Source organism: Nicotiana tabacum, chromosome 2, assembly GCF_000715075.1.
Source record: "Nicotiana tabacum cultivar K326 chromosome 2, ASM71507v2, whole genome shotgun sequence".
Taxonomy (NCBI): domain Eukaryota; kingdom Viridiplantae; phylum Streptophyta; class Magnoliopsida; order Solanales; family Solanaceae; genus Nicotiana; species Nicotiana tabacum.
Window position 1 is genome coordinate 76,018,911 of NC_134081.1, and position 72,089 is coordinate 76,090,999.

Below are 72,089 nucleotides of genomic sequence, written 5' to 3' on the forward strand. Positions count from 1 at the left end.
GGATCAGAAAGCGCGTGATTTATCATTTATGGTAGGTGAAAAAGTTCTCTTGAAGGTTTCGCCGAAGAAGGGAATTATGAGATTCGGGAAGAAGGGCAAGTTGAGCCCAAGATTTATAGGCCCATTTAAGGTATTGAGACGAGTTGGGGAGGTTGCTTATGAGCTTGCATTGCCTCCCAGTCTATCAGGAGTTCATCCGGTTTTCCATGTATCTATGATCCGAAAGTATCATGCTGACCTATCACATGTGTTGGACTTCAGCACAGTTCAGCTAGATGAGAGTTTGGGTTATGAAGAAGAGCCATTTGCCATTGTTGATAAACAAGTTCGCCAGTTGAGGTCCAAGAAGATTTCTGCAGTAAAGGTCCATCGGAGGGGCCAACCAGTCGAGGAAGCGACTTAGGAGGCCGAGGAGGACATGCGGAGCAAATATCCACATTTATTTAGCACTCCAGGTATTATTCCAAACCCGTTCGAGGACGAACATTTGTTTAAGAGGTGGAGAATGTAATGACCCAACCGGTCATTTTAACTTTTAGAAATCTGTTCCCTAAAATAAAACTCCCCGAACATGCTTTTATTAATTTATGACTTGCGGGGATGGTTGGTTCGGAATTTAGAAGTGTGGGGGTTGAAATCGGAATACTTGGTTCTTTAAGTTAGCTTTAAATGGACAAGTTTGACTTAGGTCAAAATTTTGAGAAAATGACCCCGAAATAGAATTTTGATGATTCCAACAACTCTGTATGGTGATTTTGGACTTAGGAGCGTGTTCGGAATTTTATTTGGAAGTCCGTTGTTAAATTATGCTTGAAATGGCTAAAATAGGAATTTAAGTTTGGAAGTTTGACCGGGGAGTTGACTTTTTGATATCGGAGTCCGAATCCACTTCTGAAAATTTTCATAGCTCTTTTATGTCATTTATGATTTTTGTGCAAAATTTGAGGTCAATCGGACTTAAATTGATAGGTTTCGGTACATAATATAGAAGTTGGAAATCTTAAGTTTCATTAAGCTTGAATTGGGGGGATGATTCGTGGTTTCAGCGTTGTTTGGTGTGATTTGAGGGTTCAATAAAGTTTGTATGATATTTTAGGACTTGTTGGTATAATTGGTTGAGGTCCCGAGGGGCTCGGGTGAGTTTCGGACGACTAACGGATCACTTTTGGCCTTTGGAACACTGCTGATAATTGCTGGTATTTTTCTTCTCGTATCCTTATACGCGATCGCATAAGTTGGTCTGCGAACGCGTAGAGTAATTTGGGCAGCTGGAAATTTGTTCATTGTGATCGCGTGGACACGTCAGCAATCGCGTAGAATTGGCCAGTGTGTGTATCGTGATCGCGTGTCATTGTTTGCGATCGCGTAGGGGAAATTTGAGAGGAAGTTGGGCCACGCGTTTGTGCCACGCGATCGCGTGAAGAGGGATGCGATCACGTAGAGTCAGAACCTGGTGCATCGCGATCGCATGGGACTTGATGTGATCACGTAGCGTTAATGTTTGGGCAGAAAATTTGTGCTACGCGATCGCGTGAGGAAGTTCGCGATCGCGTAGAAGAAATCACTGGCCAGAGAGTTTAAGTTCTGAAAATGGGATCCACTTTTTAACGATTTGGAGCTCGAATTTAGGCGATTTTTGGGAGATTTTCAGATAAAATTACGGGATAAGTATTCTTAACTCAATATTGGTTAAATTACCCAAATCCATCACTATTTTTATCATTTAATTGGTGAATTGAGTTGGAAAAGTTTGAAAACCCTCTTGGATAGATTTGAGGATTTGAGGGCCGAATTGTTATCGGAATTTAGTGATTTTAGTATGAGTAGACTCGTGGTTGAGTGGGTGTTCATATTTCGTAACTTTCGCCGGATTCCGAGACATGGGTCCCACAGATGAATTTTTAATTAATTTCAGAATTTTTAATGTAAATGTAGTATTTTCTTATAGAATTGATTCCTATAATTTTTAGTGATTGTATCGAATTATTTTTGGCTAGATTCGAGCCAGACAGAGTTGGATAATCGTGGAAAAGGCCTTCTAGTGGATTAAATTGGAGCAAGACGAGGTAAGTCTCTTGTCTAATCTTGTGAGGGGAAAATTATCCCATAGGGATTAAATTGAATAATTATTGATAATTGCGGGGGCTATGTACGCACGAGGTGACGAGAGTCCATGCGTAGCTACTATTAACACTAAAGTCCGGGTAGTTTAGGACTCAAAGCATAAATTACTTGTGTAAATTATATTCCTTGTTTAATTAATATTATTTGATATATTTATATATATGTTGTGAAATGTTAGATAAAAATATTAAAGGATGGAAAATTCATATGCTCGATTTTCTGTTTAAATTAATTAATGGTTAAAAGAAATTATTCTTCCTCCCGAATTTATCTTATAATAAATATACTCTCCTTCCGGAAGTACATAAGAAAATATCCTCCTTTCTTGTGTAGCGGGCCGAACGCCTCAGCAAGATAGATGCATCTATTGATCGCGCCGCACGTCCCTCGGCAGTGTACACGACACTCTGGATCGGGTCGTACGTCCTCGGTAGAAATCGTGCTTAATAATAATAATTACACGATACTTTAATAATTTATTTCAGCTTGCGAAGCTAATTAATAAATTAAAAAATCCTTGAAATTTAATGAATTATTATTCTTGCTTGTTAAGGAATTAATTGTTATTCCTATAAATATGATTTAATTGATAAATTAGAAATTATTTGAATTGAAGGAATTTAATTAATATATTGAGAATTGTTGCATTTAAAGAAATTTGATTATTTTCGCTGCTTAAATAAATTATTTTAAATTTTGTAAATCATGTTGATTTAAATATCCTAGTTATATTTCAATTATTATTATTGACCCATAGTGAGTGTCAAAGTAGGCCATCTCGTCTCTACCACTTCGAGATTAGGCTTGATACTTACCGGGTACACGTTATTTACGTACTCATACTACACTTGCTGCACTTTTTGTGTAGAACCTGAGGCAAGTACTAGTGTGGGACCTATCGTCTTACACCCACGTTATCCAGGGGCATAGTGGTGAGCTGTCTTTCTGATCCATTCTGCACCTACTAGTGTCTCTCCTTGTATATATTTTTTTTATTTTGTCTATTTTTATTTCAGACAGTATTTGAGATTTTGTATAATCTACTAGATGCTCATACACTTGTGACACCAGGTCTTTGCACACACATTGGTAGAATTTGGTTTTTATTATTTCTTTTGGTTTTAAATTTTGTCAATATATGCTTAATTTATTAAGTTGGCTTACCTAGCTGTAGTGTTGGGCGCCATCACGACCTATAGGTGAAATTGGGTCGTGACAGTTATTTAGAGAAGGTGGACTTAGACCAACACTTCAAGCTATAGTTGAAGAGCAAGTTGCCAAAAAATTTACGTGTTAGCACATAATACGTCTGTGATGACCCAAAATATTATTTTTAAATTTAATAATTAATTCTGTATTCTAAGACCTCGAAAAGCACTATTTATCATTACTCGACTTGCGTGTGCAGTCCGTAAAGAGTTTCCGAAAATTTTTCAGGTAAAAAAAGGATTAAAATGTGAATTAGATGTTTAAAACACAACTGAGTTATCTTTGGTCAATATTTTGAGCAAAAGGACTCGGATCGGTATTTTGACAGTTCCGGTAGGTCCGTATCGTGAATTGGGACTTGGGCGTATGCCCGGAATTAATTTTCGAGGTCCCTAACCCGAGATATAGAATTTTGATGAAAAATTTAAAGTTTAAGTTCAAATAGTGACCGGATGTCGAATTATGTGCAAATGACCCCGGAATAGAATTTTGATGATTCCAACAGCTCCGTATGGTAATTTTGGACTTAGGAGCGTGATCGGAATTTTATCTGGAAGTCTGTAGTGGAATTAGGCTTGAAATGCCGAAAGTTGAATTTTTGGGAAGTTTGACTGAGGGGTTGACTTTTTGATATCGGGGTCGAAATTCGATTCTAAAAATTTTCATAGCTCAGTTATGTCATTTATGACTTGTGTGCAAAAATTAAAGTCATTCTGAATTGATTTGATGTGTTTCGGCACAAGATATAGAATTTAAAAGTTCAAAGTTCATTGATTTTGATTTGAGGTGCGATTTGTCGTTTTGATGTCGTTTGATGTAGTTTGAAGCCTCGACTAAGTTCGTATGGTATTTTGGGACATGTTGAAATAATTGGTTAAGGTCCCGAGGGTCTCGGGTGGATTTCGGAAGGTAAACGGAATGGATTTCGGACAAAGTGCTGGAAATTTCTGTTTGCAGAAATTTCTGTTGCAGAAATTCCGTGCGTGGAGCCAAGCATTTTCAAAACATGGAAGTTGTAAGCGTTTGATCATAGTTTACAGAAAGTTAAACCATTCATTATTTAGACATTTGTACAGAAAGTTATGACGGATTGAATGAAGGCTAGTAGAGCAGTTTCGCCAGAAATTCTGATGCATGAAGCCGACTTTGAGAGCTTATATCTCGCAATTCATAGGGAATAAGAAAAGTTGCAAAACATGAAAGTTGTAGTCGTTGGACTCTAGTTTCTAGAAAGTTAAACTATTCATTATTTGGATATTTGTACAGAAAGTTATGATGGATTGAATGAAGGCTAGTAGAGTAGTTTCGCCAGAAATTCTGATGCATGGAGCCGATTTTGGGAGCTTATATTTCACAATTCATAAAGAATCAGAAAAGTTGCAAAACATGAAAGTTATAGTCGCTGGATTCTAGTTTCCAGAAAGTTAAACCATACATCATTTAGACATTTGTACATAAAGTTATGATGTACTGAAGAAAAGCTTTTAGTGACGGAAAATGGACTTTTAGTGACGGATTGGCAGAAACTTAAGGACCAAAAATGGTCATTTCATTCATTTCGTTTTGGATTTTTGGAGCACGGTTCTTGGGCGATTTTTGGGTGATTTTCACGGGAAAACATTGGGGTAAGTGTTCCTTATCATATATTGATTATATTTCATGATTCCATACTCATTTACATCATGAATCCGTGATTTTATGGAAGAAAAATCAAGATTTTTGCAAAATCTTCCAAAAACGAAAATTTAAGATTTGGAGGTCGAGTTGTTATCGGATTTTGGTAAAATTGGTATGGGTGGACTAGTAATTGAATGGGTTGTCGGATTTTATAAGTTTCGCCGAATTCCGAGACGTGGGCCCCACGGGCAAATTTTGAGTTAATTTCGGATTTTAATGAAAATATAATATTTTCTTATGAAATTGATTACTATAATATTTGTTGACTGTATCGAATTAATTATGACTAGATACGAGTTGATCGGAGTTGGAAAATTGAGGAAAAAGCATAATACTTGGTTAAATTGGAGCAAGTCGAGGTAAGTGACTTGTCTAACCTTGTGTGGGGAAAATTTCCCCTAGGATTGGTATTGATGTGATTATTGAAATGTGTTAAAAGTCGTGTGCATGAGGTGACGAGTTTATACACGGGCTAAATTGCGAAAGATTATATTTTTAAATTGTGTAGATCACTGTTGCGCATTTATTAAATTATTTTATCTTGTTATATTCTTCATCATTGATCTGAGATATATACTTCGAATTTGTTTATTATTTTCTTACTAATTATTTTACCTGTTTAGTTGAAACTTGATTTCTTTTATTCTGTGCATTATTTGAAGGTTGATTTTCTTTAAATTAATATGAAGTATTTGACATCTTTAAACTTGATATTGAAGCAACGTAGTAAAGATTTTAAAATATTATTTTCCTAAATTATTTACTCCTGAATATTTTTATACTCATTGTGAGGGAGCCGTGAGCTCTTTATTGTGGAAGAATATTATTGTTGAATTATTTTGACATGAGCCGTGAGCTCTTTATTGTGGAAAAATATTATTGTTGAATAATTTTGACATGAGCCGTGAGCTCTTTATTGTGAAAAAATATTATTGATGAATTATTTTGACATGAGCCGTGAGCTCTTTATTGTGAAAAACTATTATTGATGATTTATTTTGGCATGAGCCGTGAGCTCTTTATTGTGGAAAAATATTGTTGTTGAATTATTTTGGCAAGTTAAATTATTTGAGCACTTGAGGTGCAAATTGTGATATATTGTGATATTGATACGCATGCGGTGGTATAAGGTCTGAGTGTTGAAACGCATGCGGTAAGATAAGGATGGCTTGATACGCGTGGCTAGTATGGGTGACTACTAGAAGTCATGCGGTGTGATAAGGGTAGATAAAATGCGGGATGCTATTTCGGAAACAAATATTTTCTTTAAATAAATTGTGAAGACTCCCACGGTGATATAAGAAAATGAGATATTGTGAATTTATTTATGATTTGGGACTACGAGGCGGTACCTCGGGAGTGCCCTTGTTGATATTGATTTATGGTCGTAGTTGCCTTTGATTATTGTTGTGATTTTCTTAAAGTTGAAAAGAATTCTGTTTTATTTCAACGAGGTATTTATTTGCCATTATTTGATGTAATTAAATGTGACATACTACTTGATTTATTTTCATTATCATTTTATCTTATAATATTGTTTAAACATTTTACCATGCCATTATTTATTCTCCAGCAGGATCTGACCTGACCTCGTCACTACTCTACCGAGGTTAGGCTTGGCACTTACTGGGTACCGCTGTGGTGTACTCATACTACGCTTCTGCACATCATTTTGTGCAGATCCAGGTACATCTTATCAGACCACGCATCAGTAAACTAGCTATACGAGGAGACTTCGAGGTATATCTGCCAGCGTCCGCAGACTCCGGAGTCCCCTTCTATCTTACTATGTTGTCTTCCTTATTTGCTTTAGACTCTGATGTATTGAGACATAAAGAATAAATTCTTAGAAGCTTGTGACTTATTTATACCGGGTTTTGGGAGTTAAAATTGTTTGAATTGTAGTTTATTTATTTAAGATATTTATTATTATTCCGCATTGATAGGCTTACCTAGTCTTAGAGACTAGGTGCCATCACGACATCCTACGGATGGAATTTGGGGTCGTGACAAGTTGGTATCAGAGCACTAGGTTCATAGGTGTTATGAGTCACAAGCAGGTTTAGTAGAGTCTTGCGGATCGGTACGGAGGCGTCTGTACTTATCTTCGAGAGACTATGGAACTGTTAGGAAATGTTCACTTCTTTGACTCCTTATCGTGCGGCATTGATTTAGCTTGAAACATATATCTTATATTCCTTTGTATCCACTCGTGTATGACATTGCGCACTCAGTATCAGTTGTGCGTCGACGGTTGTAATGCCGTATATGGACTATGAGGGAGCTAGAGATGCTCAAACATTGCCTCAACGTGTGGTTCCGACTGAAGATGCGGACGTATTGAGAGATCACCTAGTGAATCATGTGGCGGTACAACGGATGTTGGCATCTGGTTGATTTATACAAGCTGTGAAGATTATTATTGAGGATCATTGGACGTTGTGACCTATGACTTCGCGCCGAGTGGGGGGAGTCCACTACCAATGGGTGGATTGCGGGGTCATGTATTATATCAGTTTTGGCCTGAAATGTATATATGTGGTACTGAAAGGTTCCCTAAAATTTACACATGTTTAAGACCTGAGATTTTGTGGAGGATAAGGTTAGGACTTGCGGTATGTACGCCTCCTTAATAATCCTATACTTCAATATCAAAGGAGTTATAGAAACAACTCTAAATTTGTAGAAGGTCTACTCAGCGTGGACGTCACTGTTGCGGATTTTGGGGTGCTTCGGAGTAAGTACACTTGTTGACGAGAGTCTGGACTATGTGGTTCATGACAAGATTTGTCTGTATGGAGCTCTACTTTTATGATCGTTGTGTATAAATAGGGGTAAGGGTTACCCCAAAGAAGAGTCGAAGAGTATGTTAAGAAATGGGTCAGCTCAACAGTGTTGAGTCAGCATAACAAAAGAAGAAATTTGCCTTGGGAGAGATAATTCACCACCGGTGTTCGTGGTAAGCCTATGAAGAGGGCAGACCAGCCAATGCAACACCGCCCACTTGGCTTAGTTCTCAGAAACGCTTTTGAAAGAATTTGTTTCCTGGACTCTCCGTAATATGTGGCACATAGGGTTTGAACGGTTGCGTCATGTCACCATTGACGATGTCAGAATATGCCATCAAGTTTAATAAGTTAGCCCGTCATACTCCTACTTTGCTTCCTACAGCTAGAGGGCGAGTCCACAGACTCATTAAAGGACTTAATTATAATCGTAAAATTTTGTACGACTCGGGAGCTACAAGCTGATACTTCATTTATGCTAGTTGTACAAATTGCCAAGATATTAGAACGCGTTCGGGGTAAGGAAAAAGGAAACTAAGGAGACCAAGACGTCTCGAGGTTCTGAGGGATTCAGTGGATTCTACTCTGCAAGTATAAATCATTATGGCAGGGGCTGAGGCAGTCGTCCAGCCCAGTCCTCACATCGGATTACTCGGGGTGCTCCAGTAAGTTCTTTTAATACACCACTGACATGAGTTCCTATAATAGTTATTCCAATTATCTGGCATAGACTCAATATGAGCAGCCTAACCCGCAAAGGGGTTGTTATGAATACGGTGATACTAGGCACGTCATGAGAAAATTATCCCAAACTTGGGAGAGACTTATTTCATCAAAGCACTCAGGCTACGTGCCCCATTGTAGTTACTACACCACCCACACGACCAGTTAGGGGTGGAGAAAAGACGGGTAGAAGGCGTCCTAGAGGTGGAGACCCAACCATTGATATATTTCTTTTATAGTATGGCGGAGGTCGCTACATCAGTTGGTGTCGTTACAGGTACGACCTTGATATTATATAAAGGAATAATTTCCTTAACTTGATTCGGTTTTGAGTATCGAGACGAGTCCTCCTATTGTGCTCCACTTATGAGTGAGCTTCATAATTCTATAATCTACTTATGTGTTTACACCTGTTGGGAGATTTTATGGAGATAACTACGCCTATCATTTCGTGTTGGTCACTAATAAGAGCTGCGAGGCTAAATGTGGCTTTCTGTTACTCATTTCGGTAAATTTTGATGTAAATTCCGAATAATTAATTATAAATTATGAATTATATGTCCTACCGGTGTGGGGTTCATTATGTGTTGTGAATTGGTGTAACCGAAATTATTTAAAAGGAGAAAATGAAAATTTTCAATTGTCACGATGTGCATATTACTTGTGATTCAGAACTGAGGACGAGATCCTCATATTTTTATATAAATTGATATATTTAAACCGGGTTACGAGCTACGGTGAAAGTTATATAAGGACGAGATCCTTGTGAGGAAAATTCATGTGTTTAAGTTCTCCCTTATGAAATTAAATTTGTACTATAGTACTAATAGGGAGTCATGCATGTTAGGCTTATTTGAAAATTTTATATGAAATTCTCTATGCGTACTTGCCAATTTTGTGTTGTAATTATTGAGTTTTAACCTATGAGATAGGTTCCCGCCCAGGTGGCGTTAAATGTGACTGGTTAATTCGGATAACTAATTATGAGGTCTTCATGCCTCGCATCTAGTTATCAGTATTATGAAGGTTTGCAACGAGATTTTTGTTAACATGAAGTTAATTGACGATTTTGTAATTGATTATGAACAACTATTAAGACCAGATTGACCTAGAAGGGTGCTCCATTCAGATGGACCGAGGAATATGAGGAGAGCTTCCAAAAGCTCAAGACAGCTTTGACTACAGCCCCAATGTTGGTATTACCTATAGGTTCAGGGTCTTATACTGTGTATTGTGATGTGTTACGTATTGGTCTCGGCACAATGTTGATGTAAGACAGTAGGGTGATTGCCTACGCGTCCCGACAGTTAAAGGTACATGAGAAGAATTATCCGGTCCATGACCTTGAGTTAGCAGCTATTGTTCATGCCTTGAAGATTTGGCGGCATTATTAGTACGGTGTCCATTGTGAGGTCTACACCGATCACCGAAGTCTATAGCATCTATTTAAACATAATGATCTTAATTTGCGGCAGCAGAGGTGGTTGGAGTTGCTTAAGGATTATGACATCACCATTCTCTATCATCCTGGGAAGGCCAATGTAGTGGTCGATGCCTTGAGTAGTAAGGCGAAGAGTTTGGGCATCTTAGCATATTTACCGGTAGCAAAGAGGCCTTTGGCCTTGGATATTCAGGCCTTGGCCAACCAGTTTGTCATATTGGATGTTTCCGAGCCGAGTCGAGTTTTGGCTTGTGTGGTTTCTCAGTCTTCTCTTTATGATCGTATCAGGGAGCGTCAGTATGATGACCCCTATTTGCTGGTCCTTAAGGATACAGTTCAGCACGGTGATGCCAAAGAAGTCGCAATTGGAGATGATGGTGTATTACGGATGCAGGGCAGGCTATGTGTGCCTAATGTAGATAGTTTTCGTGAATTGATTCTCCAGGAGGTTGATAATTCACGGTACTCCATACATCCGGGTGATGCGAAGATGTAGCAGGACTTGAGGCAATATTATTGGTGGAGGAAGATGAAGAAAGATATAGTAGAGTATGTAGCTCGGTGTCTAAATTGTCAACAAGTGAAATATGAGCATCAACGACCGAGTGGATTACTTCAGAAGTTAGAGATTCCAGAATGGCAATGGGAGAAGATCACTATGGATTTCGTTGTTGGGCTCCCACGGACTCAGAGGAAGTTCAATGCAGCTTGGGTGATTGTGGATAGATTGACCAAGTCAGCTCATTGCAATCCTATAATGACTACCTACTCTTCCGAGCAGTTGGCTCGAATCTATATTCGCGAGATTGTCAGATTTTACGGCATCCCGGTATCTATCATCTCTGACCGGGGTACGCAGTTTGCATCACGGTTCTTGAGGGCAGTACAACATGAGTTGGGTACTCGGGTAGAGTTCAGTACAATATTTCACTCTCAGACGGACGAGCAGTTCGAACGCACTATTCAGATACTGGAGGATATGCTTCGTGCGTGTGTGATAGATTTTGGGGGTGGTTGGGATCAGTTCTTACCACTTGCGGAGTTTGCTTAGAACAACAGTTGCCAGTCAAGCATTCAGATGGCTCCGTATAAGGCCTTGTATGGTAGGTGGTGCCAGTCCCCAGTGGGTTGGTTCGAACCGGGCGAGGCTAGGCTATTAGGTACAGACTTGGTTCAGGATGCCTTGGAAAAGGTTAAGGAGCCCTAGGTATATTGGGCCTTTTGAGATTCTTGAGAGAGTTGGAGAGGTGGCTTACAAACTTGCACTATCACCTAGTCTCTTTGCCGGTCATCCGGTATTCCATGTTTCCATGTTTCGAAAATATCACGGCGTTCCGTCTCATGTGTTAGACTTCAGTTCGGTTTAGTTGGACAAGAATCTATCTTATGTTGAGGAACCAATGGCTATTTTGGATAGGCATGTTCGAAAGTTGAGGTCAAAGAACATTGCTTCCGTGAAGGTTCAGTGGAGGGGTCATCCGGTCGAGGAGGCGACTTTGGAGACCGAGCATGATATACGTAGCCGTTATCCACAATTATTCACAAGCTCAGGTACTTTTTCTAACTCAGTTCGAGGACTAACGTTTGTTTTAGAGGTGGAGAATGTGATGATCCAGAATGTCATCTTTAAATTTAATAATTAATTCTTTGTTCTAAGACCTCGAAAAGCACTATTTATCATTACTCGACTTGCGTGTGCAGTCCGTAAAAAGTTTCCGGAAAGTTTTCAGGTGAAAAAAGGATTAAAATGTGAATTAGATGTTTAAAACACAACTGAGTTGACTTTGGTCAATATTTTGAGCAAAAGGACTCGGATCGGTGTTTTGACAGTTCCGGTAGGTCCGTATCGTGAATTGGGACTTGGGCGTATGCCCGGAATCAATTTTCGAGGTCCCTAGCCCGAGATATGAAATTTTGATAAAAAATTTAAAGTTTAAGTTCAAATAGTGACCGGATGTCGAATTATATGCAAATGACCCTGGAATAGAATTTTGATGATTCCAACAGCTCCGTATGGTAATTTTGGACTTAGGAGCATGATCGAAATTTTATTTGGAAGTCCGTAGTAGAATTAGGCTTGAAATGCCGAAAATTAAATTTTTGGGAAGTTTGACCGAGGGGTTGACTTTTTGATATCGGGGTCGAAATCCGATTCTGAAAATTTTCATAGCTCAGTTATGTCATTTATGACTTGTGTGCAAAAATTGAAGTCATTCCGAATTGATTTGATGTGTTTCGGCACAAGATATAGAATTTGAAAGTTCAAAGTTCATTGATTTTGATTTGAGGTGCGATTTGTCGTTTTGATGTTGTTTGATATAGTTTGAAGCCTCGACTAAGTTCGTATGGTATTTTGGGACATGTTGGAATAATTGGTTAAGGTCCTGAGGGTCTCGGGTGGATTTCGGAAGGTAAACGGAATGGATTTCGGACAAAGAGTGCTGGAAATTTCTGTTGCAGAAATTTCGTACATGGAGCCAAATTTGGAAGCTTATATCTCACTATTCATAAGGAATCAGAACATTTTCAAAACATGAAAGTTGTAGGCATTTGATCATAGTTTCCATAAAGTTAAACCATTTATTATTTGGACATTTGTACAGAAAGTTATGACGGATTGAATGAAGGCTAGTAGAGCAGTTTCGCCAGAAATTCTAATGCATGGAGCCGAATTTGGGAGCTTATATCTCGCAAATCATAAGGAATCAGAAAATTTTCAAAACATGAAAGTTGTAGTCGTTTGATTATAATTTCCAGAAAGTTAAACTATTCATTATTTGGACATTTGTACAAAAAGTTATGACGGATTGAATGAAGGCTAGTAGAGCAGTTTCGCCAGAAATTCTGATGCATGGAGCCGATTTTGGGAGCTTATATCTCACAATTCATAAGGAATCAGAAAAGTTGCAAAACATGAAAGTTGCAGTTGCTGGATTCTAGTTTTCAGAAAGTTAAACCATGCATCATTTGGACATTTGTACATAAAGTTATGATTTATTGAAAGAAGGCTTTTAGTGACGGAAAATGGACTTTTAGTGACGGATTGGCAGAAACTTAAGGACCAAAAATGGTCATTTCATTCATTTCGTTTTGGATTTTTGGAGCAAGGTTCTTGGGCGATTTTTGGGTATTTTTACGAGAAAATATTGGGGTAAGTGTTCTTTATCCTATATTGATTATATTTCATGATTCCATACTCATTTACATCATGAATCCGTGATTTTATGGAAGAAAAATCAAGATTTTTGCAAAATCTTTCAAAAATGAAAATTTAAGATTTGGAGGTCGAGTTGTTATCGGATTTTGGTAAAATTAGTATGGGTGGACTCGTAATTGAATGGGTTATCGAATTTTATAACTTTCGCCGGATTCCGAGATGTGGGCCCCACGGGCAAATTTTGAGCTAATTTCGGATTTTAATGAAAATATAATATTTTCTTATGAAATTGATTACTATAATTTTTGTTGACTATATCGAATTAATTATGACTAGATACGAGTCGATCGGAGTCGGAAAATGGAGGAAAAAGCATAATACTTGGTTAAATTGGAGCAAGTCGAGGTAAGTGACTTGTCTAACCTTGTGTGGGGAAAATTTTCCCTAGGATTGGTATTGATGTGATTATTGAAATGTGTTAAAAGTCGTGTGCATGAGGTGACGAGTTTATACACGGGCTAAATTGCGAAAGATTATATTTTTAAATTGTGTAGATCACTGTTGCGCATTTATTAAATTATTTTATCTTGTTATATTCTTCATCATTGATCTGAGATATATACTTCGAATTTGTTTATTATTTTCTTACTAATTATTTTACCTGTTTAGTTGAAACTTGATTTCTTTTATTCTGTGCATTATTTGAAGGTTGATTTTCTTTAAATTAAATATTATTAATATGAAGTATTTGACATCTTTAAACTTGATATTGAAGCAACGTAGTAAAGATTTTGAAATATTATTTTCCTAAATTATTTACTCCTGAATATTTTTATACTCATTGTGAGGGAGCCGTGAGCTCTTTATTATGGAAGAATATTATTGTTGAATTATTTTGACATGAGCTGTGAGCTCTTTATTGTGAAAAAATATTATTGTTGAATAATTTTGACATGAGCCGTGAGCTCTTTATTGTGAAAAAATATTATTGATGAATTATTTTGACATGAGCCGTGAGCTCTTTATTGTGAAAAACTATTATTGATGATTTATTTTGGCATGAGCCGTGAGCTCTTTATTGTGAAAAAATATTGTTGTTGAATTATTTTGACAAGTTAAATTATTTGAGCACTTGAGGTGCAAATTGTGATATATTGTGATATTGATACGCATGCGGTGGTATAAGGTCTGGGTGGTGAAATGCATGCGGTGAGATAAGGGTGGCTTGATACGCGTGGCTAGTAGGGGTGACTACTAGAAGTCATGCGGTGTGATAAGAGTGGATAAAACGCGGGATGCTATTTCGGAAAAAAATATTTTCTTTAAATAAATTGTGAAGGCTCCCGCGGTGATATAAGAAAATGAGATATTGTGAATTTATTTATGATTTGGGACTACGAGGCGGTACCTCGGGAGTGCCCTTGTTGATATTGATTTATGGCCGTAGTTGCCTTTGATTATTGTTGTGATTTTCTTAAAGTTGAAAAGAATTCTGTTTTGTTTCAACGAGGTATTTATTTGCCATTATTTGATGTAATTAAATGTGACATACTACTTGATTCATTTTCATTGTCATTTTATCTTATAATATTATTTAAACATTTTACCATGCCATTATTTATTCTCCAGCAGGGCCTGACCTGACCTCGTCACTACTCTACCGAGGTTAGGCTTGGCACTTACTGGGTACCGCTGTGGTGTACTCATACTACGCTTCTACACATCTTTTTGTGCAGATCCAGGTACATCTTATCAGACCACGCATCAGTAAACTAGTTGTACGAGGAGACTTCGTGGTATATCTGTCAGCGTCCGTAGACTCCGGAGTCCCCTTCTATCTTACTATATTGTCTTCCTTATTTGCTTTAGACTCTGATGTATAGAGAAATAAAGAATAAATTCTTAGAAGCTTGTGACTTATTTATACCGGGTTTTGGGAGTTAAAATTGTTCGAATTGTAGTTTATTTATTTAAGATATTTATTATTATTCCGCATTGATAGGCTTACCTAGTCTCTAGTCTTAGAGACTAGGTGCCATCACGACATCCTACGGAGGGAATTTGGGGTCGTGACAACGACGAATCGCGAGTTAGTTTTATCTTTTGATGATCTGGGAAGTCAATCGGTTGTCATTTCTATATTGTCTTGCGAGCGATCTTGGGGTTATATGAAAAGTTTATTAAACAACCCGATGGCTTCCAAATTCCTATTGAAATTGCCAACAACCAAAGATTCTACTTATATTTTAAAGTGAACACAATTATAATTTTTATTAATTGTTTAGCTAAAAACACTTTTCTCTATTGTTTCTCTTGAAACTGATTTTATTGATGAGTAATTGCATGTTTGAATTGAAAATCGAAGATGATTAGGAATATTAAGCTCTAACATGATTGATCTTACGATACGAGCAACTATATACTTAGCTAGCGTTTGGACATAGATTTGACTGAAACTTGAAAAAAGAATTTTTGAAATTGTATTGAAAAATAATTTTTTAAAGGTAAAGTTAGTGTTTGGACATGCATTTTATTTGAAGATAGTTAAGTTTTGTCAGTGTAAGAAAAATTTTAACTCAAAAACCACCTTAAATCGATTTTTGGGAACTTGAAATTTTTTTATCCAAAACATAGTTATATTTCATAAAGAAACAATTTAGTCAAAACAAATTCAAAAAAAAATGAAGACAAAATCTATGGCCAAACGGGAGCTTACAATTCAACCACCCATTTTCCTTCAATTTGAGTTTGTAACATATATTTTATAAATTGATGAAAAAAGTATTTATCTCTTTTTTTTCTTCTTCTAAAATTTCTCCAAATAAAAAAAGGGGTTGTTTGGCAATAAAAATTGTTTCACTCTTTCCCAATTTTTTTTTACTTTTTTCGAAATCAATGTTTAGCCATAAAATTTTTAATTTTCACTTGAAGATGAATTTTGGAATTTTTCGAAAATTTTAAAAATTTCAAAAAGTTATTTTTCAAAATTTTCACTTGAAATCACTCAAAAAAATTTAAAAACAATCCAAAATTGTATTCATCTCCAAACACAACTATAATTTTCAATTATCATTTTCACTTGAATTTTTTTCACCTTTTTCCGGACTTGAAATTTTCACCATTTTCACTTGTTCAAACCTCCATTTTTTCTTTTGTTGAACAATAGTAACTTGTTTAGCGTGGCCGGAGGAAGAATAGAAGCTACGGATTCGGTCGAACCCAATAACTTTATTTCAAATTATATATTTATTTTAAAAAATCTATTAAATATATAGAAATTATTAATTTAGAACCTAATAACTTAAAATGATTAGAATCTCGAACTGATAAATTTGAAATCCTAGCTCATAAAAGTGAAAGTTAAACTGATAGTACGTCAACATGAGGAGAATAACATATAGTCAGACAAAGTCTATTCCGAGCACAAAATAAGGAAACAAAAGAAATCTGGTCAAAGTTGGTTGCGCAATTTCTCGGGTGTTTACCACGCTCCACTGCTATCGTTGCCGGGTTAGGTTTTCGTCATTGTTCCGGGTCACTTTCTTCGGAGAATTTGTACTTGCTTCCCTTCAAGGTTAGTCCGAAGCTTTTCGAGTTAGTAGAATGTCTTATTGATCTGTATTAGGTGATAATTACGTAATTGTTTGTTGATTGAGTTGGATTCCTATCTAACTTGATTTCTGAGGGATATTAATATGTTTATGGCCCTAACTAGATTGAAAAAGATTGGTTTTTAAACTTGTTATAATGAAATGGCATCTGGAATTTCTGATTGCTTGATTTTGATGTTTCTTTATAAACACTCAAAGAGTCATGAAACATTTGATAGTCCATTGAAAAAATTAATAGGTATAAGCTCTCAAAGGAAAAGAGAAGAATAATAATGAAAATAAATTATTCACCTTTAATCGAATGCAAAGCACCACAAATGTAATCTTATTCCCTAACCAAATCCTTGGTAGAAGGCCCCTTATGGTCCAATCAACACGTTTTAGGAAAAATGGTACACCTGCTAAATATGAAAGCTTGGGGATAGGATTTTTGTGACCCTAATTAGTTTGGAGTTTGAGACACAGTTAATTGATTGGACACAATTTGGAAGTTTCATCAGTATAGCATCAAGGGGATGCAATCCCTTGTACATATCTTTAGAGTAAATACTAGCCTGCAAAGGCAAGAGGAAGAAGTCTTCAAAGTAGAGGTAAAGGGAAAGTGTCATCTAGGATAGTCGACTATACTAGTTGAGATCTCCAGAAAACTAATGAGTTCACCACATAAATTTGGATAGCTTTCTTTTTTTTGCTTAGAAAACATGCTTTCGTGATCAGTGCCTCAAAGTTAATAAGGGACAATTCTTCAAATTAAAAGACCTCATCTTCCTTTCCAGCCAATTTGCATAAAAAAGCAAGGACATCAGTGCAGTGGTACTATACTGTTTTGAGAGGCTTCCCTGTGGTACCAAGTCAAAATTCATTAGCCAATGTTGGAAAAAGGTTGTCTGTGATGAATTGGTGTGGTACTGACTAAAGTTGGTGATATGAGTAACAAATGTATAACTATATGCCACCTGGAGAACTGTCGAAAATGGTTCATGAGTTTTATGAATCCTTTATACCTAAAAACAATAGGAGCTAATGCCAGAAGTCATGTAAAGGTCTCACCATGGAATCCTCCAATTGGACGATTAAAATTTGATGATGCTTCAGAACGAGGATCTGACCACGTAAAACAAAATGTTCCGTTTCTTGTGTTTAGGAGTTTTGAGGTATATTTATGGCCAAAACCACCAAAATTTTGACTTAAAAATGCATTGTAGAAATGGTATTTCCTTTCTTATTCTTTGGTAATTAGACCAGGCTCCCAGCAATGTCATGAGCGTAGTAACAACAGAGTTAAAAGCCAGGAAAAGTTATGGACTCTCATGAGCTGCAATATGGAACAAATGACATATTTTGAGATATAATAAATATCCCCACACACACACATATAGGGGGCAAATATTGACATATTTTTGTAGAACAATTTAGAACGTGACCTTATTGTTGTGTGTATTATTGAGCCATCTTTTGTGGTTATCCTCCTTGACCAAGAAGGTATTTATTTTTAAAATTCTACCTCACTTTGCCAACTTATTATATATTCTGATAGTCAGATCCTCGTGTTCTCAATTAGGTGGTGTTTTCTCAAGCAGCCTTGTTCTGATTTGACCTTTTGCCAAATTTGTTAATCTATTCCAATTCAAAGACTGGGAATTCTGGTGTATGGCTTCCAGGCGGAACATTCCTTACAGTCGTCTCGCTGTGGATGAAGATGAGGACTATTATGGTAGTGCTGGCAGGCGACCTGACCCTAGATTTGATTATTCACCAAAATCGTTAGATAGAATCCCCTGGAAGTCCATTGCCCTTGCTCTTTTTCTGCTCTTTCTGGGATGTCTGCTTCTCTTGCTATCATACTTCATCTTATCTGGTCATATGGGAGGAGAGCGCTCGCAGGCATATGGTCTTCTTGGACTTGGAATTCTCACTTTTCTCCCTGGTAAGTAAAACATCCATCTATGTTATACTGCTTTGGATGATAAAGCTACAAATCTTGTATAAGGTTGTTCAAGATATCCTTGTTGAGAGTGCAGTAGTCCACTAAATCCAGAGTCATGTTACAGTTGCACCATTGTTTGGCAGTATGAATACCAGTTTGAATTAACAAGGTAACTTCCATTGAATCTGTAAGCATGTTAAATAAGCAGACAGCAAATGGTAGGACTACTTGTTAATTTATCTACCTTATCTCTATAGTTGCAAGAAGCCCCATATGAAGGTGATTGTGCTGTGCACTTAAAAATGGTCACACATTTTATATATATACATATATATATTTTGAAGGGGAGCCTTGGAGCAATGGTCAAGTTGTCTCCGTGTGACCTGCAGGTCACAGGTTCGAGCCGTGGAATCAGCTATTGATGCTTGCATCAAGGTAGGCTGCCTACATCACACCCCTTGGGGTACGGCTCTTCCCCGAATCCTGCATGAACACGGGATGCTTTGTGCATCGAGCTGCCCTTTTTTCATATATATTTTTTTTCCTTCTTTTTATTTTTTTCGGGATAACCGAGAAATCCCAAGAGCTAGTTGTTTGCGGTTTAAAATTCAGTGGATAATGGGCGCGCATCTCTACCTTTCTTCATAAATACCGGCAACCGGTGATGTAACCCATACATCAGGTGTTGAACACTTACCACTAGGCCAAAACCCCTGGGGTGAAAATGGTCATACTTTTGATGTTTTGGGATGTCAATAACGTGTTATAAACTTTTGCAATAGGCAATAATGATAGATTTATTAGACTGTTTAGATTTTAGTTCAAGTCATGTTTTCTTCATGTTGTTTAGACATTCAGTGTCTAATACTGACTACACTTTTTGTTGCATATTAAGTTCTTACTTTATGTTTATTCTTCGCTTTTCCTTATATTGATTAAGAAACTTCCAACAGCCACTTTGACACTTAATGAATACTTGCAGGTTTTTATGAGACACGGATTGCATATTATTCTTGGAGAGGTGCTCAAGGTTATCGATTTACTTCAATCCCTGACTATTGAGGTCTTCGCATTTTAAGTAAACTTTGAGTTTAGTTACTAGTTTCTGTAATGAGTTTTCTGATAGTTTCTATAGCAGTCCCGTTGTCCTTTACATTTCAAATAACTTCTGAATGTAGTTACTGGTTTTTATAACGAGTTTGATGAGTTTGCAGCATTTATGTTGTCCTAGTCTCTTGCGGAAGATTTAGTATCGATTTTGTTCATTATGTGTTTTTGTATGATCGGTGCCTGTACCGGGTGTATCTGATACATCAGATTCTAGTTCTACAATATGACGGACTAAGTTCAGGAAACAACTTAGGCGTTATGGTTCTTGATTCTTCAGTGTGCATACTTTTATGATTTGGGACTTTCGAACTTCCAATTTGTCAGTGGTTTAAAATTCAGTGGATAATGGGTGCGCACCTTTACCTTTCTTCATAAATACTAGGCTACCGGTGATGTATATCTAACCCATACATTAGGTGTTGAGCACTTACCACTAGTTCAAAACCTTGTGGGTGAAAATGGTTACACTTTTTGATGTTTTGGGATGTCAATAACGTGTTATAAACCTTTGCAACAGGCAATAATGATTACCTTACTTAATAATTTCCATACTTAATAATTTCCATACTTTATGACATTATCTTAATTCATTTGAAGCCTGCCTTACTCAAGACAACCTCAGTAGAAGAAGCATTCCGACAGTGAACAGATGTTTTATGTGTCGGGAGGAATTTGAGAGTGTGAGACATCTCTTTCTTCATTGCACAGTAGCAGCTGACATATGAAATATGTTTTTATCAATTTTTGGACTTGCTTGGGTCATTCCTTACCGTATCAAGGATGCTTATGTTAGGAAAGCAGCTAGTTTCATGTCCAAATAAAGAAAAAGAATTGTTATAGGTTAACGGGGTGGCATAAAAATAAAGAAATTATGACAGATCTTTTGAATACTGATAAATCAATTCCAAGTCCAAATAAAGAAAGAGAATTGTGTAGGTTAGCGAAGCAGTTTAAAAATGATAAAAAATTATGATGAATCTTGATAAACTTTAAGTTGATTCTAAGTTTAAATCTCTATATCTATACTTTAACTAACAAGTTAACACCATCAGGCATTGCTCTGAATTTGGAATCAAATAATGTTTATGGTTTAGAAGTCTTAGAATCCAGATTAAACATGATAACATCACCTAGATTAAGCAGAATTTTCTTTCATTATTTAAGTAAAAGTCTGGAATTCAAACTCTGAGAATTCGGGGTAAACATGATAACATCATAAAGTCTGATTTCTTGGTTGCGAGTCAAAACTCATTTCTAATTACAGACACATATAAAGGTTGATGCTTCCTTAGCAGCTAACATCGACGCTTGGCCATGCTGCAGTCTGTTTGTTTGGCATCTTCACTTCCCAACCATACCGTTCTCTCCCCAAAACTCAAACGCTCCTTTGATGCCAAAAACAATGTGCAAACACCCACTTCAGAAACCCCCTACACTAGCCTTGCCTACAATTTCAACTCCCCATTTGAGCTCAAACAAGTTGTTGCCTTTCTCATTAAAACCAATAAACCTCTCTCATTACTCCCACTTTCTCGTGTTGCCTCCGTTTGTGCACTTACTCCCAACTTCTCATTCGCTCAACAGATTTTTTACTGTATTGAGCAGCCAGAAGTTTCTGTGTGGAATAGCTGCTTGAGAAATCTTGCTGAAGGCAATTCTGTTATTGATGCCATTTTCTTGTTTCATCAAATGCGCATTTACAATGTTGTACCTGATATTTTCACTTGCTCTTTTGTTCTCAAGGCTTGTTTGAAATTACTGGATCTTTCATGTGGGAAAATTGTCCATGCTTATATTGAGAAACTTGGGTCTCAGTCGAATTTAGTATTGCTAAACGCACTTCTTCACTTGTATGCTAGTTGTGGAGCAATGGCTGATTCCATGCTTCTGTTTGATAAAATGCCTCAACGAGATGTTGTGTCTTGGAATATAATGATTACACAATTAGCGAAGAAGGGTAATATTAATGGGGCGTTTGAATTGTTTTCCCGAATGCCCGAGAGAAATTTAAGGTCTTGGACTGCCATGATTACGGGTTTTGTTCATTGCGGGAAGGCTAAAGAGGCTATTAGACTTTTCACAGAAATGGAAGAGACTGGCTTGAGGGCGAATGAGGTGACTGTAGTGGCTGTTCTTGCAGCTTGTGCTGATTTGGGTGCACTTCAATTGGGCAGGAGGATTCATGAGTATTCAAATAAGAGCGGGTTTAAAAGAAATATTCACATTTGTAACACTCTGATTGACATGTACATTAAGTGTGGGTGCTTAGAGGCTGCAAAAGCTGTTTTTGAAGAAATGAAGGAACGGACAATTGTATCGTGGTCTGCTATGATCCAGGGTTTAGCTATGCATGGACAGGCTGATGAAGCCTTAGAACTCTTTAACAAGATGATCAAAACGGGAATGAAGCCTAATGAGGTCACATTTCTTGGAATCTTGCATGCTTGTAGCCATATGGGGTTGGTCAATGAGGGGCGAGAATTTTTCGGTAGTATGACTAGAGGCTATAACATTACTCCCCAAATTGAGCATTATGGTTGCATGGTTGATCTCTTGAGTCGCGCAGGACTTCTTAAAGAGGCATATGAGTTCATCGCAAGCATGCCTATAAAGCCAAATGGTGTCATATGGGGTTCTTTTCTAGGTGGATGTAGAATTCAAAAGGATGTGGACATGGCCGAGGAAGCTATGAGGCACCTAGGTATATTGGACCCTCTTAATGACGGATACTATATAATTATGTCAAATATTTATGCAGAAGCTAAGCGCTGGGAAGATGCAGCAAGGGTGAGGAAGTTGATGAAAGATCGAGGAGTAAAGAAAACTCCAGGTTGGAGTTCAATAACTATAGCAGGAGTAATGCATGAATTTGTGGCCGGAGATGACAACCATCCTCAGGCAGAGGAGATCTTTGAAAGATGGGACAAACTGCTAGAACAGATGAGGTTCAAAGGATATGTACCAAATACTTCAGTGGTTCTACTAGACATGGAAGAGAATGAGAAAGAAAAATATTTGTATCGCCATAGTGAGAAATTGGCCCTTGTTTTTGGTTTGATGAACACCAAACCAGGAGAAACAATAAGGATAATGAAGAATCTTCGCGTTTGTGAAGACTGCCATGCTGCTTTCAAAGTAATATCAGAAATTGTCAAGCGAGAGATAGTTGTGCGTGATAGGAATAGATTTCATTGTTTTAAAGGTGGTCTTTGTTCTTGTAAGGACTATTGGTAGCAAATCTTGCACTTGGACCTTTTGTATACTGCAGTATATCACTGTATATGGAAAGTCAACAGTTCATTTGAGTCTCACTAAAATCTTGCAGGATTTCTTATATAGAAACTTTTGGTGAATTACTTAAAAGGAACATGAATGAAAGCAGTGAGGACATGTTTAGTAGCCTTACCCAACACTAATTTTATGGCGCTGATCGAGCAGTATTTAAGGATTTGGATTAATGCTTCAAAAGCACATGAATAATGTAGTCTTGTTTGAAATTTCATGGGAGTAGAGACAAGAGAAGTGACATTTCTGCCATCTCCATCTTGATTATTCAAACAGATTTAAGTAACCAAGATTGCAGCGTAATAACAAGTTTGAAGAAACCAATAAAGATTAGCTATTTCTTATTCCTCCTCATGATAATTGTGTACTCCGTTATCGGTCGATGTGCACAGTGAGCGTAGTTGATATATATATATATATATATATATATATATATATATACAGGGATTTTACCGAGATATCTTTTCGTTTCTACTATTCTTCAACTTTATGTCACTTCATTCTTTTTTTTATGTGTCCAAATTATGCAAAGCCACTAAATCGAAACTCATTCCACAGTAATCATCTTCATTTTCATGATATCTCATATCTTAGTTTTTATCTGTGTTGTCCTCTTCTGAATTCTGTGGGGTTGCTTTTTTTTTCTTTGATTCCCCTTCCAATATTTGTTTATCTTTTGTCAAAAAAAATTCTAATGTCTGCTTAATGATATTTTTTATTTTTTCAGCATTCTTTTTTCTTGAAATTACTTGTCTTCTTTTGAATGTCTCTCCTTGAGTAATATATCTTGGCAACCTTCTTCTTTCTTTAATTTCGGGAGTTAAATTTACACTTTTTGGCAAAGTGTCAGCCATTAACGGATTTGATATGTCTTTACCAGCTACCGTTTGAAACAAACTAATGATATCTAGACGTGATACAATAGGTTTATATGTATTAATTGGGGAATACACACCCGTCTCATCCATTTTTTAAGGAGATAGAGAACTCTGAGTTTGTGCAAGTTCAAACATTAATGCATGAATTCTAGATTCTAAAGTCTTAATTTGATCAAGAAGTTTATTTTTCTCTCTTCCGATTTAGTTTTTTGAAACTCTTTGTCATGGCTGTATAATAATCACATAAATTAATTTTCTGATTTGTATCTTTCTGGATATTATACTGAGGAATAGTATATGGATTTTGGAACTGTCTAAGACTTGATGAAACATAATAATTTTGCCCTAATATTTCTCTAGCACAGAAGTATTAAAACCTTTAAAAAGAGGTTTTTCCAAATCTTTAACAGAGTCTATTACTTGTGTCCATGTCTTTATATCTTCAAGTATAACATATAGTTCCAAATATATATATATATATATATTGTTGGTTCCCCAAGTACACGCAAGTATATGTGGCCATCAAGTAATAAAGTGACTCGAAAGTCGGATGTCGAACCCACAGAGACTTAGATTAATGGTTAACTAAGCAAACTAAAATTAATTAACTGTCCAAGATAATCCAAAATGTTGTTTATCTACTAAACTATTTTTGCAAATATTTAACAATTAGCAAATTTATCGGAGATGCAAACGTGTGTTTTAGATTTTACTCATAGGAGATGAAGATTCCAGGGTTGTGGTCGGTTTATCAATCCTATTAAGTTCAATAACCACACTTGTTAATCCAGATTATCAATGGTTGCTAATTGACCGGATCGTTTATATGAATAGCATGTTTCCACAATATTACTCGCCTATCCACAATATATCAATCCTATATTTTTATGGTATTGAGTCTATCATGAACGAATATAATACGGTTTTTAACTAAAGACTGCTAGGGATATTCCTATCCTAACCGCGAAATCGTTCTCCGAGCCACGGGTTCAGAAACAAGCTCTCTTTAATTCTACTCTAATCTAAACACGGCTTTCTCAAGTATAGTATAGATAATAAATACAACTCAACTGTTGGCCAAACAATTAAACAATTATGTACAGAATTAAAGAAATAACCAAAGATGATAACTCGAATTAACGGTAATATAATTAATAAACTTCAATATTTATGACAACCACAACCCTAGAACGCGAAATTTAGCTCTACATAGACATGGTAGCAAAATAACAATTCATCCAAAGAAACGTAAAGTTTACTGAGTTTGATGGAAGAAAGATAGAATCTGATGAATTTCGCCCTCTACGGCGGTTCCGTGCTCTCCCTTGGTCCAATCCCCCCCTAAAAATGATATTTAAAAACTATTTATAGATATAGGGAAAAGCCTAGGCAAAATAACCAAGTCTAAAACCAAAAAGAAAACAAACTAACTTTGAAACCCGGACCCGTGCATCAAGGTGTGAAACACGCGAACGTCCCCGCGCCGGACCTGGCCTCGCGACCTTAAACGCGCGAGAATTGGCTCGCGTCGCGCCACTATATGCAAGGATATCTCCTGCGTCGTTACTCTAATTTGATTTCTTTTGTTAGTGCTTGTTGCCTAACTTTCTTTCCAAGCTTCATGCAATCACAACCAACATTGTTGCTTTTCCAGGTAAGTTCTCTTAAGCTTCTTTTTCGTTAGTTTCTCCTTTTGCATGTTTTATCTTTGTCCTCCAATTTCTTTGTGCACTTTGCTCCAAATTCTTTTCTTTTTAACGTTAATTTGCATGCAAACTCCCCAAATCATTTCCAATTGACTCCTGCACATAAAAATATCGTTATTAAGCTCGAGTCATAAATATTCACATCAAAGTTAACAAGATCAAGGTATAATGCAAGGCAAATTACATGCAAAAATATAGAATTTTAACCAAACAGCACCACTCCACACTTAAACGTTGCTCGTCCTCAAGTCAACTAACAATTCATACTATCCTTGAGCACTTTATATTTACACAATCGAGGCACACTACACCAATGACCATAGTTGATAGCAACAATTAAACTGTAGCATATGCAATCACTTACACGTCCCTTAACTTATGTCATTCTTCAAAAATATTCACAACAAAGACGACATGCTTATAACAATCCTAGCCTCTAAACCGACTCAGTGTCACAATGCACTCATGGCTTGAACACCCAACATCCTAGACAAGTCTAATAACGTTACATATCCCTCATGAAACTATGTGCCCTCACAACAAGAACAAAAGAGTAAGTTGAATCCACACACTTAAATCAAATGCTCAAATATATTTTAATGACTCATATATATCAAAGAATACCACTCACTCTCACAAAAGAAGTCACATGCATGCAATTGGTACAATATGCTTGCCCTTATTGTAAATCTCTACTAATGTAGGCTCACTCGATCTAAAATCAATTAGGACTTTTTCATGGTTGTAATGTGGGCTAAGGGACGGGTAGGGTATATTTAGGAATAGTGGCTAGTCCTCCTAAGCATTTTAATACATTATGTCACACCCCTTTTTAACCCCCCAAAAGATGTGTTATGGATTGTTGTGGGTTAAAGAGTGTTTCCAATTAAAGTGACAAACTTGAGTATGGATTATTTTATTTATAGAGTCGTCATTTGGAATTGATTTTTCGGTGTCTCAAGTCACCTTTTATTTGAATCCCTAGTCAAAGGAAGGTTTGACTCTTTTATTAGTGATCTGCAAAAACAAAGTCCGGATAAGGAATTCTGTTGACCGGAAAGAAGGTGTAAGGCATTTCCCGAGTCCCGTGGTTCTAGCACGGTCGCTTTTATTGACTTATACTTAGCTTGAATTAATTTTGGACAAACTGTGTTTTATATGATTTTTAAGTTTTTCCTATGTCCGCTTTTATTGCTTGATTATTAGAATTACTAAAGAATGACTTGGAGAATATTACGTTGTCATGACCACGCTACGCAAGCGAATGCATGATCGAAAACGAAATTAATTAACTTATCATAATCGCATCTCGCAAGAGAATCCGGAATCATGACAATCAAATAATTACAGTACTTTTGAGAAATTACTACATTTGTGATTAAGAAAATTAGTTTAGAAAATTATTAAATATCATTATCGCGCTACGCAAGCGAATCCACGATTAGAACAAGAGATTAATTAAATTAAAAAATAATTAAACTATGGAGATTATAGAATTAATTTACTAAATATTAAACATCATGCTACGCAAGCGAGTCCGTGAATAAAAAAGGTTAAAGTGCGCCTACTAGTTGCCTAGCGATATTGTTAATTATTTTTTCTAAACTAATTTTGAGATTTTTTTAAAGTCATGAGGTATGAAATTTATTGTGGAGTAGTATGGAATTTAATTATCATGATTATTTACAAAATGAATTACTCTCCTAAGTTGTGAAAAGTATTTTCAATTAACTCAAACCCCAAACATCCCGAACCCTCGATGGACAAACTGGCTTAAAGGCCTAATCCTTCTTATGCTAACATAATGAAAACATCACACTAACATGGAATTTTATCAAGCAAAACAAGGAAACTGTTATAAACCACTCAAAATCACATGATGCATATTAACATAGTTTATGCTATTCATTTAATTGACGAAGGATACGGGCGCACAAAAACGGAAGAGATTAACATGAAGCATATGGGTAACTTAATTACGATAATGAATGGGAAAAGCATGGTAAAAACAGATTGAAACAAAATGATTAAGTATTCATCTAAACTAACGAAAATTATCTGAAATAATTAAAGGGAAGAGTGAACCTTTTATTGCTGAAATTTCCAACGTATACAAAGGGGCGAGTACCAAAAGAAACAATAGTTACTAATCGAAATTTCGAACCGGCGACGGAACCTCAAACTGAAAATCACGACTTGCAACCTCGATCGATCTTGCAAAATCGGTGATTTAGTGGCTGATTTTTGCTGGTTTGAAGCCGTTTTTGGGGGGTGATTTTGCTGGTTTTGGCTGAGTTTTTGGCTAGTGTTAGGTGGTGACGTTTTGGTGGTTAAAAGTGCGAAAATGGCCAGCCTTCGTGGCTGTTTTGGAGCTGCTTTTCAGGAGTTTGGGAGCTGATTTCAACTGATTTTTGTTGCTTTTTTGGTTATTTTTGCAGCTGATTTTTGCTGGGAAAAGGGGTTATTTTCTTGCTGATTTTTATGGCCTCCTTTTGCTGATTTTTTCCCCAACAACTATATAGAGGGTTTTGTTTTATAAGAGAGATGAGAAAAAATAAATGAATATCGTGTGTGTGTCCGTGAAAGAAATGTGGATATAGGGATTGTGAGTGGGGGACAAAGAGTGGGGGACATGAGTGGGAGAATGAGTGGGAAAGTAGAGTGGGAACACGCGTGGGAAAAATAGGAGCGGGATTGATGGAGTGGGAAGTGAGATATTGGTAAGATGAGTGGAAAAAAATTCAAGAATGCTCAAAAATTAGGTGCTCACACATCACATAATCAACTGTAAACGCAAATTCTTCAATCCCAATTTTAATTTCACAACTAAAATCATCCCCTAACAATGTTTCCTCTTTCTTTAGACACTACTTTAATTCATACCCACTAGCAAAAATAAGATATCAATTTACTCATCTAAATATTTCCTTCTCTCTCTTTTTTTCAGATTTTTTTTTTCTTTATAATTTTCGCTAGTGGTGTATTCTTTTACAAAATAAATGCACATTTCTTCCTTTTATTAGTTCTACTCGAAAGCCACCCAAATTCCCTCCTTACTTCTTTTAGCACTCATCTCACAATTAAAGTGCTTTAAGAGGTAAAATGATTAGAACAACGTCAAATAAGAATAAAAAGGATATAGGCTTGTAATGTGGGTACCAAATAAAAGTCTATTGGCTCAAAATGGTTAACTAGGGATATATTTTATTTGTAATAGCAATAAAGTTCGAAAAAATCAAAGAAAGCCTAAAATTATTTTTCAAGCCGAGCCTCACCTAAACATTCACTTCGACTCACATATGGGGCAAGTTCTAGACACAAATACAATGATATGGACTACACAAAAATCTTACTTCACACATGGCACATGACTCACTAAGGACGGTCTCATTCTGACTCTCAAGCTAATGCAAGTATTTACGGAGCCACAAGATATTAAGCATTAAGCACAAAGTGAACATAAGTCAAGAAAATGAGACATATGCGTCACAAAACATGCTATCCAAATAACCAAGGCATCATAAGCAATTTTAGCACATAGGGAAGATGCTACACATGCTAAAGCCTAAATATGCTACTATCAAACAAGTCAAGGGAGCCTAGGAATCTCATCTTTCTTCCTCCATTTTTTCCTAAGTACTACTCTAAAAAGATAAAATAAAAGAAAAAAACTACTACCCAGTTCAAACTACATCACATGGAAAAGAATCGAGGTACAAAGAAAAATCACGGAGAATTTTTACTACCTAAAGAAAACTAAAAGATATATTTTTGAATTTTTGTTTAGACTTTAATCCCTCAAAAAAACTGTCTAGGAGATCCATCGTCGGGAAAAGTCTAATTTTTCTACCCCTTTTTTTTCGATTCTTCGTTTTTTCCACATTTTAAAAAAATAAGCTACTAAAATACTACACAACTATGAAAACAAAAATAAGAAGCTAAAATAATAAGTTAATATTTTTCTATCATACTACTACTAATTATCTAGAGAAATTCTCCATCCCCGTACTTAAAGGAGTGCAGTGTCCCCAATGTACAAATAAAGTAAAATAATAATGAGAGTGGACAAGAAACTCCCTGAAAGTCCAAAAGCCGAAGCAATCGCGGCTCACGAGGTACTCAGACTTCCCTAAGGCATGGTCTTTTGTATGAGCACCCCACACTTAGTTATCACCATCTAACTCATTTTTGCACTCTTCCAATAGCTTTGCTTGTTATGCTTATAATCCTACAAAATAAAAACAGACAATACAAAAATAATATAATAAAAATAAAAATAAACGAAAGCAGTAAAGCTGGGTTACCTCCCAACAAGCGTCTGGTTTAACGCCGCGGCACGACTTGAACCACTTTTTGTTATTATGAATTGAGCCCTCAATTTGGCTTCAAGCTTTTTGCTATGCTCGCGGGGTGGTGGGGCAAATGTAATTGGGCCAAGTAACCAATTTCGCATTCTACACTTCTTGGCCTTCAGATGTGTAATTATGTCTCTTTAGCACGATAAATTCCAGAATGTAAACACCTTGTTCCTCGTCCGTTGGCTCCTCCAAAGGCTCGAATGACTCAATTTCCATATCATCATCCAAATAGAATGTCGAAAAATGCATGGAATGAGGACCAATGCGTTCCAACTCTAGAATTGCATCACTGTTTACATTCTCATATGTACCCACACTGGAGTCTTCAAATATAATAGTATCTACTTACTCACATGACTCTAGAACACTCTTTTCAACATTGGTATCCTCAAGAAAAATATGGTCTAATACTTGATGTTCTCGTTTTAGCTCCTCAATTTGGTCTAGAAGATTTTTTTCAATTTCACACAACTCATCATTAAATTGTTGGGCGTTGAACGCATTAATCTTTGCACTCAAATCTGCATCCAAGTTGTGCAAAGCTAAGCCAAACTTGTCAATTTCTTGTGCAAGATCAACTCTCTCCTTCGACCAATCATTCACCAACTTTGTTAGAAGATAACATCGTTCCGCATATTCTCTTAATCATAAATATTCGTCCCAATACCAACCCTTACTCCCATATTCAAATTCAGACCTCCCAGAGTTCAGGTCATGACAAGCCTAAAAAGGCGGCCCATAAAAGTCTTCTGTCAACTAAGCGTCTTCATCAATAACCTTATCTCTGGATATTTCATCCCCATATGTCATGTTGAGAGAACTATGAACACACTAAGAGAAAAATCAAATTGTTATAAAAATAAAAATATTTACAAAAAGAAAAAATAAGCAAAACCTATAAAGATAAAAGTAAAAGTCTAATCTAGAAAAATAACTAAATAGGAAAATTAAAAACTTGAACAGAAATCAATTAAAAGCTTAACTTATTAATCCTATTAAGTTTAATAACCGCACTTGTTAATCCAGATTATCAATGGTTGCTAATTGACCGGATCGTTTATATGAATAGCATGTTCCCACAATACTACTCGCATATCCACAATATATCAATCATATATTCCTATGGTATTGAATCTATCATGAACAAATATAATAAGATTTTTAACTAAACAAGTCTGTTAGGTATATTCCTATCCTAACCGCGAAATTATTCCCCGAACCACGGGTTCAGAAACAAGCCCTCTTTAATTCTACTCTAATCTAAACACGGTTTTCCCAAGCATAGTATAGATAGTAAATAGAACTCAACTGCTGGCCAAACAATTAAGCAATTATGCACAGAATTAGAAAAATAATCAAAGATGATAACTCGAATTAACGGTAATATAATTAATAAACTTCAATATTCATGACAACCACAACCCTAGAACGCGAAATTTAGCTCCACATAGATATGGTAGCAAAACAACAATCTATCTAAAGAAACGTAAAGTTTACTGAGTTTGATGGAAGAAAGATAGAATCTGATGAATTCCGCCCTCCACGGCGGCTCCGTGCTCTCCCTTGGTCCAATTCCCCCCTTTAAAAATGATGTTTAAAGACTATTTATAAATGTAGAAAAAAATCTAGGCAAAATAACCAAATCCAAAACCAAAAAGGAAACAAAATAACTTCGAAACCCGAACTTGTGCATCAAGGTGTGAAGCACGCGAACGTTTCCTGTGCCAGACCTGACCTTGCGACCTTAAACGCGCGAGAATTGGCTCGCGTCGTGCCACTGTATGCGAGGATATCTCGTGCGTCGTTACTCCAATTTGATTTCTTTTGTCAGTACTGGTTGCCTAACTTTTCTTTCCAAGCTTTGCAATCACAACCAACATTGTTGCTATTCCAAGTAAGTTCTCTTTAAGTTTCATTTTCGTTAGTTTCTCCTTTTGCATGTCTTATCTTTCTAATCCAATTTCTTTGTGCACTTTGCTCCAAATTCTTCCCTTTTTACGTCAATTTGCGTGCAAACTTGTCGAATCACTTCCAATTGACTCTTGCACATAAAAATATTATTATTAAGTTCGAATCATAAATATTCACACCAAAATTAACAAGATCAAGGCATAATGCACGGCAAATTACATACAAAAACATAAAATTTTAACCAAACATCATATATATATATATATATATATATATATATATATATATATATATATATATATTAGAATTTTGCTAACATACTATATAGCTATAGTAGATTAACACTGTACATCTTTTGATTCTTCAAAATATCCTTACAAACACATCTTCAATCTTATAACTTAGAAATTTATTGTCTTTCCACAGAACTTTTACACTACCAAGAAAATTGAGAAACTGCAGTGGCACTCTGCCCACATACTGACTTAAAATTGTGAATCAGTAAAATGAAATTTCAAACTAGTAAAATTACAGACAACTATGTTCGATTCCAAGTCTTTTAACTGCATTCTCTATATAATAAAGTATCAAATATATTTAGATTGTGGTGCCATAAAATAGAAGGGTTTCAATTCCGTTTTCTCTACCCCACCCCACCACCAAATGCTCCTTTATTACACAAAAGAGTTGTGCCCAACAATGTCCAGCTGTTTATAATGTTGAACAAAAATAGTGAATGTATCATTTAGTTAACTATGTAAAATAAACAAGGGCTTAGAAGGCAGAGGTCAGACCCATGTTGACCAAATCATGGCATGTCCCTTATATGGTTGTGGAGTACCTCAAATTCAGGTGCCAAACTATGATATCAAATAATCGATACTCTTTTCGATTCATATTATTTGTCCTTTAAAGTTTTTGCATACCCCTTAATATTGACCTTTTCCGATTCATATTATTTGTCCTTTTAAAGTTTTTACAACTCCTTAATATTGACCTGCGATTGCGTTAATAATTAGTGTATTTGTGGCTCCTTGTGATTTCAAATTATAGGAGAAGTGAGAGAATTTTTCAGCCCTTTGATTGGTTTAAAAGAGAAGCAGGGTAGAAAGGAATATTTTGACATTTTCCTCCCTTCACATGCATATTAAGACTAAGCCCGTGACTATTTCTTTATCTTTCCACAATTTTATACAAATTTTTTTACTTACTTGTTAGTGGTTTGTGCTCTTTAGATCCGAATCCAGACTGGTGTGAGGTGAGCTAATAAATACAATTGCAATGATCCACAACGTAAATCATTATCACTTATAAATGGCTACCTAATTTAGATCTTAGTTCTTAATTTTGCACCTAATGTTGGACCATATATCACTATCTAACTGATTTGACTGCTAACAACCGAGAGAAGCAAAGCCTCCATTTCCCAAGCCAAGAACCACAACATGGTTATAGTTTACATGCCTTATAATGGGTATTCTCAAAAGCCCTCTAGCAAGGGAATGAGAGAATAATTGGAGATCAAATTGAAAACGATATATCATCTAAAATTTTAATTATAAGCATGTAAAGTTTATGGATGATTAATGAAATATTTCTACATTATTTGCTACAACGAATTGCAAAGATTGTGGTGCCTTCCCCAAGTTTCTAATGTAATTTTATTTCATGTTGTACTGCTACATAGGGTTGTGCATCGGTCTGGGATCGGATTTAGCATATTTCGGATTGTAAATACGGATTTCGAATTTTATAAAATGCAATCCGAATTAAATTGGATCGGATCGGATTTTAAAGTTTAGATCGGGTAAATATTTTGAATTTTCGGATCGTATTGTACGCCTTATTAAGGCCACTAACAATCTAATTGGCTACGACACCTTTTAAGACTATTGCTATTCACCATTCTATGGACAAATATATATATTGTCCCTTAAAGTTGGCTTTAGTTTCCATTTTAACACTTCAACTAAGGTCATTACCTATTGAATATTTAAACTCTAACAAAAATGTACCTATTGAACACGAATGCTGACATAACATAGTATGTGAAATCACACCCTCTTTTGAGAGCGTGGAAAGGAAAAGCAAAGGAAATAATTTTTTAAATTTTAGATTTTTATCTTCTCTCCTTAATTTTAATTTTTGAGTTTAATTAGGAAATAATTTTTAAAATTTTAGATTTTTATCTTCTCTCCTTAATTTTAATTTTTGAGTTTAATTAGGAAATAATTTTTTGTTGTCATCACCTTTAGGACAGCTCCCTCGATAGCCACGACCTCCAACACCAACTTCGTCTCCTTTGGTTTGGAGTTCTAATTTCATTTTAGAGTTGGATTCCTTCACTGAATTGATTTTATTCATCATTTTTACTACTTGAGAATCTAATCTGAGGAAAAAATTTTGACTTCCATTAAAGCATCAAGCTTGAATTAAAATATTAAAAAACAGATTTGAAAATTTTGAGTAGAAATCAATTGGTTGTTATAGATTCTAGTTGGAAACATTTGTTAGAATCTGAATCTAAAGTTTGAGTGCATTTTTGAGCTGGTTCGAATTGGATTCTTGGGTCAAATATTTCAGAGCCGCTCGACGAGGAAGATGACCTGGGTTTCCTTAAGTTCGTGTCTGTTTGATCAAATTAATTACTGAATTTTGTTATTGTCATTCAGAGTCTATAGTTACATTTGAGTTCGATTGGAGATGTATAGGCTGAGATCGGATTAACAGAAACCTAAGCAAAATTGAAGAACACTAACTAAGTTTATTTTAATTTGTTATTGGTTTGTTCAAATAAATTGTGGTTGCTTCTACTTGTTATTTGAGAAGATGGGGCAGGAAAAATTTGGCCAGTGAGGAGTTGGGGATGGCGGCGGTAGGGGCTGCACAGGGTTGGGTACGATGCAGGCAGGAAATTTTTCTTTTGTTTTATTTTCTTTTTTCCCCTTTAGATTTTAGTTTTTTCTTGTCTTTGTTGACATGTCATTTTATCATTGGTCTTGTTTGCCAAGTAGATAACAACTGATATTCACGCATCAAAGATGATTTGGGATTATCAAAGTTGTGTTTAATAGGTACACTTTTGTTAGAGTTGAAGTATTCAATGGGTAATAGCCTTAGTTAAAGTGTCAAAATGAAAATTGAAGCCAACTTTAAGGGGTTGCCTATATATTTGGCCCTATTTATTAAATTGAAAGGGAACAAATATATTTCATAGCAATAGACAAAAACAAAAGTTTTATAGCAAAATAATATAAAATAAACTGAAATTCCGAACAAATATCTAATAAAGAAGAGGCGTCGTTGTCTGTTGATAGGAAAGAGAGACTATGAATGAGAGAAACAAAGGTAAGACTTAAAAGAAGCGGACAAAGCAATCTGAAGAGAGGTTAGAGAGAGAGACTTCGATATAAACTAAGAAAGAAGAGTCTAAAGTGAGGCGAATGAAATGTGAAGACTTAACCATAAATGTAAGTCTAGAATTTACACATGTCCATATAATTTGGATTTCAAATTGGATTGGATTAAAATTATACCAATCCGAATCTGATCCGAATATCCAAACTTTTAAAAAACCTAATCCATATCCGATCTGAATATCCAAAATCTAAAAATCCGAATAGGGTGGATCGATTCGGATTCTCGGATATCCGATCCAAATGCACAGCCCTACTGCTACCATATTAAGTTTCATAGTCTTTTGATGTGATTGCTTTTTTTCTTTCTTTTTTTCTCTTTATCTTACCCTCGTGAGATCAATATTAGTAGTCATTTATTTATTCTTAACTTGAGCTTATCTACTTATAATTGTAGGAAACAAATATTATGTGATTTTTCTAACCCGTAATAGTTTACCTTATAGATCAAGAATCAAATCTTAACAGAGACAACAAAAATATTTAGTAATTTATTTTTATTTATCTAAATTTTAGTGAATAAAGTTATCACATACATATCTTAGTGGGAAAGTCGAGACAGACCAATTTGACCGGATATTAGTGTTATAAAAAATTGAGCTGAAAGTTGTTAAGAGATTGAGACCGCCATAGTTGCAGAGAAGCTCGAGGAAGAAGGAAGAAGGAAGAAGGAAGAAGAAAAATGAAATTCTGTTGTTCCATTGATTTTCGAATGAATTAACAAGAGGAGTACATACTATGTTATATACACATCTAACCGACTATATTTCCTTAACTTACAGTTGTCACTACATGATTGGACAACTAACTAACTAACTCTAACCACCTACTTAATACCCTCCCTCAAACTGATGGTTTGAAGATATCCTTCAATCCCAACTTGGACATTAAGTGATCATGTTGCAGTCTTCCTAAGCTCTTGGTGAGAAGACCAGCTTGTTGCTCTTTTATAGGAATGTGATGAGTCTTCATAGCACTTTGTATGATTTTCTCTCATATGAAATGACAATCAATGTCTATGTGTTTGGTTCTCTCGTGAAAGATTGGATTTGCTGCAATTTGGATTGCAGCTTTACTATCACAAAAAAGATCAACTAGTAGATTCATATCAACCCATAACTCTTTGAAAAGTCTTGTGAGCCAAGTTATCTCGGCAACTGTATAAGCCATACTTCTGAATTCAACTTCAACATAACTCCTTGCAACTGTGTCTTGTTTCTTAGATTTTCATGAGATCAACATTCTCAAACTTAACTAGGTAGCCTATTACTAATTTCCTGGTATGTAAGCACCCTCCTCAATCTAAGTCACAATATGCTTCCAACTTATCTAATCCTTTTGAAGGCATTAGTATACCAAGACATGGAGAAGTTTTGACATATTTCACAACCCTCAAGGCAGCTTCCCAGTGAGACTGCTTAAGCTTGTGCATAAATTGACTTAGTACTTGTACTACAAATGTTATATCAACTCTGGTCATTGTAAGGTATAATAGCATCCCCACCAGTCTTTGATATGCACCTATATCATCAAACAACGTGTCTTCACACTCAGGTGATCCTACGATAATATCATACTCAACAGATGTAAGCTTCAGGTTTGTCTCTAGAGGTGTTCCAGCAGGTTTAGCACCTGCAAGTCCCATTTCAGATATCAGCTCCATAGCATATTTCCTTTGACTCATAACAATCCCACTTCTGGATCTTGCAAATTCTATTCCCAGAAAGAACTTAAGTTCTCCTAAATCTTTCATTTTGAACCCGAGTTTCATATCATTTCTAGTCGGAATGATCAAATTTAGGTCGCTCCTATTGATTATCAGATCATCTACATAGACTAACACAACAACAAGCTCAGCTTAAACATTCTTTATAAATAGGGAGTAGTCAAAATGACTTTGAGTGAAGCCCAACTGCACCAGGGCATTAGTCAACTTCATGTTCCATTGCCCGGGTGTATGCTTCAAGCCATACAGTGATCTGTGAAGTTTGCAAACCTTGTGAGACCCTGCCTGGATTGCAAACCCTTTAGGCACATCCATGTACACCTCCTCTAGAAGTTCACCATGCAATAATGCATTGTGAACATCTATTTGGAAAAGAGGCCAATGTTTGGTTGCTGCAATTGCAATTACTGACCTTGCAGTCACCATTTTGGCTACAGGTGATAAGTTTTCTGTGTAATCAAGCCCTTCCTTTTGACTGTAACCTTTAACCACCAACCTAGCTTTGTATCTTTCAACCTCACTTGAAGTTGTATACTTTACTTTGAATACCCATTTGCATCCAATAGGAACCTTACCAGCAGGCACCTCTACTATAGACCAGGTGTGATTATCCTCTAAAGCTGAGATTTTAGCTTTCATAGCTGCAATCCATTTGGGTTCCTTGATAGCTTCAGCGTAGGACTGTGGCTCCACAACTGCAGAATAAGAAGATAGAGCTTTGGCATATGAGTCAGACACATTCTTATAGCTAACATATGCTGAAAAAAGGATATGAGCAGTTAGCTTTGCCTTGAGGATTGGTAACATAATCTTTTAGCCAGATAGGAGGTTTACTAGTTCTCCCAGATCTTCTAGGAGATGAAGTTTCTACCAAATGATTATTAGTTGTAGAGGTCTGATGAGGAGACTGATCATGAGTAGATTCAGCTAATGATTCTGGCTCAACCTCAGCAGCTGCTTGAGTTAATTGGTCTAGATTGTGATGAGTTGGTGAAGCAGAAATAAGAGATGATGTAGGAGAAAATAAGGATATAGAAGAGGGTGGAAGAGGAGATATAAATATATCATTAGGCAGTGTGACACTTGAGGTATGTCAATTGCAGGAAACAAAGAAGCTGGATGTTGAAAATAGAATACATTTTCTTTGAACATAACATATCTACTTACTAAGAACTCCTTGGTATGGATGTTGTATATCCTGTATCCCTTTTGGGTCATAGAGTAGCCAAGGAAAATAGCTGGTGAGGCTCTAGGTGAAAATTTGTCACCCTTTTTTACATTAGTCACATAACCTAGGCAACCAAAAATCCTCATGTGGTCCAGGGAAGGAGAATGACCAAACAATAGTTCAAAGGGAGTTTTTTCTTGCAACATTTGTGTTGGCAGTCTGTTAATGATATAGACTGCATTTGATACACATTCCCCCCAGAACCTCAGTGGAACACCTGCTTGAAATCTCAGTGCCCTAGCAACATTAAGTATGTGTCTATTCCTCCTCTCAGCTACTCCATTTTGCTGTGGAGTATAGACACAAGAACTCTGATGAATAATACCTAGAGACTGCAATAATTCTGACATATGTGAGTTGAAAAACTCACAACCATTATCTGTTCTCAGAAATTTCACAGTACAAGACTAGACATTCTTAATCATAATGAAGAACTGTCTAATAACAACAATCACTTCAGCTTTAAAGGGCAACAAGAAAATTCAGGTAAACATGAAATGATCATCCACTAGTGTAAGAAAGTAATTATTCCCATCATGAGTAGGTACCCTAACTAGTTGAAGTAAGGCTACTATGCTGAGAATGTCCTGCACAATTAGCTGCTTCCTCAAAGCCTACATTACTAGAACCAATACTAGTCTGAGCCCTTGTGTATTGAGAAACATTGTTAGGTCCAGTCTTCCTTTTTGGCTTGAAGTCTGTAAGGTAGCCATGAAGCTTGTAGCAAGTATCTCTTGTGTGACCCTTGTAATTGCAATAGTCACATAACAAATTGTTCTTTTTAGGCTTATAGCTAGTTAAAACTTAAGGAGTTCATTTTCCACTTAACATAGTTATTCCCTCATTTACTGCAAAAGTTTGAGAAAGTTGGCCATAGATCTTCTACTTTCTTATGCTATTATCATAGAATAGGCTTTGTTTATAGTTGGAGTAGGACTCTTCATCATTATCTGGTTGCTAGATTGAGAATAAGTCTCATCCAGGCCCATCAAAAACTGCAACAGCCTGTGATTGCCAAAATGTTCTGCATATCTCTTCGACTCCTCACAACCACAATCAGGACAAGGCATGAGTGCATCAAACTCTGACCAAAGCTCCTTCATCTTTGAGAAATACACTGACACAGATGAAATGCCCTAAGATAGAGTAGCAATTTGTCTGTGCAGAAACAGAATTCTAGATCCATTTACTTTGTCAAAACTTTCTCTAAGATCAGACCACACCTTTTGTGCACTAGATGCATACACTATGCCACTTAGCAACTCATTACCAACTGAGTTCATGATCCATGACAAGACTATAACATTATATTTTTCCCACAATTCATGTAAAGAAGGGGGAATTTATCCTTAGTGTATCTACCATCAATAAACCCTAACTTGCTATTGCCAAGTAGACTGACTCGCATATAACTACTACATAGGGCATAATTCTCATGTCCAATTAGCTTAATTGAGATAATAGAGCTACCTGGAGTATCGCATGGTTGAAGAAATAATGTATGATGTTGATCGATGACTATAGAAGCTGTGAATCCCTCTGAAGTCCAGTGTTCAAATCAACTGTGTCTGAACCCCTAGGCGAGCTGTTTTCCTTAATCCCGATTGATGATCGAACTAGACTTGGTGAATTGATTTACTAGAAACAGAGATTCTGCTGTTCTAAGACAATTCAAACCCTAACTCGAATGAATTGATAACAAGCATAAACGAAAGAAAAATTGAGTTGTATCAACTAGGAAGTGGTTCGACTAAGCTTGATAACTGTGAGAACGACACAACTTGAATCGATTACGTCAGCCCTGATACCATGTTAAAAGATTGAGACCACCATATTTACAGAGAAGCTCGAGGAGGAAGGAAGAAGGAAAATGGAATTCTACTGTTCCATTGATTTTCGAATGAATTAATAAGAGGAGTACATACTTTGTTTTATATACATCTAACCGACTACACTTCCTTACTTACGGTTGTCGCTACATGATTGTACAGCTAGCTATATAACTAACTAACTAACTCTAACCACCTACTTAACAAAAGTAAGTGACATACCGGTGAATTACTCTTTCCGGTCTATAATTAATGATTTTTTTGCCTCTTTATTTTGGTCCAAAATAAGTGTACTTTTATATAATCAAGAAGGAATTAACTTTATTTTTTCAAAATTTGCCCTTATTTACATATCCCAATGTGTCAAGTTAACACTATATAAATTTTAATTAAGGATAATTTATTCAAAAAATTTTCTAAAAGTTAGCACTTTTTTATGGGGCGTATCAAAAGCTAAAATATCAGTTATTGTTGACAGGAGGAAGTAAAAAAATTGATAAGTGGAGGATAAAGAAAAAGTAACTCATATTGATTAGTGTTTTTGTGGAGATTGATGATCTAATTTAATGCTTTATATTTGAGAATATCATAATGGGAAAGCATGAGAGACAGGTTGGAGAGGGGTGGTGGCCCATATGTTGATTCAGACACTTGTGTTTGTGACAAAATACAATGAAATAATTGAACGTGAAAAGCTTTACTTTAGCTTTGACCCTCCATGTTCTCTTTCTTCTCATTATTATACAATTCCTAATACTACTCCTAGTTTGGTACAATTAGCCCCAACAATTGCCAAATACCCAACTCCTTTTTTTCAATCTCAAAGGCTTTTTCTCTCCTTACATTTTCATAAGAGGTCCCCTCTCTTTTATCTTTCTCTACAGTAAAGACTGCTTTTTTCGTCCATTGCTGAAGCAAAAAAAAACCCTTAAAGTTATCATCTTTGTGACTTCAGGTACTATTTTTTAGGCAAGCCACTTTTGAACTGGTCCAGTGATTTGCTGGGTGAGTTTTACTTTGTTTTTTAGCATATGGGTCTTTGTGGGGTTTAACGATTTTTCTTTGGTAGGGTTTTATTGGAAAGAAAAAGGTGGGTCTTTTGCACAAGATCTGTGTGCTTTCATTGACCCTTCTTCTATTTCTTTTTCATCTATGTGGTGGGGTTGTTCTTATCTCCTTCTTTTGTGGTCTTTGAGTGCTCTTTTAATGTCTGCATTTTGATTATTTGCTTTCTTCTTAGGTTCTTGTTTCCTGGAAAAAAAGAGAGAGGAAATTAGCCAGTTTTTGAGGTAAATGTCCTAGACACTAGCTGTTTTAGACCTTTTATTTTTACTACTAATAATGATCTGTGCCTGCTACTACTTAATCTGTGTTGGATAACATGATGGTTTGCATAGCTTACTTATTAAAAAAATGTCTATTTTGACCTTGTAGACTTTGATTTCATCAGTCCTTCCCTTTGTGTGTTTCTCCTTTTACTAATTGTTTCAGATCTTTTTTCTTTCCATTTTACCCTTGTTTGTATCTTGAGATAGTGCACTGGATTGTCCTTTTATAGTTTTTTTGCTTCAATTTAGGAACTTTTCACTGTGATTTGCTGTGGAATTTGTTTTTTATGGTTTTCATGTTTCAATTTAGGAATTTTCTGTTGTTGATGGAGCTGCTGATGTTAATCTCTTTTTCTAATAACAAGGGGGTTAATGAAGTGAACTTGGAGTTCGAGTAATGGGTTTGGTCAGCTCACTGCATTTAGGTATCAGTATTCATCGCGATGGCCTCAACACCTTCTACCAAGAGTTCTCGCAGGTCTTCACCTTCCCAAGTTTCAAAAAGTAACAAATTAGAGATCGCAACTTCTAAAGAACGAGAAGTTGTATCGAAGCAGCTTATGGTTGAAGCAGCAGCCAGCAAAAAGTCACAGAGCTCTCAGCCTAAGGGATCTCCCAAATCACTCGCTGATAAATTTGATTCAAGCTTATATTTGGGCAATTCAAAACAAGCACCAAGCGGTGTAGGTACTGTGCCTACCGAGGCAAAGGTCACACAAGGCGGCACAGCTGATCAGGAAAGAAAGAGTTCTATTAAGGACAGCTCAGCATCAGCCAAAGTTAGCGATGGGGCCAGTAGCCTCGCGAAAACAAGTGGAAGTGCCAAAATTAGTGACCGGGCAGATTTTCTTGAGAGTGGTAAGAGCAGCATCTGTAGGGGGAGCACAGGCACTGATGTAAGTGAGGAGAGTACTTCTAGCAGCTTGAGCAGCAGTGTCAACAAACCTCATAAAGCTAATGACTCAAGATGGGAAGCAATTCAAGCTATCCGAACTAAAGATGGGATGTTGGATTTGAGGCATTTCCGGTTGCTGAAGAAGTTGGGAAGTGGTGATATTGGAAGTGTGTATCTATCTGAGTTATGTGGTACAAAGTGTTATTTTGCTATGAAAGTTATGGATAAGGCGTCATTAGCCAGTCGTAAGAAATTGCTTCGTGCTCAGACAGAAAGAGAGATATTGCAGTCCTTGGACCATCCATTTCTCCCAACATTATATAGCCATTTTGAAACAGAAAAATTTTCATGTCTAGTAATGGAGTTCTGCCCAGGAGGAGACTTGCACACGCTTAGACAAAGGCAACCAGGGAAGCATTTTTCAGAACAAGCAGTGAAGTATGATACTTGATCTCTAACCTTACAGTCTTAAAATAGTTTGCTCTTTTTTCTTTTCGAAACGTTTTGCATCTTTGTTACTTTCAGGTCTGGAGTATTATTTCCATACTTTACAACATTGGCAATAGCTTTAACTTGTAGGTCCAGATATGTTCTTGTTACAGCTCTAGACAAAATTGACCCTACTTGACAGAAATACGGATAGCGATCAAGGGATATAAATGTCTTTAAATGGCATATGATTCTTTTGGGGGTTTCTGTCTTCTTTACGCTGTTGACTCAAGAAATTTAATCGAAACAAACTGAATTCTCTACAAGTTCTTTCAAGTCCTAAATTTTTTTGTATTGCATGTCCTAACCGGTTATTTCATTTACTTCTGGACATTTTTGTTGCACGGTGGCCTCATACTGATAATTTATTAGTTCAAAGAGCTGGTTATTTGATATTATGGCTTTATTTTTTGTTCAGTGGTTTAGATTCTATATCTTAAATTTTTAAAATATGCGCTTGAGCTACTTTGGGGATTATTTGCTTAGTTTTTCTTCCTAAGTCAAGTGGATGTCTGAGCTGGTTTATCTTCCAGAGCTAGTTGAGCTCTTTGTGTCCTCTGTTGTTACTAGCATGTTCTTCTGGTCAACTATTTCCAATTCAATGCAAGCTCCAAGTTACTGTGACTATTTCTTTAACTGCTTAAAAAAAGGTCACCAATAAGAAGCTTCAGTTTCTTACTTGTGTGTATTTGCTCGAGAAAAGGGAGAGCTTTATTTTTATTTAAAGGAGAGAGCTTTGAAGTAGGTAGGGGAAAGTTACTCTATCGGGCAGTTAATAATACACTTCGTTTTGCTATCAATTTATTCTCATTTTCTCTCTATTTTGGGGAAAGAAAAAGGCATTGCGTAATTGCACATTGTAATGCTGTTTATTCTACACCAAGGTTTGCTGCTCTGCAGGTGCAGGCACATAACGTATTTCTATGTCCTTTAAGATATGACATCTAAAGACCTTTCTTCTCGTTCAACTATTAATTTTTTTATACTTAATAAGCTCTTATAAGATAACCCATCCAATTTTTTTTTAATATCTTGCTTAAGTCAAATTCTGCTGATTAATATAAGATAGAGGAAGCATTTAAATAACGAAGGTCTGAGGTAAGTGCTGCCTTCCCCTGCCCCTGAGAAAAAGGAAAAAAGAACTTTGAAACCCAAACAGGGGGAAATAGATAAAGATGATTTTTTTGGAGCATTGAAAAACTAGTTTGTCACTATCAAATGATATCACTTGCTCACTAGTCACCACCAGTCAGTAGTTATATTTTTTCCTATTTTTTGGACATCTTTCTGGCAGCTACTTTATTTGATGATTCCTGCCTGCTTGTCCAAGTTACTGAAATGATGAAGCCTAAGCCAACTCTTCAGTTTGAAGTTTTAGTCGGCAGTTCTCTCTTCGTTGCACTTTAAGGTTTCCCACCTTGTTTTAAATCTTCTGCATTCATGTTATCCTTTTCTCCATAGTCAGCAAGCGAATCCAAGAAATATTATTTATTGCATTGGACCAATGCTTCTTTCTGTCTTAATATTTTTTCTTTTCCATGTTGAAGCGACAATCTTCTGTCTCTCTTCTAAAAGATTTTTATAGCGCTTAGTCCTCCATCTGTTTGTATGTTTCCCTGTATTAGAAGGATATGTCATGTACATTCCAAAATTAGCTCTATACACCTCATTAAACTTTTTGGCATTGAAAAGGTGCTGATACTTCCGAACTTACCCTTGATTTCATAATTTACAAACTTACAACAACAACATACCCCCGTGGGGTCTGGGATAATTTACAAACTTCTAATCTCAAATACCCTTATCCACATAATTTACTTTTTCTTTCGCATCTTTCTACTCAAGAAATAATTTTTTCCCACTAAAATGTATGAATCTTTTCATTGGAATTTATAAAAAAATGTTTATTTTTTGGTGGAAATATGTATTTGATGGTTAACTTATTCTGATTGCTGATAAAATATATTAATTTCGAAATGCAATAATCAATTTCTTTGAACTCTATAAAATTGATTTCATTCTTTGGAACGAAGAAAAAAGAGCGTATTTAACTTAAGATTAGGTACAGGTTTTTAAGGATTAGTGCTTGCTAAATTTACAATTTTAAGTGAAGTTTAATGTACCAAATCATTTCTGTTGTTTCCTCAATGCATTTCTGTACTGTTTGTTGAAATATGAACATTAAGTTAATCATGTTGCTGAGGCTGTGATTTGCGAGTAATGAATCTTGATTTCCTGGAAACAGTTAATTTCAAATGTAGTTTGATAACTATGGATCTGAGTTTACTTGAATCAGATCTTTTAGCTTAAACCAGATTTTTATCATACCTGTTTTTTCTGTTGTGTTTCAGTTTGCACTGTGTTAGGATGTATTGCATCAGTTCATCTTCTCATCCTTGATGAATGGTCAAAGCTTTAAGGGTCTTGTCCTATGTTGCTCAGACTCGTGAACGGGTATCCGATCCGGGTGCGGATCTAGAGGTCGGATCCTTCATAATCTAAATTTTAATATTCGGGGGTATGGAACTAGGTACGGATACGGGTGTGGGGATTCTACTAAAAGTAATTCAAAATTCTAAAAATAGATCTATAAAAGTATCCTAAATTATGAGATATTCTCTGGAAAACTTGTAATAGCTTGTTTGGCCAAGCTTTTTTTTGGCCAAAAGCACTTTGAGTCAAAAATTGAGGTGTTTGGCCAAGCTTTTAGAAGGAAAAAGAGTGCTTTTGAGGACACAGGAAAAAGTAGCTTCTCTCCAAAAGCACTTTTCTGAGAAGCACTTTTGAGAAAAATACACTTAGAAGCAGTTTTCAAAAGCTTGGCCAAACTGCTCAAACGTGCTTTTCAAATTAATTAGCCAAACACAAACTGCTTCTCATCAAAATACTTTTTAAAAAGTACTTTTGAGCAAAGCACTTCTCAAAATAAGCTGATTTTAGAAGCTTGGCCAAACAGGCTATAAGTTGTGGAGTGCAGCCAATAATCCATTCTTTCATTTTGAGAATTTCTCAAGTTGGCCTTTGAAAAAATCTGTCCATTATCTTTATTTTAGACATAGTCTTCTGTGATGTTGCACGGACTCTTCAAATATGCTGGCGAGCCCGTGCTGGATCCTCTAAAAATGCACTACTTTTAGAGGATCCGATGCGCATGCGGCGACATATTTTCAGAGAGTTTGCGCAACATAGGTCTTCTGATACATACATATATATGCACATAGCAGGGGTGAATTTAAGTATCAGGTTCATCTTAATCCAGTACTTTCCCCCCAAAACCAAAAAAAAGTACTCTTCTATCAGAGACTAGTTATCCCTTTACACGTCATGGTGTTTGTCCTCTGGTCCTGTCATTTTTGTTTTAAACTGTCTTGAAACACTCTGCAAATGATATGAATACGAAAAAGGAAAACAAAGTCGGTTTATGGGGATTCTGGATTAGACTTTTCACGAAGTTCTTCTCTAGCCTGTAATTAGTGATGAATGAAGCAAGTGTTCATATTTATCACAGAGAGAAAAAGGAAAAAAATGAAGCAAGTGTTCCTGCCTCTTCATGTGTATGAAACTGTTTTTTATTTGAACACGAGTGAAATGCTAAAATGAGAAATTTATGTCATATAGAGAACTCTTTGTTTCCCACTCGTAGATCTGCTGAAGAACTTTAAATTCTCCAGGTAATGAACAATTTGAGTTGCCTACTCATCATCACTGGTGCAGTTTCACACCTCTTTTAGAATCTGGTGTGATTGCTCCCATTGGTGATCATAAGCCTAACTGATACTGGGTTCGGAGAAGAGAGATTTAATGAATTGCATTCTGTGAATCCAGAGAAGGTTCAAGTTAGTGTGTAATGCTTCTTGACATGATTTTGATAGGGATGTGGTAGTTTTTAGGAGATGAAATATCAGGAATATATGTGTATTTTTCTTGTGAGTTGAATAAATCCGTTGGTCACTGTGGTTGATTAATTTATAAGTGCTGTATTGTATCCTAAACTTGCAGGTTCTACGTAGCAGAAGTGCTCCTTGCTATGGAATACCTCCACATGCTTGGCATTGTGTACCGTGATCTCAAGCCAGAAAATGTGCTTGTCAGAGAAGACGGGCATATAATGCTCTCTGATTTTGATCTCTCCCTTCGCTGCACTGTGAGTCCAACGCTTGTCAAGTCGTCATCTCTTGAAACAGAGCCGCTGCGGAAGAATTCAGCTTATTGTGTGCAGCCAGCTTGCATCGAGCCTTCTTGCATTCAGCCATCCTGTGCTGTTCCTACAACATGTTTCGGGCCTCGTCTCTTTTCTAGCAAGTCAAAGAAAGAAAAGAAATCTAAGAATGAAATAGGGAACCAAGTTAGCCCATTACCAGAGCTAATTGCTGAGCCTACTGGAGCGCGATCGATGTCATTTGTCGGGACCCACGAGTATTTAGCACCCGAGATAATCAAAGGCGAAGGACATGGAAGTGCAGTGGACTGGTGGACTTTTGGTATCTTTCTCTACGAGTTATTGTTTGGCAAGACACCCTTCAAAGGATCAGGGAATCGACAAACCCTTTTCAACGTTGTGGGTCAACCCCTGCGGTTTCCAGAATCTCCGGTGGTCAGTTTTTCAGCAAGGGATCTTATCCGAGGCTTGCTCGTGAAAGAGCCACAGCATAGATTGGCATACAAAAGAGGAGCCACAGAAATTAAGCAGCATCCCTTCTTTGAAGGTGTAAATTGGGCTTTGATTCGTTGTGCAAGCCCTCCTGAGATCCCAAGGCCCGTGGAATTCGAGAGAATTTCAGTTCCAGCAGCATCCACCAGTGAGAAAGCTGTAGCTGGAACTGTCCCTCAGCAGAAAAATTCAGATAACTATCTTGAATTTGATTTCTTTTAATCTATTTATTTATATCTTTTTTACTTAGCCGATTGGCTGTTTTGCTTCACCCAGAAAAAACATACGAAGCTGTACAACATTTGGAAGATGTTAAGTCAAGGTTTGGGTAGTTTGATGATCATATTATTGTTTGAGTTGTAATTGAACAGGTAAAATTTGTTGTATGGGAAACACTACAAGTTTGATGCTACCAATCCATAATGTGAATTTGTTTAGTTTATAAGCAGTTCTCAAGTATATGCCCCGACGAATGTTTCCTTATTGTTTTAACAATCTCATTCAGATGTTTTGTTAATACTCTCTCCAAATTCTTCTCTGTCCAACTACATGAAAACGTAGGTGAAGCATAAAAGTTTTCGTTGTAACACCATTTAATGCTAGTTAAATATTGTCTCAAGAAGACAGACTAACAATTTGAATTGCAATTCCAGTGGTCATTCAGCTTCCAGATTAGTAGTTAGTTAACTATGCGAACCACCAAAAGATAAAGATTTTAATTCCAAAGAGACTTGTCATGTTATTGATACAAAAAAGAAGAATGCGGTGAACGTGGATCGAACACGTGACCTTCAGATCTTCAGTCTGACGCTCTCCCAACTGAGCTATCCCCGCTTGTTGGTCATACTTTACCACTAACTTACTTATTTCCGACCAAGAAGGGGAATATGCGGATTTATCAACTGAATTTATTGTCATCGGCTTGAATTATATATACATATATAAAAAATTTTAATGAGTTCGGTAGGAGATGTTTTGGAGTTGGGACTTTGTGGGATAGCATAGGATTCCATATCTTGGTGCTGTTGCATGTTGCCAAAAAAAGAATAATTTGGTTCCCATTTATGTCCATGCAATTGGATTGATGCGTCTCACCGTCTATGATATATATTATTAGTTAGGAGTAATGTGAGGCACGAACAAAGTTCATAAGCATCTCGTGTCTATTTGGAGAAATTAATATCACAAATACTATGCTGCTTTTATACGATATTGCTCATGCAAATAGTTGATATTCTTAATTATTTATATAAAAAAAAAACTCTTTTTATCACAAAGGAATAGTGAGTGACTTGATATTTTACACCTATTGTCTCTGTCACCACATGTTCCTCTAATGTAATACTAGTAATATTTTAGGATCACTATCAAAGTCCCACAGATCCACTAATCTATGATCGGTCATTCTTCTTTGTTGAAAGCTAAAGTTCGGTTCTCTATCTATGCAAATACCAAGTGTCATTTTTAGAAGTGAGATGTTGAAAACTCAAAGAAGGATTAAAGTAGTTAAATTTATCATATATAGGCCCCAAAACTATAACATTCATATTACGTGACATTAACTTACTAGTGGACAAGACTTAACATAATGTAAAGAGGGTATATTGATTAATTAAGTTAAATTAGGAAAGTCCGACATGAGCATGTGTCTGCCAAACACATGTCAAGATTCTCCCTACAAAACTAGCCTTTAACATTTTGCCATAAAACCAAATAACCAATGCTTTGAAGAAACAAATTCTTCTTGTGTATACTCATTTCTTATGTTAAATTAGTCTTAAATCTTGTCTGGATTGTCTTCACCTCGCAATCTACGATAAAGGATCCCCTACTTTTTAATACTGCTTTTACCTTTTTTGAAAATTTTGCATTTTAAGATAACCTATTACTTTAGGTCGGTCTATTATATCTACTTATCATGCTTTAATTGCTTTATTGTAAAAGTCAATTTTCCTTGGTCTCAGAGTAAAGATTACTGCTCCATTTGTTATGTCAATCAACTCCTCTCTACCATATCTAGTGAGTCGGTTGTATGGACTCCTTGCAATAGTAGAGTATATTATTTTATTCGAACTTCATTTTAATTTGTAAATAAATATTTTCCCCAAAACATATTTAACGTCACACATATCCCTTCATTAATATATATAAATTTCTAATTAGACCAATAAGATTCTAGACAAACACCGTTCTTCGTAAATGCAACAATAACAATAAGAGTATTGTTGGTCAAATTTTCAAAATCTGCTAATTTTGAAAAGTAATTTTTTATTTAGAAAAAATACTTCTATAAAAACAATTTTTGTTTGGCCAAAAATCATTTATAGAATACTTTTATAGTATTACAAAGGTACTTATAGTTTGGCTAATCTTTTTTAAAATGCTTTTGAACGTAAATTACAATAAAAAAAGCATGTAAATATTTATTTATGATTAATAATATTTAAATAAATAATTAAAATATTTATTGTAAAAGACTTTATTTGATTTTTTAAATTTTATTTAAGTAAAATATTTAAAAAAGGTACATAAAATCCAGAGTGGGAGAATGTATAGAGACTTTGGTAATCAATGTGCAGTATATAAATCAAGAGGTGTTATGAAATAAAAGCAATTTAGTAAAACATTAATAAGAAATAGAGATAGAGATAAGGAAGAGATTTTCTTCTTCAATTGTGCGTATTTTCCTATCTATTATAAGACCTTTATATAGGTATGAAAAGTGAAGAATAGTATGTCATTGAATATGTCATTAAGCATTTGAGATAAGATCATGGAGGAAGATAATGGAGGAAGAGTAGACATCCACCATAATTTAATTTTTCTTATAACACTCCCCCTTGAATGTCCATAGATAATGTATCTCGTTAAAACCTTATTAGAAAAACCCCTCTAAAAAAATCCTAGTGAAGGAAAAAGAGTACATATATTTATAAATACGCCTTTTGGTTGCCCTCGTTAAAAACCTTCAAGGAAAACCCAGTGGGACAAAACCTTGTAAGGGAAAAAGAGTACAACGTATATTAACTCCCCCTGATGAGAGCATCAATTCACATCCTTGAGCCTTCACATCCCAATCTTGTACACTAGTTTCTTGAAGGTTGACGTCGGTAGAAATTTGGTGAACAAATCAGTCATATTATCATTTGAACGAATCTGTTGCACATTGATATCACCATTCTTTTGAAGATCATGTGTGAAAAATAACTTTGGTGAAATATGCTTTGTCCTATCTCCTTTTATGTATCCTCCCTTCAATTGGGCTATGCATATTGTATTGTCTTCATACAAAATTGTGGGTAGTTTGTCACACTTCAAACCACATTTGTCTCGAATAAGATGTATTATATACCTCAACCATACACATTCTCGACTTGCTTCATGAATAGCAATTATCTCAGCATGATTAGATGAAGTAGTCTGTTTGAGATCAAGCCTTGTGTGGGTAAGATAAATATCCAGCATCGGCACAACCAACAAGATCGGGACTGCAATCATTGCCATAAAATAATCCCATATCGGTAGTTCCTTTTAGATACCACAATATGTGTTTAATTCCATTCTAATGTCTCCTTGTAGGAGCAGAGCTATATCTTGCTAAGACATTAAGTAAAAAAATTGTATTAGGTCTTATAGAGTTAGCAAGATACATTAGTGCGCCAATTGCACTAAGATATGGTACTTCAAGACCAAGAAGCTCTTCATTATTTTCATGAGGTCGGAATGTATCTTTATTTATATCAAGTGATCTCACAACCATCGGGGTACTCAATGGATGTGCTTTATCCATATAGAATCGCTTTAAAATCTTTTCAGTGTATGCTGATTGATGGATAAAAATTCCATCTTTCATATACTCAATTTGTAGACCAATACGAAATTTTGTCTTTCCAAGATCTTCCATTTCAAATTCTTTCTTTAAACAGTCTATTGCTTTAGGAAGCTCACCCGGAGTTCCAATGATATTTAAATCATCAACATACACGGCGATTCTAACAAATTCAAATCCAGATCTTTTTATAAAGACACAAGGACAAATTGAATCATTTTTATACCCTTCTTTCAACAGGTACTCACTCAGGCGATTATACCACATGGGCCCTGATTGTTTCAATCCGTATAAGAATTTTTGAAACTTTATTTAATAAATTTCTTGGAAATGTTAATATGCTTCAGAACAATTTAAATCCTTCAATGATTTTCATTATACGCATATCAAAATTTTCATGTATTGCCAGATTAAAACCTAAAATGACTACATCCACCATAGGAGTGTCATGACCCAAACTAACCCCTGTCATGATGGCGCCTATCGTGGAACTAGGCAAGTCGACTGATTTCCAAAACAAATCGATATTTTCTTTTCAAAGATAATTTCAATGTTATTTAACGTAAAAACCTTCGTAAAGGAGTTCCAATCAAAATAAAAGTGCGGAAGAAAAAGCCCGACATCAGGATGTCACTAGTCATGAGCATCTACTATAATCTGTCTAACAATATTAAGGCTAACTCAGCTTGGAAAATAGCTAAATACAGCTAGAGAAAGATAAGAGGGAGAAGAGCAGGGGCTGCGATCGCCAAACAGCTACCTTGCTATCTCCAAGAAAATCTGCAACCAGAATACTCAATAACCGCTACTGTTCCTAGCTACACCTGAATCTGCACACAAGGTGTAGGGAGTAACGTGAGTACACCAACTCAGTAAGTAACAACAATAAATAAAGACCGAGCAGTAGTGACGAGCAATAAAGCATATAACATTCATATCATGAAATCTCAGAAAAATACAACATGCTTTAAAAATCAGTATTTGAATCAAGTCATCTCGTTTAAACCCGGTTCCAGTAAAAATCATTTAAAGATATTTTTTCAACAGTTTTTCAAACAAAGGCTCAATGCAAAGGTGAGCAAAAATGATGAAATCATAAACAACCCCTTGGGCAAACTTCACAGTCACTCGTACCACTCGGGCATACCTCACAATCACTCTTGCTACTCGGGCATACCTCACAATCACTCATGCCTCCCAGTCACTCAGCACTCAATAGGTACCTGCGCTTACTGGGGTGTGTACAGACTCCGGAGGGGCTCCTTCAGCTCAAACGCTAATAATCTGTACGGACAACTCACGTGTTGCACAGACAACTCACGTGCTATAGTAATAAAGTACGCTGTTGGCGGACAGCCCCGATCCACACTCATCCTCACAATCAGGCCCTCAGTGATATCAAACATGTTGTGGCGTGCAACCCGATCCCATAAATATCCTCACAAATCAGGCCCTCGGCCTTACTCAGTCATAAACCTCTCAAGCCACTCGGGCATTTTAGTAAAACAGGACATTCGGCCCAAAACATTTATATGCATCAAAATAAAGTCATAAAACTGAGTTATGCGGTAAATAAGTATAAACATGACTGAGTAAAGATTTTCAATAGAAAACAATGAGAGGATATTAAGAAAAATAGCCCCTAAGGGTCCAAACAGCACTGGTACAAGGCCCAAACATGGCATTCAACCCAATTTATAGAAATTCTTTCTAAAACATATAAGTATCATATAATTTCCATAAAATATGCAACTTTACAGTTGCTACGGGACGGACCAAGTCACAATCCCCAACAGTGCACGCCCACACGCCCACACATCCGTCACCTAGTATGTGCGTCACTTCAAAATAGTAGGATGATAAATCCGGGGTTTCATACCCTCAGGACTAGATTTACAATCGTTACTTACCTCAAACCGGTCAAATCTCTATCCCGCAATGCTTTTTCCTCTGTACTCGGCCTCCAAATGCTCCAAATCTATTCACAATCAGTATAATACCATCAATATACGCTAATGGAATGAATTCCACAAGAAAAACTTCAAAATTAGACCAAAATCCGAAATTGGCTCAAACCCGGCCCCTGGGCTCACGTCTCAAAATCCGACAAAATTCACAAAACTAGAAAGCTCATTCACTCACGAGTCTAACCATACCAAATTAATCAAAATCCGACATCGTTTGATCCTTCAAATCCTTAAATTACTCTCCAAAAATTCCAAGCCCTAACCCCTCATTTTCACTAATTACAATGATTAAACAATAAAAAAATCACCACATATACGAGTATTAGGCTCAAGTAACTTACCTCAATGAAAACCCCCTTGATTCCCTCTTCAAAACTCTCCAAAAACTCCAAATCCGAATAGAAATCGTGAAGAATGCCCAAAAATTCGCGAAGGGTTCTATTTATGGTTTCTGTCCAAGTTTTTCGCACTTGCGGGCTCTTTTTCCGCGCCTGCGGGACCGCACATGCGGTCAAGGCACCGCATCCGCGAACTCCACTTAGTTCCCCAGCTTCTGCACCTGCGCTCTAGGCCTCGCACATGCGGGCTCGCAAGTGCGGCAAAATCCTTCGCGCCTGCGCTCCAGCCTTGGCCTCACATTTTTCCGCATCTGCGCAGCAAATTCTCGCGCCTGCGAAATCGCACCTGCGCGCTCATACTCCGCTTCTGCGAAAACTGACCAACCCCCTTTCCTTCGCATCTGCACACCTTCCCTCCGCGCCTGCGACCTCGCACATGCGACTCCCCCTTCCGCAGGTGCGGGAATAGCAGAAGCAGCAGCTCCAGCTATAAATTCCAACTTCGGCAAATCCGTTAACCACCCGGAATCACCCCGAGACCTCCGGGACCTCAATCAAAAATACCAACAAGTCATTTTTCAACATACCAACTTAGTCGAACCTTCGAATCACTCAAAACCATACCCAAACACCAAATTACCCTCGGATTCAAGCCTAAGAACTTCTAAATTTCCAAATTCGGCAACCGATGCCGAAACCAACCAAATCACGTTCGAATGACCTCAAATTTTTCACACACGTCAAAAATGACACTACGAACCTACTCCAACTTTCGTAATTCCATTCCGACCCCGATATCAAATTTTTCACTGCCAACTGAAATCGCCAAATTTTCAATTTCGATAATTCAAGCCTAATTCTACCACGGACCTCCAAATCACATTCTGAATGCAATCCTAAGTCCAAAATCACCTAATGGAGCTAACGGAACCATCAGAATTCAAATCCGATATCGTTTACACATAGGTCAACATCCGGTTGACTTTTCTAACTTAAGTTTCTACTTAAGAGACTAAGTGTCTCAATTCACTCTAAAACCACTCCAGTTCCGAACCAACTAACCCGATATAACATAATATAGATGAATAACACAAAAAGAAGTAGAAATGGGGAAAACGGGACTATAACTCTCGAAACGACCGGCCGGGTCGTTAGAAGGAGAACATGTCTTTGTATAATCAATGCCAGGATATTTACAAATCTTCTTGTGACACAAGTCGTCTTTATGTCTATCAACTTGACTTTTTTTTTCGCACAAGAACACATTTATACCTCCACTGGCTTTATACTTTCAGGTGTTGGGACTATCCATCTAACTTCATATTTTTCAAGTGAAATCAATTTTCATTGCGTATTTTTCATTTGGCCAATTATTTATCTGTCCAAATTTTATGACAGATTTGAGCTCAAGATCTTCGTCAATATTAATAATATTGAGCGCTACATTATATTAACAACACCGTCGACGATCATTTTGTATCGGTTCCATCATCACTCAATAAAGACATAACTTACCGAGATCTCAATAGTTTCAGGTACCTGAGCCTCTCCCATGAGGTCTTATAAAGTGTTATGTCGTGGTGATCTTATAGAGCACTTGCCTCCTTAGTATGACCATCTTTATCATTTGCTCATCTCCTTCTTCAAGAAATTTTATCTTTGGAGTCGATTGGTCTGTTACGCTTCTTGCGTGCTATAGACTCTGTCCCTCATGGACTTTATTCTATTTGGAGAATTAGCAGCTAAAATATGACATTTAGCTTTGGGTCAGCAAATGCGTCTAGCAATAATTTGCAAATAAATTATCACTTGAACTTCAAGTTTATATTTTCTTGTACGGGGATCTATACGTATTCATAATAATTTATTCCACGTATCACTTTTTCAGCTGCCCATTTTCTCCCCCTAATGTTGGGATTACTGACACATATCTCCAACCTTCTTTGGAGACCTATCTTTGCATTGTGGTGGAACAATAATCATATATCACATTCATATTTTTAGATGGAAATTATTTGGTTCGTGACCTTGAACCAATTGTGATAGGGAGAATATATCATAACTTGACTAGATGCATACAAGTGCTGTTGTATATTAAATAATACATCACATACCAAATTTTATTTTGGGAGTTTTGTTCTCATAACAAATGGTTTTAGCTATAATTGGAGGCATACAATTTCTACTAAACCAACTTGGATTTAAACCAACATTATCAAGATAAATTTTCATAATTTATATTCTGGAACTGTGCTCTAATAATTTGAGCAAGCAACCTTGCAAAGCCAAACTACAAGTTGATAACAAATGCACATGTGACCATAGAATAGATGCATCTATTAAAATCATATTATAATAAAAGGTCCACATGGCAGGTGACTGGGCCCATATATTTATCACCTTTTATTCGTTCCAGAAATCAAGGGATTCAATCTCAACCTTAACTGGTATATCATGATAATACACAACACAAGAGAATTCTTGAAGAATCTTCTATTTCTTCAATATATACCAAGTGAGTTCTCAATTAATTTTCGCATCATAATTGAACTGTGATGGCCAACCAGTCATGCCAACTAATATTTGTTTCAGTAAACCTCTAGTTTACTTGTGGCTTGTGATTGCATCATCTTGCTTATACTTGTGTAGTACAAATAGAAAAAAAGTCAGGTAACCTTTTATATTTACCCGGTATGATTATAGTAATATAAAGATATTCAATCTTCTTTTCATTTATAGTCTCAATATGCTAACCACTTTGGCTAATACATTTGAAACTCAAAATGTTTCTTTTGAGACTTACTACAATATCAATGTCATGAACAATTTTATTCATCCGGGTAGTAATAAATTAGTTCTTTCGGAACTCTTAATTGATCTTCTACTGCAAGATCTTTTAGTGAATGTCTCTTTCACGGAGAAAATCATATCATAATAAATTGTCATGGTCAAAATCATCATAAGCAAAATCATTTCTTGCTTTAATTTTGCCTTTAATAACTATTATATTGCATGCCAAAATATTTTGGCTTATCACGTGTACACGACCAATGACATATTCATGTAACCACACAGTAATATTTATTCTCTTTATTTCACTCAAACCTTCCTTGGAGGTGAGTTGTGTGGTAATCATCCAATCATACATTGTATGTCTTTATTCATTATTTTTATCACATATTGCCACATCCACCTTTAGGAATGGGTCTGCATTCTCAATGCTTATCACAAGTCACATTCTCTTCAAGGATTCGATCATAATCAGCGGCGAGCTTTATTATTTTTCATACTAATTTAATGGTAAACATTACCTTCACACTTTAAAGGACTATTTTGAGAACCCTTATTATTTTTTTTTTATAATCATAGTGATGACTATTATTATTTTGATATTTGGAACGCCCACGTTCATTGGTCAACTACTTGTCTTCATTTAGACTTATTATGCGCCACTACCATATTGACTTAAAGAATGGAGCAAATCAAGTGGGACAATCTTCATACCTTTTTATGAAAAATATATTATTTTTCTTTAATCATTATTATGTCATCAATATGCCATCAACTCTTACCCATATAAGGGCATGTTAGACCATAATGAGTTGGGGCTCAAACCCAACTCTTATAATCACGGTGCATCGGGACTCACATCCGACGCCTTACCCTCATGATGCATTGGAACTTGAGCCCACCGTCTTATCCTTATATAACGTTTATCACAAATTGTCTGATTCACTTCAGGGAATGTAACACAATTTTACATAGCCATAAATTCAAACTTTAGTAAGTTCAACATAGTAAACACTATGATAAAAATAAGTGAATTAAAAATGATAAGGAATATTATTGTCACGACCCAAACAAACCCCTGTCGTGATGGCGCCAATCGTGAAACTAGGCAAGCCGACTCATTTCCAAAACAAATCGATATTTTCATTTCAAAGATAATTTCAGTGCTATTTAACATAAAAACCTTCGCAAAGGAGTTCAAATCAAAACAAAAGTACAGAAGGAAAAGCCCGACATCGGGATGTCACTAGTTATGAGCATCTACTACAATCTGTCTAACAATATCAAGGCTAACTCGGCCTGGAAAATAGCTAAATACAACTAGAGGAAGATAAGAGGGAGAAGAGCAGGGGTTGCGGCCGCCAAACAACTACCTTGCTATCCCCGAAAAAATCTGCAACCAAAATAATCAACAACTGCTACCATGTCTAGCTACACCTGGATCTGCACACAAGGTGCGGGGAGTAACGTGAGTACGCCAACTCAGTAAGTAACAATAATAAATAAAGACTGAGCAGCAATGATGAGCAATAAAGCATATAACATTCATATCAGGAAATCTCAGTAAAATACCACATGCTTTTAAAATCAGGATTTGAATCAAAATATCTCGTTTAAACCCAGTTCCAGTAAAAATCATTTAAAGATATTTTTCAACAGTTTTCAAACAGAGAAAAAATGCAAAGGTGAGCAAAAATGATGAAATCATAAACAGCCTCTCGGGCAAAACATTACTCATATACAGCCCCTCGGGCAAACCTCACAGTCACTCGTACCACTCGGGCATACCTCACAATCACTCTTGCCACTCGGGCATACCTCACAATCACTCATGCCTCCCAGTCACTCTACACTCGGCACTCGGCACTCACACTTAGTAGGTACCTGCGCTCACTAGGGTGTGTACACACTCCGAAGGGGCTCCTTCAGCCCAAGCGTTATAATCTGCACGGACAACTCACGTGCTGTACAAACAACTCACGTGCCATAATAATAAAGTACGTTGCAGGCGGGCAGCCCCGATCCACACTCATCCTCACAAATCAAGCCCTCAGCCTCACTCAGTCATAAACCTCTCAAGCCATTCGGGCATTTCAGTAAAACATGGCATTTGGTCCAAAACATTTATATGCATCAAAATAGAGTCATAAAACTGAGTTATGTGGTAAACAAGTATAAACATGACTGAGTATAAATTTTCAATCGAAAGCAATGAGAGGATGGCAAGAAACAGCCCCTAAGGGTCCAAACATCATTGGCGCAAGGCCCAAACATGGCATTCAGCCCAATTTACAAAAGTTCTTTCTAAAACATATAAGTATCATATAGTTTCAACAAAGTATGCAACTTTACATTTGCTACGGGATAGACCAAGTCACAAATCCCTAACAGTGCACGCCCACACGCCTCTCACCTAGCATGTGCGTCACTAAAAATAGTAGAATGATACAAAATCTGGGGTTTCATACCCTCAGAACTAGATTTACAATCGTTACTTACCTCAAACCAGTCAAATCTCTACCCCGCAATGCTTTTGTCTCTGGACTCGGCCTCCAAATGCTCCAAATCTACTCACAATCACTACAATACCATCAATATACGCTAATGGAATGAATTCCATAAGAAAAGCTTCAAAATTAGACCAAAACCCGAAATTGGCTCAAACCCGTCCCCCGGGCCCACGTCTCGAAATCCAACAAAATTTATAAAACTAGGAAGCTCATTCACTCACGAGTCTAACCATACCCAATTCATCAAAATCCGACATCGTTTGGTCCTTCAAATCCTTAAATTACTTTTCAAAATATTTCAAGCCCTAACCCCTCATTTTCACCAATTACCATGATTAAACAACGGAAAAATCACCATATATATAAGTATTAGGGCTCAAGTAACTTACCTCAACGAAACCCCCTTGATTCCCTCTTCAAAACCCTCCCAAAACTCCAAAAACAGAGTTGAAATTGTGAAGAATGACCAAAATTCGCGAAGGGTTCAATTTATGCCTTTCTGCCCATCAAAACCGCATCCGCAGTCCAAATAGCGCATCTGCGGCCTCCGCTTCTGCGCCCAAAAGCCCGCATCTGCGGAAGTCACTTAAGGTCCTAAAACCCGCACCAGCGGTCTCGCAGGTGTGACCCCTCATCCGCTTCTGCGATAAAATCCCAGGCTTCCAAACCCCGCACCTGCGACTAAATTCCGCACCTACGGTTCCCAACCCGTAGGTGCGGCCACACCAGAACAGCAGCACCAGCTGCATTTTTCCAACTTCAAACTTCCCGTTAACCTTCTGAAATCATCCTGAGGCCCTCGGGACCTCAACTAAAAATACCAACAAGTCATATATCAACATACAAACTTAGTCGAACCTTCGAATCACTCAAAACAATATCAAATCATCAATTTACCCTCGGATTCAAGCCTAAGAACTCCTAAATTTCTAAATTCGGCAACCGATGCTGAAACCAACCGAACCACGTTAGAATGACCTCAAATTTTGCACTCACGTCACAAATGACACTATGAACCTACTCCAACTTCCGGAATTTCATTCCGACCTCGATTTTCCACTGCCGACCGAAATCGCCAAATTTTCAATTTCGCCAATTCAAGCCTAATTCTACCACGGACCTCCAAATCACATTCCGGACGCACTCCTAAGTCCAAAATCACCTAACAGAGCTAACAGAACCATCAAAATTCAAATCCGAGATCGTTTACACATAGGTCAACATCCGGTTGACTTTTTCCAACTTAAGGTTCTAAATAAGAGACTAAGTGTCTCATTCCACTCCGAAACCACTCCGGGCCCGAACCAACTAACCTGGTATATCATAATATAGCTTAAGAGCATAAAGGAAACATAAATGGGGGAAATGGGGATATAACTCCCGAAACGAACAGTCGGGTCGTTACATCCTCCCCCACTTAAACATACGTTCGTCCTCGAACGTGCCGAGAGTTGTTCCAAAAGCCAAGAAATGGCTATTTAACCTTCCCATGCACATACCTGGGGGTGATCCCACGTCACCCTATCCCATACAGGTCTGATAGCACATCATAACTGAAATTTCTCAATTCAACCTAGCCCACAAGCCTTCGAATCAAATTTCCAACATCCGAAATTTCCTATAAGATCAGAAGTTCGCATATACATATCGTATAAGTCTGAAAAAGCTGTACCAAAAGCCGTAACCATAACTCCAATATTCAAATTCAAATACCGCACAACTCGAATGCTCGAAGCAATGATTTCTAATCACAGTATCAACTCAAATCAACCCAATGCCGGTAATAAACCTCGTATTAGACAAAAACTCGCTCTAAAACCTTCGTACATTGCCAATGATGAAAGAAACATACCGAATTCATAACCATTCATTAGACCAACAGGTCATGGAGCTCCCATTCCTTCTACAAGAACTATAGCCAATCTCAAAGCCGACTTCTGATATTATCCTCCCAATTATACTACGATTAAATTTGATAGCATCCATTCTAGGCCTAATGACCTCGTCTCATCAACACGACCACTATAGTGATATGACACATCAATACAATCTAAAGCCACAATCCGTGCACCAGATAGCAACATTACAAATGTACCCAATCGTAACAATGACCCAAATAGGAGAACCGTTCCGCAAGCTCGACGAGTACCACCTCGACGCAATGCTAAGAACCCATCACATACCGCAGAACCATAACACACGAATCTTACATGAGGGATCATATTTCCACATAACTCTGCGGCAATACGCGACCCTATCCAAATACTGGTCCATATGAAACACCTCAAGCCACCCTGCTAAAATCAATAACCATGCGTAATTCGACATCAAGTACCCAAAGTGCATTGCCATAACCACAGAGAAGCAAACGACACCATGCCACATAAAACCCGAAAGAACATAACCAATACGTCATCAACCAAGCAATATCCAATACTATTCTCGCTAAAATTCCGATGTAAGGCCACAATAGAACCGCACCATATGTGCATATAACCAACGAATCATAACTCCTCGTAGCATAGAAGAGTAACTCACATATCATTTCAGAACACGAATAAGCTTCACATCAACCGAATGGCACATCCTTCAACAATAGCAGTATGTAGCTAATCAATTCGGCTCGGTGTAGAATACACATCCTAATTGGGCCTACCAATGGGCCCCAAATCAACTATGGCCAGCCGCCAATAGATAAACAACCCCTGAAAGTCCACAATGACGGAATCATAATACCTTCTATCGTCTGGCCAGCTCCAGCCATAACTTCACAGTCCACAACCATGAAACAATCTGCTCCTGAGAACTCCCAATCTCTAATATCATAGAACACATGAATCACCATATTTGATTCTACCTCCACCGTCCGAATGCCTAACACCTCTCTCATACACAATCATCCCACGAGAAATACTTAAAAAATTCTTCACTGCCACCTCGCAAAAATTTGAATATCAATAGTTGATCAACCAGGAAAGTGTCGCAATACCAGCGAAGTACCCATAAATCAAAACACACTGCCACTTCTGAAATGTACACTCTCATCAAGCTATACCAGATAGTAATATCATTTACCTAGTCATCAGAAACCGTTCATGCTGCCTAAGAATTTATGTCCTTCCCTTCAAAACTGAACTGTGACCATGTACAGGTAAATCCTATTCCCGCACAACATACCACATCTATTATGCCATCATGTGACAAGCATAAGAATTCCATTATCAACTCTGAGTCACTAGAAAATTACATACCTTATTAGTCAGAAACCTTTTTCTTGCTTCTTTCTAGGAGGAAATCATAACACACAACACGTTCCGTACATCAGTAGAAAATATCCGGTTCAAACCATGGTAGAACCCATCATGAACACTTTGAAATCCATTTGCACATAACCAAGCTATCTGAACTGAATTCCTCTAACTCCACCAAGCCACACAGGTTGCCAAATTCGAGAGCATTGCCACGAAACACCTGTAGATACTAGCCACATCATAAGTACCCAAAGAACCGATCATACCCATTACTGTACTAACCCAGCCTACTACCAAGTTGTCCTATTTCTCCAAGTTCTTTCTAAATTGCCTTCAAATTGCTACTTTTTCATTGTTAGAACACTACTATCCTTAACTAAAACTTACCCCACGAACTCTAGCATAGAATTACGCCGCCCTAAGGCTTATAAGCCGCCGAATTCCCTTTTTATTTATCCCAAAGGTTCCACAACCAAAAATTCTTACTCCGAAGAGACTTTATGTGAACTTAAAATTGTTTCCTTCACCTTCTTGATACTGAAATGCATAATTCACAATGATATAAGATGCCACGAGTCTCAACACCGTTCAATGCAACTCCCAGTTTTCTAGCCATATTTATAAATCTTGAATCCATTGGAACCATTCTCGAGAGTCATCCACTCTACTCAATTCTCGAATTAACCGACCAAATGGACCGAAATGACATGTGCCCCATTAGCACACCAACACCCAAGGGAATAAAGAGTAACCCACACTCCTACGCAACCGAGCAAATTCCCGCTCCATGTACACTACATTCTCTGTAAATAACCACTCAATTATTTTATGATCCTCCTATAACCATAGAGTATAATACAACTTGTGTCCAAAAATTCCTTTACCCGAGTCATCCTCGACCTCGAACTCTGCAAGTAATAACTGATTCACCGGTATACCCCGAACCGAAACTAATACGACTCATAACCGTGCAATCAACTCGTCGATAGCAGACTCCCCCACTTAGCCTTAAGCTGCAATTATATAAAATTAGGACCCGTAAGGATTTTTCCTTCTCAATTACCATGGTCTCGCACCGTCAACCTACCAGACTTCTCAATGTTTTTTATTAAGCCTTTCATGAACATTCTGAATCTCCAGCCAAAATCATACACGCGACCTCCTACCGAGTAGCAAGTAATATTCCTCGCAAAAGTTTCATCAACATCACGCCACCGCTAGCTGCACACAGGAGATAACCCACATGTGGAATTCCTTACCGACATCTTCCAATGACACTGCACTGAGTGCAACGACCACTAAATCCGTAAATTCTCCTGGGTTCATGCTCGCCCACCATTTGTATAAGTCTGCACTTTCCCTATTGACATCAACTGTACGTCAACAATACCTTCCGAACTCAAGTCATATTGCACCTGACATGATAATCAGATCTTCACGCCTCTATTCATTTCAAACACACTCCTTTCTGCCATATTCAATTTTTCCTTTGTACATTAACCATTACTCCAAATAGAGTCTACAGGCCGATTCACATACTAACACGATTCCAAACCATTCTACACTTTCTCAAAGGTGCACGACTACCCTACTAGTGAATTCATATGCTAATCTGCCACTCTTACTTCAGTTAAATCATCTCCTTTAAGAAACTTCTCAACCTCTACTTCTCCTACTTGACCTGCTAGAACTTCAACTACCGCGAAACACTTCACGTCATGTCTTCCCTCATACTTTGCTACCCAACTGCTGCATCAAATCAAAATGTATCTCTGTCGCACCTGAACCAATAAAATGTTACCGACTCTAAGTCTCTTCAAAGATCATCTTTCTCGAGCCATCAATATCAAAAATAAGCATTCGCAACCATAATTACTACACAATCACTTACTCTTCTTGAGTCCAAACTCATTGACAAGACATGAGAATTTAATTTGCCCCAAAATTTAACAACGTGAAAGATCCTTTAAAACATTCACACTCGAGACCGTACGTCACATCAAAACAAAAAATCAAGCGCCCAATGGCCTTCCTTTACATTTCAAGAAAACACTTCTCGTCACATTCAAATCGTCTTAACACATCCCGCAGTTACATCATACTCATCACAAAGCCATTCCACCGCTCATCGAGCCACGAATTCCACTCTTAGGGGCATTACCGAACATATGAGTCCAAATGTACAGGTTACAACTGAAGCTACCGAGCCAAAGCTACGGTTTAAACCTCAGGGTTCTGCAGCCTCTCGAAGATAAGTACAAACGTCTCCGTACCGATCCGCAAGACTCTACTAAACCCGCTCATGACTCGTGAGACCTATGTAAACTAGGCTCTGATACCAATATGTCACAACCCAAATAAACCCCTATCGTGATGGGGCCTATCGTGTAATTAGGCAAGCCGACTCATTTCCAAAACAAACCGATATTTTCATTTCAAAGATAATTTCAGTGTTATTTAACATAAAAACCTTCGCAAAGGAGTTCAAATCAAAATAAAAGTGCGGAAGGAAAAGCCCGACATCGGGGTGTCACTAGTCATGAGCATCTACTACAATATGTCTAACAATATCAAGGCTAACTCAACCTGGAAAATAGCTAAATACAACTAGAGGAAGATAAGAGGGAGAAGAGCAGGGGCTGCGGCCGCCAAACAGTTACCTTGCTATCCCCGAGAAAATCTGCGACCAAAATAATCAACAACCGCTACCGTGTCCAGCTACACCTGGATCTGCACACAAGGTGTAGGGAGTAACGTGAGTACGCCAACTTAGTAAGTAACAACAATAAATAAAGACTCAGCAGTAGTGACGAGCAATAAAGCATATAACATTCATATCAGGAAATCTGAGTAAAATACCACATGCTTTTAAAATTAGGATTTGAATCAAAATATCTCGTTTAAACCCAGTTCCAGTAAAAATCATTTAAAGATATTTTTCAACAGTTTTCAAACAGAGGAAAAATGCAAAGGTGAGCAAAAATGATGAAATTATAAATAGCCCATCGGTTAAAACATCACTCATATACAGCCCATCGGGCAAACCTCACAGTCACTCGTGCCGCTCGGGCATACCTCACAATCACTCTTGCCACTTGGGCAAACCTCACAATCACTCATGCCTCCCAGTCACTCTGCAATCGGCACTCGCACTTAGTAGGTACCTGCGCTTACTGAGGGTGTGTACAGACTCCGGAGGGGCTCCTTAAGCCCAAGCGCTATAATCTGCACGGACAACTCACGTGCTGTACGGACAACTCACGTGCCATAATAATAAAGTATGTTGCAGGCGGGCAGCCCCGATCCACACTCATCCTCACAAATCAGGCCCTCCTCCTCACTCAGTCATAAACCTATCAAGCCACTCGGGCATTTCAGTAAAACAGGGCATTTGGCCCAAAATATTTATATGCATCAAAATAGAGTCATAAAACTGAGTTGTGCGGTAAACAAGTATAAACATGACCGAGTATAGATTTTCAATAAAAAATAATAAGAGGAGGGTAAGAAACACCCCCTAAGGGTCCAAATAGCATTGGCGTAAGGCCCAAACATGGCATTCAGCCCAATTTACAGAAATTCTTTCTAAAATATATAAGTATCATATGATTTCAACAAAGTATGCAACTTTACAGTTGCTATGGGATGGACCAAGTCATAAATCCCCAATAGTGCACGCACACACACCTCTCACCTAGCATGTGCGTCACTAAAAATAGTAGAATAATACAAAATCTGGGGTTTCATACCCTCAGGACTAGATTTACAATCGTTACTTACCTCAAACCGGTCAAATCTCTATCCCGCAATGCTCTTGCCTCGGCCTCCAAATGCTCCAAATCTATTCACAATCACTACAATACCATCAATATATGCTAATGGAATGAATTCCACAAGAAAAGCTTCAAAATTAGACCAAAATCCGAAATTGGCTCAAACCCGTCCCCCGGGCCCACATCTCGAAATCCAACAAAATTTACAAATCTAGGAAGCTCATTCACTCACGAGTCTAACCATACCCAATTCATTAAAATCCGACATCGTTTGGTCCTTCAAATCCTTAAATTACTTTTCAAAATATTTCAAGCCCTAACCCCTCATTTTCACCAATTACAATGATTAAACAACAAAAAAATCACCATATATATAAGTATTAGGGCTCAAGTAACTTACCTCAACGAAACCCCCTTGATTCCCTCTTCAAAACCCTCAAAAAGCTCCAAAAACCGAGTTGAAATTGTGAAGAATGACCAAAATTCGCGAAGGGTTCAATTTATGCCTTTCTGCCCAGCAAAACCGCATCTGCGGTCCAAATAGCGCACCTGCGGCCTCCGCTTCTGCTCCCAAAAGCCCGCATCTGCGGAAGTCACTTAAGGTCCTAAAACCCGCACCTGCGATCACCTCTTCGCACCTGCGGTCTTGCAGGTGCGACCCCTCATCCGCTTCTGCGATAAAACCCCAGGCTTCCAATTCCCGCACCTGCGACTAAATTCTGCACCTGCGAAACCCGCACATGCGGTTCCCAACCCGCAGGTGCGTCCACACCAGAACAACAGTACCAACTGCATTTTTCCAACTTCAAACTTTCCGTTAACCTTCCGAAATCATCCTGAGGCCCTCGGGACCTCAACCAAAAATACCAACAAGTCATATATCAACATACAAACTTATTCGAACCTTCGAATCACTCAAAACTATATTAAATCATCAATTTACCCTCGGATTCAAGCCTAAGAACTCCTAAATTTTCAAATTCGGCAACCGATGCCGAAACCAACTAAACCACGTCCGAATGACCTCAAATTTTGCACACACGTCACAAATGACACTACGAACCTACTCCAACTTTCGGAATTCTATTCCGACCCTGATATTAAATTTTTCACTACCGACCGAAATCGCCAAATTTCCAATTTCGCCAATTCAAGCCTAATTCTACCACGGACCTCCAAATCATATTTCGGATGCACTCTTAAGTCCAAAATAACCTAACGGAGCTAACGGAACCATCAGAATTCAAATCCGAGATCGTTTATATATAGGTCAATATTCGGTTGACTTTTTCCAACTTAAGGTTCTAAATAAGAGACTAAGTGTCTCATTCCACTCCGAAACCACTCCGGGCCCGAAACAACTAACCTGGTATATCATAATATAGCTTAAGAGAATAAAGAAAACGAAAATGAGGGAAACGAGGCTATAACTCCCGAAACGACATGTCGGGTCGTTACAATTATCAACGATAATTTTGGTCTAGTAAATACTCATGTACTAATATACTATATTTAAACTTATCAAAACATATCATGAACTGCCATTTCATTAACCACAAATTAATCCAAAGTGTAATGAGATAGATTCTACTCCATAAAACAAAAAAAGCTTAATCATTGTTACTAGCATATTCTCTATTTACACAAAATATGCCCCAATAGACTAGCTAGATATAAACCTTGATGATATTACCTTATCTAAGTATTAGTTAATGCACACTGCATCTAATAGTAGATTAAATAAATAATTTTCAAATTATTGGTTCATACATATGAAAAACAGTAATGACTATTGTAATCAACACATAGCATTTCGTGCAAATAAAAAGCCATGAAAATCAAATGACACATGCATATGACTAGTAATTTTGAACATAACTAAAAAGAATTAAAAATATCCAGCAAGCTAAGTCATCTCACTATTCTTGCAAAAGAGAAACCGTTCATATCTGGATTGAAAAGAAATTGACTTACTCTTTTAGGAAGGAGATAATACCTTATAGAAATAGATATCTCAATTGGTAAGAGTATCGTGCTGATAACGTGTTATGAAATAAAAGCAATTTAGTAAAACATGAACAAGAAATAGAGATAGAGAGAAGGGAGAGATTTTCTTCTTCAATTGTGTGTATTTTCCTGTCTATTACAAGGCCTTCATATAGGCATGAAAAGCGAAGAAAAATATGTCATTGAATATGTCATTAAGCATTTGAGATGAAGATCATGGAGGAAGATAATGGAGGAAGAATAGACATCCACCATAATTTGATTTTTCTTATAACAAGAGGTTAGTTTTTGTAAGTATTCTTGGGATAATATATTTAATATAAATTTTCTTAAAGTTTTTTTATCCTGGAATTTTTTTTAAATAAACAGCTTATTCTATTAATAGAAAGCACTTAGCTTTTATGGAGAAGCTAGGCCAGAATAACTAAAATCTCCAAGATAAATATCTTCTTTTGAAAAATAAGAACTTGTAGTTCAAAAGAAACAAATAGAAAAATATATATATATATATATATATATATATATATATATATATATATATATATATATATATATATATATATATATATATATATATATATATATATATATATATATATATATATATATATATATATATATATATATATATATATATATATATATATATATATATATATATATATATATATATATATATATATATAATTAGAAGGATAAAGGTGGTTATCTATCCAAAGAATGATTTATTTAGTTAATGGCAGGCACGCATCTAATGTATCGAACGGCTTGTAATATTTTCAGTATATTTTTGTGCCTTTTGAGTATTCTCTTCTCTGAGTTGTCTTCCTATATGTGCCTATGACGTCCACTCACAAAAATATCAACCTACGCAAAAAAAAGATAAGTTTAATTTTTTCTTATTTATATTATGCATATTCCATTCCAACACTATCTATCAAATTTATCAAAAGAAAGGCTTCAACTAATTTGATAACATGTAGTGGATTGATGTGTCTAAAGGACCAGAATATTGTTTTTTTCAAAATATAAAAACAAGAAAGACCAATGATCAAAAAAGGATTGCATCATTCTATTAAAATGGACCCCAGAAAAATGCTTAGTCTTTTAGTTACAGTGTCTTCATCCCAAATCATATATATTCCCCATGATTAAGACATTTTAATATTATTTTTCCCCCTTAATAACAGTTAAAAGTGAATACTATTAGTATTGTTGTTGTTATGGTTTATCTTTAGCATGAGGACTGACAATTTAGTGATATATATAATTGTTATCTTGCATTTTAAGACTATAACAAATATTCATATAAAGGAAAATCAATTTATTTTCTTCTTAACGTGGTGTGGAAATTTCGGCTTCTCTTGGAACTTTAATTTTTTGAGATCCAAGCAGTTTTGGTTTTATTTAGTAAACGATTCCTTTAAGAGATAGATCACACCTAAAGTCTATTGTATGCTCGTCTTCTTTCTTTCTTAATTTAATCTGTGCACAACGTATATATCCTATAATTTAATTCATGCCAAGGTATGGTTAATGGTATCACATGGAAAGTTTTTAAAATGCTTAATACACCCATCAAGTTGGAGATGGTAAAGGTAATTAAGTCAAAAAAGAAAAGTACATTTTCCACCGGAAAGGAGCAAAGCTTGCCTTCAAACCTAAGCTTTTGTTCACTTTTGACAATTGATATTGGAACTACACAACACTACTAGAGTGCACTCTTTCCTCCTTTTTTTTTGTTTTTTTGTTGTACGGTCGTATTCAAAATTCGTTGTCTCGATAACTTATTCGTGTTGTGTAGCTAGAGTTTATTAATTAAAAGAGACGTTCCCTACAAACAATTTCTCTATTTTTATATATCGAATTCGAAATCTCATATAATTCGAAATTCATTCGTCTTATTACATCTTTCGATAATTTTTTTGACTCGGTTCTTAGTAGGTATAGAAAGAAAGTCACCATTAGATGTACTCATTTGGTACATCATATGGCACTTTGCAGCTGCTATACCGAATTTTTTTTAATGCATCTGATGTTTATCAAACAAATAAAAACAAGATGTACATATTGCATATGAATTTTTATCACTTAATTGCATAATTAATAATAAATATTTATACTTTAATTTGTAACTTAAATTATTTGATTTGAAGTAAACATCTATTTTTTTCCACTGTACCGTATTTCTTGTTCTGGATTTTACTATTATTGTGTTTGTCTCAAACAAAAAAAGAAAAGAAAAGGAAGAGCTAAATAGAGACAAGAATATTCTTGCTTCTTCTTCTCTTCCTAGTGCCACATAGATTACATTTTTAACTATAACTACAGCATTTGTATTTTATATTATACTCCTCATATGTGAATTTCGTTTAACCGTTCTAAGTTTGAATAAAAGACAGAGAATTGGCAGTTGGCGTAAAAGTCTAATCGTGCCAATTAAGAATTAAATAACAGCCATGGCTTTTCATCCTCTAATAAACTAAAATTATATATTCATTCAAGAAAAAGAAAAAATAGTAAGTCAGAATATTAAAAGTACTTAGTTGTGATCAACCATGGCCTTTTAATAAATGTCCAAATAAAAAAAGGAGGTTAAGATGTTTGGATCAAAGATTGTAGCCTTTTACCAATTCCCTTTTCCTTTTGGGAAGTAAGTCAAAGTTGCTTTTCTATTTTCATCTTCAATTTTGTACACCAATTGTTCTTGACATAACATTTTTTATTATAATGGTGTCTGAATTTTGGCAAATATCAGTGAACTTTGCCTATTAAAATTTAAGCAAATAAAAATAAATTATCAAGTATTTTTGTATCTTGATAAGATTTGAACTCAAGTCTATATGTTAAATGGAATTTACATCAACCCAATCAATACGTGATATTATATTGATGGACCTAATAATTAGCTACTTATTAGAGTTTTTGTTTGTTGAGACATTAGGAGTTGGCTGGTTATTTTTGTCATACACATAAAGTCACATGAACACGTGGTTAAGTGTCACGCTTTAACGAATTCGCATCAGCTCCCTATATTTTTATAAATTCTCTTGCCCATAACTCTATATTTTTCTCTAAAGATAGTGTGAATAACCAATCCATCGGATCGATGTATTACTAAAAATAATATATTTAAAAGTCATCACATTATTTTTCTATGTTCAATTATAGGTTTGTATACGGTCAAGATCGAGTTTGTCCTTCGTGTGTTTAATCAAGATTGAAACATGATGGACCAAGAGTCATCATTATAATATCGAGTTATGATGTAAAGTTGTGTTGTCGAGCTCGAGACCCAGAGACTGATCAATATCAAGCTCGAGATCCAGAGATCGATCAATATCGAGCTCGAGTCAATATCAAGCTCGAGATCCAGAGACCGATCAATATCGAGCTCAAGTCAATATCAAGCTCGAAGTCCAGAGACCGATCAATATCGAGCTTGAGTCAATATCAAGGGTCGAGGGTAAAGAAACCAGTCAAGACCGAGATCGAGCCAAGAGACAAAGAGCCATTATAGCCGCACTAGGAAAGAGAATCTCGACGGAAATTAAGGAAAAACTAATTAATTAATTTATCATGAGATCCCCACTATGTATTTTTAATTATATCCAAAGTAGGATTCCTCCACTATATTAAGAGTGGTTATTTTTTATTCAAGGGACAGAAAAATTTCCATTCACAGATTGATATATATTTATACATTCTCACGTTCACAGATTATTGAGATTTACATAACATTTAGCAAATATTATCCCTTTTTGGGGCTTTTGATATTGATCCATCTTGTTCATTTATCAGTCATTCTATACTCAATTTGGGTTTGTATTCATTCCTTTTTACAGTCAATATTCAATATATCTCTACTTATTTTTTCAATTTGTACCAAATTATACCACATATCCTTAGAACTACGTATAAATTCAACTCTATCCGTTTTTTTTGGGTAAATAGTTTGGCGCCCACCGTTGGACTAAGGATAACAGCGGTTATTTGGTACGAATCTCTCCAAAACACACCATTTTACACTTGCTCTTGGAAGTGTCTTTGATTTCAGGTTAAAAATGACGAACTCTCAATTAATGGCTCTACCTATCGACAACGAAGCTGGCCTTCAAGATGAGAACAAACACCTGACGACCGGAGACGAAAGGCCACT

At 36.5% G+C, this 72,089-nt stretch overlaps 4 protein-coding genes, 1 long non-coding RNA gene and 1 other non-coding gene across 15 annotated transcripts; 3 read left to right on the forward strand and 3 right to left on the reverse strand.

The window, feature by feature from the left end:
• Nucleotides 1-16,495: 16,495 nt before the first annotated feature.
• On the forward strand, nucleotides 16,496-19,869 carry LOC107781565 (uncharacterized). Its single transcript, XM_016602291.2, has 3 exons — nucleotides 16,496-16,691; nucleotides 18,290-18,655; nucleotides 19,638-19,869. Exons 2-3 carry the CDS (start codon nucleotides 18,379-18,381, stop codon nucleotides 19,715-19,717), a joined length of 357 nt encoding a protein of 118 aa, XP_016457777.1. The 5' UTR covers nucleotides 16,496-16,691; nucleotides 18,290-18,378; the 3' UTR covers nucleotides 19,718-19,869.
• A 144-nt stretch (nucleotides 19,870-20,013) lies between these two features.
• LOC107781566 (pentatricopeptide repeat-containing protein At4g21065-like) lies at nucleotides 20,014-23,344 on the forward strand. The gene has a single exon (XM_016602292.2). The coding sequence runs from the start codon at nucleotides 21,080-21,082 to the stop codon at nucleotides 22,997-22,999; it is 1,920 nt and encodes a 639-aa protein (XP_016457778.2). The 5' UTR covers nucleotides 20,014-21,079; the 3' UTR covers nucleotides 23,000-23,344.
• A 1,715-nt stretch (nucleotides 23,345-25,059) lies between these two features.
• Nucleotides 25,060-28,221, reverse strand: LOC142171585 (uncharacterized). The gene is made up of 2 exons (XR_012701325.1): nucleotides 27,720-28,221; nucleotides 25,060-25,730 (listed from the first exon to the last, which is right to left on the reverse strand). It is a non-coding gene; the product is annotated as an uncharacterized LOC142171585 (long non-coding RNA).
• An 8,956-nt stretch (nucleotides 28,222-37,177) lies between these two features.
• Nucleotides 37,178-39,556, reverse strand: LOC142166923 (uncharacterized). The gene is made up of 6 exons (XM_075226801.1): nucleotides 39,497-39,556; nucleotides 39,211-39,409; nucleotides 38,828-38,971; nucleotides 38,478-38,652; nucleotides 37,880-38,127; nucleotides 37,178-37,803 (listed from the first exon to the last, which is right to left on the reverse strand). Exons 1-6 carry the CDS (start codon nucleotides 39,554-39,556, stop codon nucleotides 37,178-37,180), a joined length of 1,452 nt encoding a protein of 483 aa, XP_075082902.1.
• A 1,261-nt stretch (nucleotides 39,557-40,817) lies between these two features.
• LOC107781567 (serine/threonine-protein kinase D6PKL2) lies at nucleotides 40,818-47,881 on the forward strand. Of its 10 annotated transcripts, none has more exons than XM_075234603.1 (4): nucleotides 40,818-41,107; nucleotides 41,343-41,391; nucleotides 41,741-42,763; nucleotides 46,814-47,881. In XM_075234603.1, exons 3-4 carry the CDS (start codon nucleotides 41,874-41,876, stop codon nucleotides 47,685-47,687), a joined length of 1,764 nt encoding a protein of 587 aa, XP_075090704.1. In that variant the 5' UTR covers nucleotides 40,818-41,107; nucleotides 41,343-41,391; nucleotides 41,741-41,873; the 3' UTR covers nucleotides 47,688-47,881. The 10 variants fall into 10 exon arrangements, with proteins under 10 accessions (XP_075090704.1, XP_075090717.1, XP_075090708.1 ...); XM_075234616.1 differs by having other exon boundaries at nucleotides 41,796-42,763; XM_075234607.1 differs by having other exon boundaries at nucleotides 40,837-41,057.
• A 345-nt stretch (nucleotides 47,882-48,226) lies between these two features.
• On the reverse strand, nucleotides 48,227-48,299 carry TRNAF-GAA (transfer RNA phenylalanine (anticodon GAA)). Its single transcript has one exon. It is a non-coding gene; the product is annotated as a tRNA-Phe (tRNA).
• Nucleotides 48,300-72,089: the final 23,790 nt, after the last annotated feature.

Coding starts and splice junctions, on each gene's coding strand:
- LOC107781565 (XM_016602291.2), top strand. CDS start 18,379: ATGGCTTCCAGGCGGAACATTCCTTACAGTCGTCTCGCTGTGGATGAA. Junction 18,656..19,637: donor AATTCTCACTTTTCTCCCTG/GTAAGTAAAACA, acceptor GAATACTTGCAG/GTTTTTATGAGACACGGATT.
- LOC107781566 (XM_016602292.2), top strand. CDS start 21,080: ATGCTGCAGTCTGTTTGTTTGGCATCTTCACTTCCCAACCATACCGTT.
- LOC142166923 (XM_075226801.1), bottom strand. CDS start 39,556: ATGAACTCAGTTGGTAATGAGTTGCTAAGTGGCATAGTGTATGCATCT. Junction 38,128..38,477: donor CAAGCAGGTGTTCCACTGAG/GTTCTGGGGGGA, acceptor ACATACCTCAAG/TGTCACACTGCCTAATGATA. Junction 37,804..37,879: donor TAGAAGATCTGGGAGAACTA/GTAAACCTCCTA, acceptor TCCTTTTTTCAG/CATATGTTAGCTATAAGAAT.
- LOC107781567 (XM_075234603.1), top strand. CDS start 41,874: ATGGCCTCAACACCTTCTACCAAGAGTTCTCGCAGGTCTTCACCTTCC. Junction 42,764..46,813: donor TTTTCAGAACAAGCAGTGAA/GTATGATACTTG, acceptor CTAAACTTGCAG/GTTCTACGTAGCAGAAGTGC.